At 61.6% G+C, this 69,470-nt stretch overlaps 1 protein-coding gene across 2 annotated transcripts; it reads right to left on the bottom strand.

Annotated features, from left to right (window-relative positions):
• Positions 1-24,404: 24,404 nt before the first annotated feature.
• Positions 24,405-69,232, bottom strand: SRC (SRC proto-oncogene, non-receptor tyrosine kinase). 2 transcript variants are annotated; one of them, XM_062204178.1, is made up of 14 exons: positions 69,141-69,182; positions 59,425-59,537; positions 41,772-41,867; positions 40,896-41,149; positions 39,230-39,329; positions 33,165-33,263; positions 32,948-33,051; positions 31,423-31,572; positions 30,294-30,449; positions 28,508-28,687; positions 27,603-27,679; positions 26,830-26,983; positions 26,598-26,729; positions 24,405-26,336 (listed from the first exon to the last, which is right to left on the bottom strand). In XM_062204178.1, the coding sequence occupies exons 4-14, from the start codon at positions 41,143-41,145 to the stop codon at positions 26,128-26,130; spliced, it is 1,611 nt and encodes a 536-aa protein (XP_062060162.1). In that variant the 5' UTR covers positions 41,146-41,149; positions 41,772-41,867; positions 59,425-59,537; positions 69,141-69,182; the 3' UTR covers positions 24,405-26,127. The 2 variants fall into 2 exon arrangements, with proteins under 2 accessions (XP_062060162.1, XP_062060163.1); XM_062204179.1 differs by lacking the exon at positions 59,425-59,537 and having other exon boundaries at positions 69,141-69,232.
• Positions 69,233-69,470: the final 238 nt, after the last annotated feature.

The following is a 69,470-nucleotide window of genomic DNA, read 5'->3' as shown; positions in this document are numbered from 1 at the left end:
CCTGCTAGGATGGGAGCCCCAGCGCGAGGACAACAGAGGCTCCTCCGAGGAGCTCACGGGCAGAGCTGCAGAGTGCGTGGAGGGGAGGAGGGGTGCGGGGCTTGGTGGGAGTGAGGAATGAGAACTCCCAGAGAAACAGGTGGCAGGAGGAGAGGGGAGGGAGGCCGGGGCCGCAGCACAGCACAGGGGTGGCTAGAGACAAGGGGGGAACAGGCATCAGAGGACCCGTGTGGAGGGGAAATGGCCGTAGGGTTTGTTGACAGGGGAGACAGAAGGTGGTCTCGGGGCTTCTACAGGGCCCGGGGCTCTGATCATGAACAGAGCTCTCACAGAGGGCCAGGGGATGCTGGGTGGGTGGAAGATGAGGGATGAGGGAGAGATGGAGGGAGGGATCCAGGGACAAGGGATAGCAAGAATAAACCAGGTTAAGGATGCAAACAGACGCCTGCGTGACCCTGTGCTGCTCACCATCGTGTGGCTGAGACTTCCTTTGGGCCACGGCGGGTGGGAGCGTGGATCTGAGGAATCAGAGAACTGCAGGACTTTAGAGCACAACTCCACAAGCCCCCAGAAGACAGGACGCTCTGGGGAGAGGTGGCTGCGCGCCACAGGCACACAGGCACGCACAGCCTCCAGCACAAGTCAATACCTCTCCTGCAGAGAGGCGAGGGAAGGGGCAGCAGCGGGCAGGATGCCGCCAGACGCCGGAGGAGAGAGGGCTGCAACGTCAGCAAGGAATCGGAGAGAAGAGGGCATGGACATGCGCACAGTCAGACAGATGGGGCCAGGCAGCAGCCAGCGAGAGCTCCCACGAGCACCTGGAGCCCAACAGGTGGTCGCCCCGCACAGGGCACTGGGAGATGTTCCATGCCTCGGGCTGGCTGGGTGGGGGAAGTAACCCACACTGGAGACTAAACCTGGGAAAGAGCCCAGAGAAAGTTCTAGATGCCTTCTGCTGGCTGCTGCAGGCCCCTCTCCACCCTTCTCTGTTCCAGGAGGCTGCCCATGCCGACTCTCCTCAGTGGGCTCCCCTGGCCTCTGGCTCCTGCCTGGGCTTGGCCAACAGGCTGCCCTGACAGGAGGCAGGTGGGGAGGAGACTGGGAGGAAGGTGTTTGTCCCCCTGGGTCCCAGAAGGCTGTGTGGTCACAGCAGATATGTCCGCCTCTGGGCTGAGTATCTCAGGTCATGGCTGGGGTTTTGGGCTCTTTGCCCCCAGCAGAGCACATAGTAGGTGTTCAACATGTGCTTGCTGAATGCCTCCTGGATGGATGGGGGGGCAGATGGAGAAGGTCAGGATGTATGGGTGCCAACCTTGACCGTGAGCACACACAGGCATGGTGAGGCACAGAGCCTCAGATGGGAGAAAGAGAAAGCTGACTTGGCGGGGGGCAGCTACACATACAGTGTGGGCGATACGCAAACACAGTGAGGCTCATGGGGGGCCCCGCGGGGAAATGAAGGCAGAGGCGGCAAGGGGGTGAGTGTGAAGGCAATGCGGATGTCCAGAGCGGGGTGCAGAGCCACGGGCGCAGGCTGGGATGGCCCAGCTCCGAGCAGACACACACGGGTGCTACACACACAGGCATGCGCTGTATAAGCACACACACTGTGATGTGCACAGTGACAGAGAATCTTGGGAAGCCCCTGTCACCCGTCTGGCTGTGCAGTGAGAACAGGGCTATCTTTCCCCAGACCTTGAGCTCTTAGGCCTTGGCTTCCAGGTCCTCAGCAGTGCTCCAGTAGGGGTTCCCTGAAAATTTGTGAATGGAGATTCGGTGGATAGACAAATGGATGGGGGGGGTGGATGGCTGACAGGTGGATGCAGGAAGGGAGAAAGGAGGAGTGGATAACGATGGATGGAGGAAGGAGGGGTGGATAACGATGGATGGAGGAAGGAAGGAGGGGTGGATAACGATGGATGGAGGAAGGAGGGGTGGATAACGATGGATGGAGGAAGGAGGGGTGGATAACGATGGATGGAGGAAGGAGGGGTGGATAACGGATGGATGGAGGAAGGAGGGGTGGATAACGGATGGTTGGAGGAAGGAAGGAGGGGTGGATAATGATGGATGGAGGAAGGAGGGGTGGATAACGGATGGATGGAGGAAGGAGGGGTGGATAACGGATGGATGGAGGAAGGAGGGGTGGATAACGATGGATGGAGGAAGGAGGGGTGGATAACGATGGATGGAGGAAGGAGGGGTGGATAACGATGGATGGAGGAAGGAGGGGTGGATAACGATGGATGGAGGAAGGAAGGAGGGGTGGATAACGATGGATGGAGGAAGGAGGGGTGGATAACGGATGGATGGAGGAAGGAGGGGTGGATAACGATGGATGGAGGAAGGAGGGGTGGATAACGATGGATGGAGGAAGGAAGGAGGGGTGGATAACGATGGATGGAGGAAGGAAGGAGGGGTGGATAACGATGGATGGAGGAAGGAAGGAGGGGTGGATAACGATGGATGGAGGAAGGAGGGGTGGATAACGGGTGGATGAAGGAAGGAGGGGTGGATAACGATGGATGGAGGAAGGAGGGGTGGATAACGATGGATGGAGGAAGGAAGGAGGGGTGGATAACGATGGATGGAGGAAAGAGGGGTGGATAACGGATGGATGGAGGAAGGAGGGGTGGATAACGATGGATGAAGGAAGGAGGGGTGGATAACGATGGATGGAGGAAGGAAGGAGGGGTGGATAACGGATGGATGGAGGAAGGAGGGGTGGATAACGGGTGGATGAAGGAAGGAGGGGTGGATAACGATGGATGGAGGAAGGAGGGGTGGATAACGATGGATGGAGGAAGGAGGGGTGGATAACGATGGATGGAGGAAGGAGGGGTGGATAACGATGGATGGAGGAAGGAGGGGTGGATAACGATAGATGGAGGAAGGAGGGGTGGATAACGATGGATGGAGGAAGGAGGGGTGGATAACGATGGATGGAGGAAGGAGGGGTGGATAACGGATGGATGGAGGAAGGAGGGGTGGATGGTCCAGGCATCAGAAAGCTGAACACAGAGCGGTGGCAGGGACTGGTTAGTGTGGGGAGGGGGCTGTGAGTAGCTCCTTGGAGGGAGGCTTTTCAGAAAGGGGGACAGATGAGTGGTGGGCGGCAGGAGTGAGGGGAGTGAGCGATGACTCTGGCTCCTGGCTGCGAGGCCCAGGTGGCGGTGACACTCGGCGCTAATGAGAGCGGAGCAGAAATGTGTTCAGGGGCTAGGAGAGGAGGCACCATGTCTGAGTGCTGGAGCCCAGCCCGTGGGAGCCCACAGTCGGGGGCAGGGAGGGGAGGGCACGAGGAGGGTCTGGGATGCGGAGACACTCAGTGTTGGCAGAAAGAAGGGCCCTGGGGGCCAGCGCCACAGCTCACTAGGCTAATCCTCCGCCTACGGCGCCAGCACACCAGGTTTTAGTCCCTGTCGGGGCGCCAGATTCTGTCCCGGTTGCTCCTCTTCCAGTCCAGCTCTCTGCTGTGGCCCGGGAAGGCTGTGGAGGATGGCCCAGGTCCTTGGGCCCTCACCCGCATGGGAGACCAGGAAAAGCACCTGGCTCCTGGCTTCAGATCAGCGCAGTGCGCCGGCCGCAGTAGCCATTGGAGGGTGAACCAACGGCAAAAGGAAGACCTTTCTCTCCATCTCTCTCTCACTGTCTAAATCTGCCTGTCAAAAAAAGAAAAAAAGAAAAAAAGAAGGGCCTGGGAACTCCTGCAGGGAGCTGGTGAACAGCAGGAGGAAAGGACCCAGGGCCCCTGGACACAAGGGGGTGTGGAGCAAGAGGCGTCGGGAGCAGGGAGGCACAGGACAGAGGCACAGAGCCTGCGACCAGCTCGGCCAGGGCAGTGTTCTGGATGCATGGACCAGAGTGGCTGAGGAGTCGCTGAGACCCACAGAGAGGGTGCAGCCCAGCCGCGACCTCCACGTGTGCACCTGCACGTGCACACGCGCGCACACAGTAGGACCCGGGGACAGTGAAACACTTCACGAGCCTGAGAAGAAGAGGGAGCTGAGGGGCGGCTTTGTGTGCGCGTGCACTCACACACTTACAAACGCACACACGTAGAGCGGGGATGACGCAGGGGCTCGGAGCAAAATTAAATAACGCTTCTCCGGAGCGTGGGGAAGCGCACAGCTGGGCGGGAGATCAAGACAGCAGCAAGGGGAGCGAGAGCTCGTAAATTAAAGTTAGAATATAAGACAGGGCCGGCGCCGTGGCTCAACAGGCTAATCCTCCGCCTTGCGGTGCCGGCACACCGGGTTCTAGTCCCGGTTGGGGCGCCGGATTCTATCCAGGTTGCCCCTCTTCCAGGCCAGCTCTCTGCTATGGCCCGGGAAGGCAGTGGAGGATGGCCCAGGTCCTTGGGCCCTGCACCCCATGGGAGACCAGGAGAAGCACCTGGCTCCTGGCTTCGGATCAGCGAGATGCGCCGGCCACAGTGGCCATTGGAGGGTGAACCAACGGCAAAAAGGAAGACCTTTCAATCTGTCTCTCTCACTATCCACTCTGCCTGTCCAAAAAAAAAAAAAAAAAGAATATTAGACAGAAGGGGGAGGCAGGCGGGCGGAGAGCCAGGCACGAGCCTGTACACACGCAATCTGACACACTCACAGCCCTGCAGGATGGGTGGGTGGATGAGAGGATGGGGTAACCCAGAGAAAGGCCACAGCCAGAGGAAGGATCCTGAAATTATCCTGCTCTGGTTGTAGCATCAACACCCAACGGGGCCATGGTTGCTACACACAGAGTGAAGAACAAGCAAGACACAGCCAGCACTAGGGACAAGTCCAGGGAGAAACAGGGAAGACAGGAGAGAGGCGGTGCCCTGGGGGCCCCCGAGGCGGATGCACGCACAGACAAGGTGTGGGTGCGCCGAGACCCTAGGGAAGAGGGAGCCACAGGCAGGGGGCAGGTGTCCACCGCAGAGAGTCTGCCACGGTGACAAAGCAGAAACAGCCACGACGTCCACCAAGGGGAAGGAGCTAAGTCAAGTCCTGGCGTCCCCGCGCCAGCTCCCCAGTAGCAGAGGAAAAGACAGAGAGCGAGTGTTTGCAGCCATGGGGGAGGAGACCCTCTGGGCTCAGGGGGCAGAAGCCCCCTGGAGAACAGCGCACACAGTGCGACAGGAACGCTCTTCCCGTCACGAGATCCCCAAGCCCCGCTCGGCACTTTCTAGAGCATCGTACACACTTCCATTTCCAGGGTCCCAGCACCTTCCGTGCTGACTTCTTATTCTGCAATCTTGCCGAACTCAGTAGTTCCAGGAGGCGTTGTGCAGATTCCTTAGCGGTCTCTACGAAGACAACAATGTCACCTGCGTACTGAGCCAGTTCTGTTTCTTTCTCTCCAGTCTCTATGTCTCCTTCATCCTTTTTCTTGCCTTACTGCACTGGCTCGCACGCCAGCACGATGCTGGATGGTGATGGCGGGTATCCTTGCCTGCTTCCTAGTTTTCTGACAGGCAGAGTGGACAGTGAGAGAGAGAGACAGAGAGAAAGGTCTTCCTTGGCCGTTGGTTCACCCTCCAATGGCCGCTGTGGCTGGCGCGTCGCACTGATCTGAAGCCAGGAGCCAGGTGCTACCCCTGGTCTCCCATGCGGGTGCAGGGCCCAAGCACTTGGGCCATCCTCAGCTGCCTTCCCGGGCCACAGCAGAGAGCTGGACAGGAAGAGGGGCAACTGGGACAGAATCTGGCACCCCAACTGGGACTAGAACCCGGGGTGCCAGCGCCGCAGGTGGAGGATTAGCCTAGTGAGCCACAGCACCGGCCTTAGGTATGGTTTTAACTTTTGTATAGGAGAGAGAGAGAGAGAGAGAGAGAGAGAGAGAGAGAGAATTTTTCCCCACTAATTCACTAACTTCCCCTTGGGAAAGGGAAGATTGAAGACCAGAATGGAAGGAGAGAGTGAGCACTAGGAGAGACTTCTGGCTCACGTGTGATCTTTGAATATTTTAAGATAATGTGTTTGTGTGTCACAGGTGAGATGGAAGTGATTTTTGTAGAAAAAGAGAGACAACAGAAAGGGCTGATAAAGAACCAGAGGAAGAGGAACCGATGGACAGGTGTATCTCACATCTGTCCGTCCATCTCCCCTCCTGCGGACTCCCAGAGGGGACACTGACATCAGGTGTCCATGGCCAATGCAAGGCAGAGTTGGTGGTTCCTGGGGAGAAGCTCCTGGTGGGTGATGGGTCCCTGGGGAGAGACCATCAAGGGCTTCATCAGAGAGGTCAGGTGCCTCTTTCAAGAAATAAGGGCTTAGGAGGGAGTGGGAAAGCAGCCACTGTGTCCCACAGTGAGGGGGAGCTTGTGGGACGTTCCTGACCCTCTGTACGGGGCTGACAAGGTCGATGAGGGGGCCTCTGCCTGGGCACCATGATGGGCACTGAGGGGCGGGGCAGCAGCGCTAAGTCCCTCTTCCATCCCCAGCACTTCTGGGAGTAGAAGGAAAGAAGGAACAAGGGAGGATCGAGCACATTTCCCAGCTGAGAGGAGCCAGGGAGGAGGGCAATTGGCCATGAGCATGGGGAGGATCTGGGGGAAGACCAGAGAGAGATGTCAGAGGAGAATCAGCAAGAAATTGCAGTTAAACTGGAGGTGCAGGGCAGGGCAGGGAAGTTGCTTAGGTTTCTGATCTTAGAGGTGGGGGTAGGAGCAGGGATGCCGGTGGGGGTACTGAGTTGAGCCTGTCTTGGGCAATCTGGGGTGTCATCAGACATCCAGGATGGTGGGAGGGACAGTGGGTACACACAAGGGGTCACCTGCATGGTTGGGGGCTCTGGAAGCCCTAGGTGCAGACAGGGTGGAGCAGGAGAGCTCATGGAAGCAGGGCTAGAGCAGGAGGGTGCACCAATTCTCCAGGGTTGGAAGGAGGAAGAAGGCAGGAGACTGTGGCTCAGGCAAACAGCACAGATGTATCTCCCTCAAACACATACAGCCTGATGGTCAAATGAACGTAAATTCTTGGGAAGCCCCTGTCACCTGTCTTGCAGGGCAGTGGTAACCAGTCTGCCCTCCCCTAGACTCTGAGCAGCTGCAGGATGCAACCTGGCCTTGGGGCCTGTGTCTTCAACAGAGACTCAGTGGTGCTCAGTGTGAGTTTGTAAATGGATGCTTGGCTAGGTGGATGGACGATGAATGGGTGATGGATGGTAGGTGGATGGATAATGGATGGATGGAGGAGGGGTAGATGGATAAATTGATGGATGGATGGATGGATGGGTGATGGGTGGGTAGGTGGATGGATGGATAATGGATGGGTAGATGGATGGATGGATGGATGATACACGGGTAGATGGATGGATGAATGGCTGACAGGTGGATGCAATGGTTCAGGCTTCAGTTCGCTAGGTCTGGACTAGGGAGACCAGGGTGAATAAGACGACGGAAGGAGGGAGAGTGCTGAGCAGCTTTCAAAGGAAGCTTCTGCAGGGAACAGATGGCCTGTAGGCGGCAGGAGAATGAGGACTCAGAGATGACTCGGGGCTCCTGGCTGCAGACCCAAGCAGGCAATGACACCCAGCGCTAATGAGAACAAGGAAAGAAGCACGTTAAGGGTGCGGAAATGATGTGGCGAGTTTGTCATATTCTGGGTTTGCAGTACCAGTGCCTGCTGGGGCTTGGCTTCGAGTTGCCAGCTTGGGAGCTGGCCTGCAGCACTGCCAGCAGCAAGGGTGGGGGAGCAGGTGCAATGAAAGAGAAGTGGGGCCCAGGACGTGCACTGGGGCTCCAAGGTGTGGGGCAAGTGGAGGAAGAGGGAGAGAAGAGACAAAGGCAGGGACAGCAGAGTGCACACATGCACACATGCACACACTGGTCCGGCCAGGGATCTGCCAGGAAGCAGGTGTCTAATCAACCTCTTGTGGATGAATCAACAAAGAGATGGACAAAGTATGAATGACAGTGACCCAGAGACCAGGAACCATCTCAGTACAAGCCCCAGGGGGAAAGATGTGGGAGACTGAGCTGTACACACACACAGACTGCAAGGTTCAAGATGCAGTCAAGACCCCAAAAGGCTCCTCTGTAGACAGAAAGAGATTTGAAATGAAGGCTTGGCATTGCGGCGTAGTGGCTTAAGCTGCCTGTGGTGCTGGCATCCCATGTGGCCACTGGTTCCCATCCCAGCTGCTCCACTTCTGATCCAGCTCTCTGCTAATGCACCTGGGCAAGTGCAGTAGAAGATGGCCCAAGTGCTTGGGCCCCTGCACCCGTGTGGGAGACCTGGAAGAAGCTCCTGGCTCCTGGCTTCAGCCTGGCCCAGCCCCAGCCATTGCAGCCATTTGGGGAGTGAACCAGTAGGTGCAAGATTCTCATTCTCTCTCTCTCTCTCTCTCTCTCTCTCCAATTCTGCCTTTCAATAAATAAAAATTAAATCCTTTAAAAGAAAAGGTTAAGAACCAAGAGACAAGAAGGAAGAAGGCCGGACTGAGAACTGCTGGGATGAGAGTCCCAGTCTGGAACGGCCAGGGCGACAGCCTGCAGACAGGAAGGGGCGTGGCGTGTGGAGGGGACCTTGTACCTCCAGGCAGATGGTCCAGGGCGTGGCTGATCACAGCTCACAGGCTCCGAGTAAAGGTGGCCTGGCAGGTAGAGATTCAAGAGTGAGCACCACTTGTGTGCTTATTGCAACCATGGGTAGAGGAAGAGGTGGAGAGCGAAAGGAGGAAGGCAGAAGGGCCTGGAGTGGAAGGTGTTGAGACCGCCGCTGGGAGTCCAGCGAGAGCGAGACTGACTTTGCAAATGAACATAACGTTTGGCAGCGTGGGGACCGCCCACGGCCTGGGCTGCGGCGGGGGGGGGGGGGGGGGGACGGAGGGGAGGAAGTGGTGGGGGACCTGGGGCTGAGAAAGGAGGCAGGAAGTAGACCTGGGGCTCTGGGAGAGAGGGAGTCCGCGAGGGAGCTTTGGTAGGAGAGGTTTGCACGCTGGCTGCCAGGAGCCAAGACGTGTTCACGAGGGAGGCGTCCTGCAGAAATCCCAGCCTTAGAGACGGAGTGCACTCCCATGGCTCCCTCACTCATGCATTCATTCACTCATTCATTCCTTCAGAAACGCTTTAATAGAAGCCGGGCCCTGCCCTCACAGCTTTCCGACTTGGCTCATCCTCGAGGCACCCAGTGAGGGACACGTTGTCACCAGATTCCTTTACAGACAGGGCACTTGGAAGGTGACAGGTGTTTCTGCAGCAGGTGGGGAGGGGGGCCCAGGAGGGAGCCATGCTGCAGGAGGGGCTGCCGGGGACCCCTGGGGCCGATGCACGGTGGGAGCAGGAGCCGAGAGGAGAGAACTAGCCTGGGCGCCGTGAGACGAGGCAGTGGGTTTCAGGTGTCCCGGGAGGGCTCCTTGTGCACCACCAGGAGAGTCCCAGGGAGCAGCACGGGCGGGAGGGAGGGGGTGTCTGGGAGAAGGTGCAGAATGAGGTGAAAGGGACCCAGGCAGGGCAGGAGATACAGAGAAGCCCCCAGGGCTCCCTGCAGGGACAGAGCAAAGCGCTTAGCACAGGGCGCCTTCTAACCACCACCACTCAAGTCCTCCGTTCCTCTCACTGCTGTGATGTGGCACGAGCTGCCCAACCTGTCCCAGCCTGGACTCCCCCACCCGTACAATAGGGACAATAACAGTCTCTGGGCGTGGGCTTTGGCCTAGCAGTTAAGGCACTGCATCGTGGGCCGGCATTGTGGCACACAATGGGTGAAGCCACCAGCACCGGTATATGCCTGCCAGTCTGAGTCCCGGCTGCTCCACCCCTGAATCAGATCCCTGCGAATGCATCTGGGAAGGCAGCAGAACACAGCGCAAGTGCTTGGGCCCCTGCCACCCACACAGGAGACCCCCAAGAAGCTCCTGGCTCCTGGCCTGGCCATTGCAGCCATCTGGGGAGTGAAGCAGCAGAGAGATTGATCTCTCTCTCTCTTTCTCTCTCTCCCTGCCCCCCATCTCTCCCTCCTCTCTTTCCATCCCCCGGGCCCCACCCTGCCCCATCTCCCTCTTTCTCCTCCTGGAGTCCCACCACCAGCACCTGCTCTGCTCCTCAATGCAGACCTAAGAGCCCCCTATACCCCGACTGGGGCGGGCACCTTGCCAAGCCCCAAAATTTGTTCGGGGCCTGGCTCTGCCCACCGAGGGTCTTTCCCCCATGTCCTGGATCTTTGCTGTCTCTGGAGTTGCATTCCGTTTCCCACCCACCTACAGGTCAGTCCTGCTGTGCACCTGTGCCCACACACCTGCCCACCTGCCACTGCCCTCTACGTCGCTCAGAGCCACCCCCACACATGCCAGCCTGGGAGCACCTGCCACACGCGGGGCCACGTGCTGGGGATGCTGTCTCAGGCCTGGTCTGTGAGAACAGGGTCAGGGACAGCCCCAGGACAAGGGGAGTACACGTCCCTCATCCAGGTCCCCCATGTCCATTCTGTGATCCTCTCCAGAGCCCACAAAAGGAGCATTGTTGTTGGCTCCATTCCAGAGATGAGAAGACTAAGGCTCGAGAGCTGAGGTCCCCGTGGGAGGCAGTGAGGCCGAGGCAGATACACCCCAGCTGTGACTCCACACCCACCCGACGCCCCTCCCTGATGCCCCCTGCCCTGCACAACCACAGCTGGGCCGGGAGCCTCATGAGAGTGCTGGCTTTAGCGTCACCCTCCCCTCTGCTCCCTGTCCCCACCCCAGCCCGTGGGGCCTCTCAGCCTGTCTGAACTGGCTCCCTCTGGTGCTGGGAACCTCCAAGTGGGCCACCAGCTGCTGAGGGCCCCAGCAATGTCCAGGCCAGGACAAGGAGCCCAGGGAGAAGGGGTGACTTTAGGGAGACGCATGCTGCCAGAACTGCCAGGAACAGCGTAGCCCAGACTTGGGCGGCAGGAGCGAGGGGTCAGACAGGGGTCCTGGGGGTGCTGACCATCCAGGGGCAGGGGTCAGTGGGGGCCCAGGGAAACCTCAAATGCCTTTCCAGAAGGGACACACGTCAAGCTTGGGGGTCAGCGGCAAGAGTCCAGCCTGGGCCTCATGGAAACTTGAGTGGCTGCAGCCACCCAGGCAGGTACACCCACACACATGCCCATGCACGCACAACCCAAAGAGCCTGGGGCTGGAAGAAGGCCAGGGGAGAGGCAGCCGGCACCTAAGCGCCCCACGCACAAGCATCACATCCAAGCTCCGTGCTCCTGCAGTGCCATCTTGCAGGCGGGGACTGGGTTGTGACGAGGGTCACTTGTCTGGGGCCCAGAGTGAGTCTGAAGCCAGGTGTTCTGGGCAGCGAGACCCAGCTGTGTTAGGTGCGAGGCAAAGACACAGCAGAGTTGGGGTGACAGCCCCAGAGGGGGACCTGCAGGGAGGTGAGCTGGGCTACTGGAGGGGTGGCGAAGGGGAGAGGCTGCGGGGGGGGGGTGGTCAGGACTGCCAGCGACCTGCAGTCCCTCCCACAGGGTGAGACCTGCCCAGCCCACCTGCTGGTCACCAGCCACACAAGGAAAGTTCCAGGAACATTGCCCTGGTCCTGCTGCTGGCCTGTGCCCAGCACCTGCACTGCTCCCCATGCCCCCCCAAAACCCTTCTGCTTCTTAAGGAATGGAGGACAAAGGGGTGGGGGCACGGGCGGTGCCCAGCTCAGGCCTCCCAGCCCCCCGTGAGTCCTAAAGGCGCAATAGGAGAGGGAAGAGAGTAGGGTCTTTCCCTTTCCCTGCTGGCTCTGTAGAGTTTCTCTCTCTCTCTCTCTCTGTAGAGTTTCTCTCTCTCTCTCTCTCTCTCTCTCTCTCTCTCTCTGTAGAGTTTCTCTCTCTCTCTCTCTCTCTGTAGAGTTTCTCTCTCTCTCTCTCTCTCTCTCTCTCTCTCTGTAGAGTTTCTCTCTCTCTCTCTCTCTCTCTCTCTGTAGAGTTTCTCTCTCTCTCTCTCTGTAGAGTTTCTCTCTCTCTCTCTCTCTCTCTCTCTCTGTAGAGTTTCTCTCTCTCTCTCTGTAGAGTTTCTCTCTCTCTCTCTCTCTCTGTAGAGTTTCTCTCTCTCTCTCTTTCTCTGTAGAGTTTCTCTCTCTCTCTCTCTCTCTCTCACACACACACACACACACACACACACACATGCCAGGCCCATTCTTTAGACTCACAGCGTGAACAGCTGTGAAATTCCAGAAATCTCCAAGGAAGAGAAAGGGGGACGAGGAGAAAGGAGAGGTGCCAGGAAAGCGGGAGACGGACAGACGGACAGACGGATGGGCGAGCGGACAGTGCCCTGAGGGGCGTGGACACTCACAGCATCTTCTCCCGCCCAGGCCTTCCCGGGGCCATGGTGGTTCTTCCTGTTACCAGGGCAAAAAAAGCAGTCTGTGCTCCCGGCAGGCAACATAGAAAAACACGAGGCTCTAGTTTTTGAATGAGCAAAAAACTTATGAATGGGAGTGACCCATGGAGGGGGTGAGGCACTGCAAGAGAGCCACGGAGAGGGAGCCAGGGAGGCAAGGGGCGGGGGGGGGCACGTGTGCACACGCACAGTGAGGTGGAGGTGACGGCTGCAGAGAGAGGGCAGGGGCACAGGCAGGCAGATGGCGCCCGAGGACACACGACCCCTGGCACACACTTCGGAGCTCACGCAGGGCAGGGACCTGAGAGTCAGGCAGAGGCAGCGACTTCAGGATGGGTTTTATGAATGAATGAATGGATGGACGCATGCACAAACGAAATCCCAGACACAGCAGAGCAGAGGCAGAGAGAGACACTCAGAAAGGAGGGGCAGCCCGAGCGGTCCAGCAGGCCGAGATGGAGCAGAGAGAGCCCCAGAGAGCAGGCAGGACGGCCGGGAGGGCTCCGGAGGCACACGCAATGCGCCTGCCTGGAGCTGCCCGGCCTTGCCACCCTCCTCGGGGCGTGCTCTGCGCCAGCTTCCAGGGGCGCCGCCTCCCGGGACATGGGCCCCGGAGCAGGAGGGGGCCTGCTCTTTCCTCTGTGTGGCTCTGTGGTTTCTAAAGTCCGACCGTGAAGATGGGTGCGTTACCTTTAGACTCACAGGAAAACATGGCCTGGAAGAGAACCAGGGCAGAGGAAGAGCGGGGAGAGGAAGCTACAGAGAGCAAGGGGAGGCCCTCAGAGCCATGCACACGGGCGCACACACACAGCACACACGGGTGCACACACACAGCACACACGGCACACACGGCACACACAGCACACACGGCACACACAGCACACACACAGCACGCACAGCACACGGGTGCACACACACAGCACACACGGCACACACACAGCACACACGGGTGCACACACACAGCACACACGGCACACACGGCACACACGGGCGCGCACACACGGGCGCACACACCCAGCACACACACAGGCACACACACAGAGCACACACGGCACACACAGCACACACGGCACACACGGGCACACACACAGCACACACACAGAGCACACACGGCACACACACGGCACACACACAGCACACATGGGTGCACACACACAGCACACATGGCACACACACAGCACACACGGCAACACGGGCGCACACATGGCACACAGCACACACGGCACACACGGGCGCACACGGCACACACACACAGCACACACGCACACAGCACACACGGCACACACACAGCACACATGGGCACACACGGCACACACGGGCACACACACAGAGCACACGGCACACACGACACACACACAGCACACACGGGCACACACACAGAGCACACGGCACACACGGCACACACACAGCACACACGGGCACACACACACGGCACACACGGGCACATACGGGCGCACACACAGAGCACACACGGCACACACAGCACACACGGCACACACGGGCACACACACAGCACACACACGGCACACACGGGCACACACGGCACACACACACGGGCACACACACAGCACACACGGCACACACGGCACACACACACGGCACACACAGCACACGGCACACAGAGGTGCACACACATGGCACACACGGGCGCACACACACAGCACACATGGCACACACGGGCGCACACACAGGGCACTCAGCAGGACGGACTGTAGCAGAGGGGGCTGGAGGTGGGGTGGGGACAACCGGAGCCAAGAGAGGGGAGGCAGGCAAGGGCAGGCCACCAACCAAAGCCCCAGGCCCCCAAACGTCCAGGCTGACAGAGGCTGGGGCAGGGGAGGGGTCTCCTGGAGGAGGGTCCTGGAGCCCAAGGCAGGCCCGAGGAGAGGAGGGGGGTTTGCTGAGCAGAGGGGAAGGGGGCGCGGGGGAAACGTGGAGCCACTCCCAGGTGGCGGGGGCGGAGGGACGGCCCGAGGCAGGGCTGGAAGCTGGCTGAGTCCTTCGCACCCTGGGACACTGAGGCTTCACTGGGCGCTAAAGCAGGAAGGCCACAGAGGCCTCGCACGCAGACCCCCAGCAGGGAGCCCCTCGGGGTCAGCAGGGTCGCCAGGGCAGCTGGGAGTGCCATCTCCAGAGCCTGGGGACCTACCCTCAGGAGGGCAGAGCGGGGTAGCTCTGAGATGTCTGCGGGATGTGGGGAGTGTGAGGGTCCCCCAGTGGGTTGCCCACCCCATGAGGTCCCAGGACAGAGCCCCTGGGAGCCCCAGCAGGTTAGGGAGGAGTGGAAGGAGACACACTCACAGGCACAGGCACACACACACACTCACACTCACAAAGACTGCAGGAAGGCCAGAGGACAGCCTGGAGGAGGGGGCGGGAGGGCAAGTCGGCACATCTGGAAAACCTGAGCAGGGCCAGTGGAAGAGAAACGGGGAGAGACAGGACGGCGGTGTGCAGCGGCAGGCAGCGAGGAGAGGTGGGGGCAAAGGGAGACAGACAGACGGACAACGCTGAGACATGAAGACTCAGAGGCAAAAGCCAAAAGCAGACGGAGGGGAGCAGCAGGTAGGGGCTGCACAGCACCTCTCTCTCTCTCTCTCTCTCTCTCTCTCTCTCTCTCTCTCTCAGCCAGGGCAGATTTTAGCAGCGCCTTAGAGACAGAGAGAGAATGGGCTGGAGGGAGGGGAAGAGGCAGACACACACACACGCACGCACGCACGCAAGCACACACGCACACACGCACACAGGGCAGTGCACCTGCGAGGCTGGCGCAGATTGAATGGAGCAATGAATGCCAGCGACTCACAGAACGAGCACAAAAGCAGGAGCTTTACACACACACGCATACACACACATATCTGGTGTGTAATGCTGCAGGGAGGAGTGTGTGACAATTACACACACACACGCACACATCTGGTGTGTAATGCTGCAGGGAGGAGTGTGTGACAATTACACACACACGCATACACACGCACACATCTGCTGAGTAATGCAGCAGGGAGGAGTGTGTGACAATTACACACACACACACGTGCACACATCTGGTGTGTAATGCTGCAGGGAGGAGTGTGTGACAATTACACACACACACACGTGCACACATCTGGTGTGTAATGCTGCAGGGAGGAGTGTGTGACAATTACACACACACACACGTGCACACATCTGGTGTGTAATGCTGCAGGGAGGAGTGTGTGACAATTACACACACACACGTGCACACATCTGGTGTGTAATGCTGCAGGGAGGAGTGTGTGACAATTACACACACACGCACACACACGCACACATCTGGTGTGTAGTGCTGCAGGGAGGAGTGTGTGACAATTACACACACACGCATACACACGCACACATCTGGTGTGTAGTGCTGCAGGGAGGAGTGTGTGACAATTACACACACACGCACACACATGCACACATCTGGTGTGTAGTGCTGCAGGGAGGAGTGTGTGACAATTACACACACACACACCCGTGCACACATCTGGTGTGTAATGCTGCAGGGAGGAGTGTGTGACAATTACACACACACACACCCGTGCACACATCTGGTGTGTAATGCTGCAGGGAGGAGTGTGTGACAATTACACACACACACATCTGGTGTGTAGTGCTGCAGGGAGGAGTGTGTGACAATTACACACACACGCATACACACGCACACATCTGGTGTGTAATGCGGCAGGGAGGAGTGTGTGACAATTACACACACACATCTGGTGTGTAATGCTGCAGGGAGGAGTGTGTGACAATTACACACACACGTGCACACATCTGGTGTGTAATGCTGCAGGGAGGAGTGTGTGACAATTACACACACGCATACACACACACGCACACATCTGGTGTGTAATGCTGCAGGGAGGAGTGTGTGACAATTACACACACACGCATACACACGCATGCGTGCACACAAGGTAAGAGAAACTGGGGTGCAAGGCACTCTGGGAGGTGACAGAGAGATAGAGGCACCAAGGGGCCAGGACGCACAGCCTCTCCGTCTGTCTGTCCCTCTCCAACCCTGCCTGGACCCAGAGCTGAGCAATCCGTGGCCTGGCTGGACACACAGTGGGGCAGCTGCTGCCCTGGAAGTTCCCTCCCTCGGGAAGCCACCAAGGAGACACTGACCGTGCCTAGAATGAGAGGGGCAGGGACAGCGGACAATTTGCCAACCTGCAGCAACAATGACTTGGAGCCGGACGCCTGGGCACCAGGGCAGGTGAGGAGAGGGCAGCCCGGACAGTGAAATCGGCAGATGCAAAGGCCCAGGGGTGAGGATGCAAAGAGGGGTCTGAGGGTGCTGCTGGGTGCTGTGGGCTGACAGAGAAGGGCGAGGTGTGAAAGGATTTGACAGCGGGGTGAAGGCCGGGACTGCACCCGGGCGCAGGCGGGGCGGGGGTGGGGAAGCAAGCAGGTGGAGAGATGTGGTCAGGTGTGCACGCGAGAGGAGTAGAGTCTGGGGAGACTGGGGGCGAGGGGCAGCCGGAGGGGAGGCTGGGAAGCAGCTGCAGAAGCCTGCAGAGGCAGCCACGGAGGCCCAGCCGAGAGCCAGACCCGGGCGGCCGCGATCTCAGGATCAGGGGCCCTGAGAAGGGACAGCCCCAGGGCAGACTGGAAAGGATGCACCGTGGGGGGGCCACATGGGGGCACCCCACACAACAAGGCGCAGTTCAGCCATGAGGGGGACAGACGGGCCACTGCATGTGGCGGCACAGGTGGGCAGAGGCATGGCGCCTGGGGAGACAAGCCAGGCCCCAAAGGCCACGTGCTGCGTGGTTCCGTGTGCGTGCCACGGCCAGCACAGCGAGATGCCCAGGGGAGGACTGGCGCTCCCGAGAGCAGGGGAGGGAAGGGGACACGGAGGTGGCTGGGGTGCGGCTCGGCACACGGCTTTGGCCTGAACTCCACAGAGGTGGCAGCTGCACGGTGCTGGGGAATACCCCGGAGGCCACTGCCTGTTCACTAAGATTTTTTTTAAAAAGATTTGTTTATTTATTTGAAAGTCAGAGTTACAGAGAGGGAGAGAGAGAGAGAGAGAGAGAGAGAGAGAGAGAGAGAGAGAAGCACAGAAAGAGAGATCTTCCATCTGCTAGTTCGCTCCTCAAATGGCCGAAACAGCCAGGGCTGGGCCAGGCTGAAGCCAGGAGCCAGAAGCTTCACCTGGGTCTCCCACGTGAATGCAGCAGCCCAAGGACTCGGGCCATCTTCCGCTGCTTTCCCAGGCCATTAGCAGGAAGCTGGATAGGAAGTGGAGCAGCCGGGACTCGAACCAGCGCCCGTTGCAGGCTGCGGCTTTACCTGCTGCGCCACCACACAGGACACCTTGTTCACTTTGAAACAGTTAATTTTACACGTTATGAATTTCATCTCAATAAAAAATATGGTTTAGTTAATAAATAAAGGGCGCGTGGAACTCAACAAGACTTCCAGGCACGAACCAGCACTGCAAATGTACGGAAGCCAGAAGGGGTGTGGCCAAGGGTGGGGAGGGTCTTGGAGGCAGGGGGAAGCCACAGGGGAGGGGTGGAAGAGCCGGCTGAGCAGAGAGTCTGGGACCTAGGCCAGCACTCAGAAGCACAACAGGTGTAGAGCCAGGCCAGCAGGCAGGCAGTAGGAAGGAGCAGATGCCCTCCGGGGACAGGGCGGGAAGTGGGGGGCATTGCTCCTGCAGCCTGGCCAGACAGGGTCTACAAACGAGATTTTTCAGGCATCGAACATGCACCAAGCACCTTCCACGTGCTGGGCACCGTTCCAGGAGCTGGAGGCGCGGCCTTGGCTGGGGCAGACCCAGTCCTGCCCTGGACATGTGACAGGCTGAAAGTCAACCTAGCATGAGATGAGGGAAGGGAGTGACGGGGGTACGGAGGCAGGTGTGGGGCGGGGCGAGCCGCAGAGGGCGCTGTGCCGGACAAGGGCTCAGGCACGGCCTCTCCAGGAGGGGCACGGGAGCAGAGCCCTCAGGACCTCTGCAGGCTGGGGGAACGGCATGTGCAAAGGCCCTGAGGGGGGAGCACTCGAGGAAAGGCTGAGCAGGAGGAGGAGAGCTGGAGGCAGCTCCTCGCGGTCTCCGGGAGTGAGTGCTTGGGATGTGGCTCCCCCACGGGACACCAGCGGGGAGGAAGGTAGGGGAGAGAAGGTGGGCCCCGGCCAGCCCTGCCCCCTGAGAGCTCCCCCAACAAAGGCAGCCGAAACAGAAAGGCAAGAGGAGGGGCCGGAGCCGGAGCGGCGCGCACATAGACACAGCCAAAGAAAGCTCCAGAGAGGCTCAGAGGGAGAGAGGAGGGGGCCGAGGAGAGCGGGAGCGGCGAGGCAAGACCCCCGCACTGCCCGGGGGCTCTGGGATGACGCTCGCACCGAGGCCCAAGCACGGACAGCGGGTGTCAGCCAGAGCTGGGCCCGCGGTGTGACGCAGGCTGCCCGCTGGTGACCATCGAGGCGGGCAGGCACAGATCCCCAGGACAGCAGGGGAGGGACTGCAGGAAGCTGATGGTGGCCGGGGGCCTGGGTCGTCCCCAGAGCACTCGCAGAGAGCAGGACAGACACAGTCATCCAGACAGAGCCCCGTGCCCAGGGCAACACCCCCAGGCCAGCCCCTCCAAGATAGACACACATCCCTAGGGATCACAGCATACGGACAGGACCAACAGACAGGCACGCACCAAGGCAGAAGCACAGAGGGTCAGACAGCCAGCTGCTGCACAGCAAGACAGGTGCAGGGAGCAGCGGACCCTGAGCCACACGGGCGCCCGCAGCCAGGCCCCGCGTAGGGCGCCCCACAGACTGCCAGCCACAACCTCAGGGCCTGGGGCCCTGGGTGCTGACCCAGCGCCAGCTGTGGAAGACCAAGTGCAGGGAGGGGTGGTTCTGAGCTGGCAGTGGGGCCCTGAAGCAGCTCACATAGGGTTGGGAGCAGGGGAGAGGCCCGTGGTCAGTGCCTGTGCCCTGTCCCAGAGACAGGCATGCGGGGACACCGGGAACTCAGGACAGGGAAACCACAGGGGGTCCCTCTGAAGGGGGAGGTGCTGAGTGGGGGTGGGAAGGGAGATGAGGATGGGGCAGAAGGTGCCTTGGGGAGCCCAGGGACTGCGCACAGAGGCAGATGCCCCGAGCTGGGGACGTGGGAGCGAGGCCGGTCTGGGGGATGGTGGGTGAGGTCATGGCGACAGACATTCCAGGGCCCAGCAGCTGGACACAGGGTGAGAAGAAGGTGGGGCCGTGAGGACAGCCTGGGACCAGGGAGGCACTGGCGGGAATGGGGAGTCCTTGCTGTGATGGCTTCAGGCCCAGGCCACCTTGCTGGGAGGCAGAGACCCTGCAAAGAGGGTGGGAAGATGGAGGGCAGGAGGAGTGGGCAAGGCCAGAGGGGGTGGCCAGGCCCCGCCCACCTTCACAGATGGGGGGGCTCACCTGCAAACATCCAGAGTCCCCAGGAGTGGGAGAGGGAGGCAGAGGTGGGGGAGCAGGGAGGGAGGGGAGGCAGTGGGTGAGCTGGACACACACACACACACACACTCCTGCAGTGACGCAGGGAATAGAAGCCGAATTCAATAAGGGTTTGGAGAGGGAGCGGGAGAGGGGAGGAGAGGGAGGGGGCGGAGCCAGCTCAGGAGGAATTCATTCATTGTCGATGGAGGGGACAAAGAGCAGGAGCTCACAGAAGACAAGCACAGCTGAGCAGGGTCCAGGACAGACAGACAGACAGACGAGGACCACCCACACCAGCTGGACTTCAAACAATGAGCACACGGCAGTGCTGGGGGCCGGGCAGCCCCTGCTCCGGCTGCGGAGCTGCAGGTGCGGGCACGTGGGGCTCAGGCGGCTTCCTGCTTCAGGCTGTGCAATGCAGATCATACTCCAGTTTTTCAAACTGAAAGAAATGCGTAAAAGAGGGAAAGAAAGACGACGGGGCTCAGGGACAGCTGACCCTGGGGAAGTCCGCGGGAAAGGGACGTCAAAGCGGCCGGGCCAGGAGAGGACAGCTCCTGGGGTCACTCAGGGAGCGCAGGGGATCTGCTGGAGGGGCGACCACCTGGAGATGGAGTCGGAGGCCGGGTGGGCCCAGCGGGAGTCGGGGGCAGTGGGACCCCAGGAAGAGGGCCCAGCGATGACTCTCGGGGCAGATGGATGGGTGGACAGACAGACAGGCTGTGTGCTCACCCTCGGCGTGAGCAGACCCTACAGAGAACCTCAGAGACAGACGTGGGAAGAGACATGGAGAGACTGAGGGAGGCGGGGACAGAGACAGGCAGCGGTGGAAAAGAAGAGATCTCTCTCTCTCTCTCTCTCTCTCTCTCTCTCTCTCACACACACACACACACACACACACACACACACAACCATGTGGTGCACGCACCCTTCTGGGAACTTTCCACAGGTGTTGAACAAAAGAAAATATGAAGGCTATGACCCCAGAGGGAAGCCAAGGCCTGGGAGAAGAGTGGGGGGGCCACCCACAGACAGTGTTCACACTCAGCATTGCACACTCAGCGCCAGGGCAGGCTCAGTAGAGCATAGGGACAGGGCGACACAGGGGCACCCACAGACAGCGTTCACACTCAGCGCCAGGACAGGCTCAGTAGAGCATAGGGACAGGGCGACACAGTGGCACCCACAGTGGTCACACTCAGCGTTGCACACTCAGCGCCAGGGCAGGCTCAGCAGTGCTACGGACAGGAAAGAGGACAGGCACGCACACACATGCACGAACACAGAGCATTGACTGAATGGAAGGACAAATGCAAGGGACTCAGAACGAGCACAAAAGCAGGGGCGCGCAGGGGGCTGCTCTGCCACACCCACGCCGGGCGGGAGCAGGCCTGGCCGGAGCAGCTGCTCCGCGGTGAGTGTTTTAGGACGAGGCGTGGGAGGGAAAGCAAACAGTCCCTGCAGCCGACGGCAATGACCCTGAAAGCTGGAGCCTGAGGCAGGCGCTGCCCACCCCCTGCACTCAGCAAGGCCCTGAGTGGGAGGGCAGGGCCAGCACACGCTCCCCCAGGACCCCACAAGCACGGGGCGGGGTGGGAGTGAGAGGATCAATGGGAGGTGGGGTCTTGGCAAAGCCTGCTGGAAGAGTGAGAGCCACGTGGGATGCGCACACACACACACACACACGCCTGTGCAGCCTAACGGGGAGAACTACTAAACTCCCGGGCAGAGGAAGGCACAGTGAGGCTACAACTGGGAGACACTGATGGAGAGGGAACGAACGAGAGAATGAGAAACACAGATGCAGAAACGGAGACAAAGACACACAGGGAAACAGAGAAGCACAGAGAGCCGCCCGAGCCGGCCTGGGCGGCCGCAACAGAATGATCCACTCAGGTCTTAACGAAAGGACGAGTGAATGAATGAATGGATGGATGGAGATGTCCCGTGGGAGGGACCAGCAGCACAGCCCGCAGCAGGGACCCCAGGCTGCACACACAGCACACAGCACACAGCATCTCCTCACACACACACACATACACACGCACACACGCACACACCCTAGGGCAGAAGAGGAGGAAGGGGCAGCTGTTTGGCACAGAGTTCAAATCCCTGCTTGGGATGCCTACTTCCCACGGTCTGAGTCCCACTTCCCTGCTAACCAGCACTCCGGGAAGCAGCAGGTGACCGCTGAAGCACTTGGGTCCCTGCCCGTCCTGTGCGAGACCCTGATCGAGTTCTGGGCCTCTCGCTTCAGCCTGGCCCAGCCACGGCTCTTGCCAGCGTTTGAAAAGTGAACCAGCAAATGGGGGATCTTTCTCCATCTGTCTGCTTTCTCTGTCACTCTTTCAAATAAAGAAGAGAACTAAAAGATTAAAAAAAAAAAAAAAAAAGAACAGGAGACAGGGAGGGAGAAAGAGAGATCAGGAGGGAGGCAGAGACTCACTCGCCAGTGCAGGAATCCAGCCACGTGTGCACGGGGACACACAGACACACACACTCCACCCTGGGGGTGGGACAACCCGACAAACAGACCACAGCGGAAGAGAGGCACGCGCAGAGGCTGACAGGAAGACAGACAGATGGACACAGCCCCAGGACCCATGAGACACCTTCCAAGGGCTGGCAGCAGGAAGAGCCCCAGAGAGGGGAGAGTGAGAACTGGGATGGACCTGGCCAACAGACGGACAGACAGTCAGAGCTCGGCTCCCTGCCCCTCCCTGCCCTGCCTCCACGTCTGGCCTGTCTCTGACTGTTTCAACTGTGGCCTGCAGCCTCTCCATCTCGTTTCTCTCGGCAAACCACAGCCCTTTGGAGCCTTGGAGAGAAAAATAGGAAAAGACACAGAGATTAGAGAAAATGAGGCAAGGGGGCTGCAGAATGTTATGAGGAAGGGGCAGGAAGAACGGACTTTGAACCGGCCCCTGGGCAGTGAGACAGCCACAGCGTGGGAGGCTCCGGGACGTAGGTGTGGGGCACAGGGCACACACAGCACACACGGGAAGTGCACGGAGGGAGAGGGGGTGAGGGGTCAGTGAGACCGTGGGGAAGGGGAGGCAGGGGAGTGAGGGCTCTCGCCTCAGATGCAGGTGTCAGATGGCACACGCGTGCTGGCCCTGCCAGGGAACCTGTGAAAGAATGCACAGAGGCACGGCGCACGGCGACAGCCAACCAATGAGGTGCAGGGGTGCAGGTGCAGCCAGGCGGGGGCACCTGTTATGGTTCTAGTTTGTTTTCTTATTTGTGTTCTTTACTTGTGCAGAATAAACGGAAAACCAGTGAAACCAGAAAGGGCAGGCTGCAGGTGGGGACCCCAGGCGCTCTGTCCTCTGCCCTCTGTGCCCGTCTTGCGCACATGCAGCCGCTCGCAAGAGCAAAGCGGCCACAGGCCCAGCGTGGGCAAGTGGAAACGGGCCAAGGAGCCAGAGACCCAAGGAGGGGGAAAGGCAGTTGTCCCGCCCAACTTCCCCGGCCAGACAGCACCACGTGGGCGCGGGCGGGCCAGTCCCTGCACCAGGACGGCCAGTGCCGCGCCCCACAACCCCGGGGGTCCGCCAGGCTGCAGGGAGGGGAGGCGAGGCGCGGGCCTGGCGCGGTGGAGAGGGGGCAGGCGCCCAGTGAGACTCGCAGAAGCGGAGACCCACAGGCAGGGCTTAGGGCGGGAGACAGAAATTGTCGGGCACCGACACACGACGGAGAGGACCAAGCGTCAGGTGCGCCACGGCCGGAATGCGGAGCGAAGCCCGCGCCGCGCAGGCGCACTGTTCATGGCTGAGGCGGCCGCGCGGCGGAGCGCTTTGTCCCCTCGGTCGCACTCGCGGGCACGTGGGCTCGCCCCACCCCGGGTGCGCGCCCGAGCTCGCGCAGGCCCGTGCGGGCACACACGCCGCCCCCGTGTGCGGGCAGCACTCACAGCCGCAGCAGAGAGCCCTGTGCCCCGCTGAGACCCAGGTCCGCACGTGCGGGACGCTTGCACGAACCCAGGCACACACACGCAGGCTGCAGTTTTGAGAGCACGCACAAACACGCGCCTGCCGACACTGCTCCTGCGTGTCCACGCTGCTGGGGGCTCAGGGCGTGGCCCTGACTGGACGCCGGGGCACGTGCCCTGCCGCAGTTTTGGAAGCACCTGTTTAACGAAGCTGTGCTCTGGCGACCAGAGCAGGTGCGCAGCGCAGGTGTGCCGCACCGGGAAATGGGTACCTGCGCATGGACGGCTGCAGATCAACAGCCCAGGCTCCGCCTCCTCTGGGGGAGGGGTGGGGAGGGTCTTTGGGTTTTTCTTGAATGCCCTGGCCTGCCCTGGCCTGCTCCTCCACTTCTCACCCTGCCCAGCCTGCCGAGGAGACCCACAAACAGCTCACACACAACCCTACCTTGGGATCTCCGGCTGCCCGCAGCTGACCACAGGGGCCACTACACACGCGCTGGACGGGCTCCAGCCCCACTCGCGTGCAGCCTGTGCCACGTCACCAGCATCCCGCAGGCACCTGAGTCCTGAACTCACACTTTGGGAGTCCTAGGCCCCAGCCGGAGGTGCACGCCGACCACATTCCACGGGGTATCTCCAATCTGCCGGGGTCGTGCCCCGGCCGGAAGCCCAGCTGCTACCAGGGACCCGGGACTGCAGTGTGTCGCCTCCTCCCGCCACAGCAGATGTTCAAGAAATTTTGGGACAAACTCTGAGGTCTGTTTGTGTTTAATCAATCAGACAATATGCAAAGTATTTACAACCAATTCTGGGTTGCCCCCAAGCCTGGGCCGTGGGATGTAGGACCCCCAGGCCCTGCCCAGAGCCACGGGTGGTCCCCCAGGCCCCTGCATAGTCATCTGAAATCTACAAAACACTGGTTTAAAAAACAAAAAAAAAAAGGACAGTATTAGGACACCTTATACACAGGGCCTTGAGTGGGGGGGGGGGGTGAGACCTGGCGGGCGAGCAATCCCAGATCTAACTGGGACGGACGGTAAAAACGAGAGGGAAAATGGAGACTTCGTGGGCAGGCACCGCCGTGGCCTCCTCCTGCGCTGCGGGGCCGTGCTGGCTGGAGGCGACCCGCAGCGGAATGTTATTGCTATAACGGGCCGCAGGTGAGGTGCAGGACGGGTCTGGGGGACGGAGCAGGGGCATTTTTACATGTTAAATACGACACACACGGAGACACACACGCGGGCACATGGCGCACACACACACACACACACAGAGGGGCCCTTGGCAAGATGCCACAAACTGCCTGCCACCTCTTTTACACATGGGCCCTGGGGAAGCCACCATGCACCCTAAGGCCGGACAGCAGTGCCGGGGCCAAAACATGGTCTCCTGCTGTCCCAGGGCTGGGCTCACCGTGGCTGCCCCATCACAGGGCCACGGCAACCTGTGGGGCAGACTGCAGCCCGGAGAGGAAGCAGTCACACAGCCCAGGCAGGAGGCACCCAGGGCCACCCAGCAGGGCGCCAACCTGGGGAAGGGAACAGAGGCCGGACCCTGAAATGCCACAGGACAAATAGGGAAAGAGGGCTGGGAGTCCCTCGAAGCCAGAGGCTGCCGGCCTCTTGACTCTTGTGTTGATTGCCTGCAGAGCCTGGGAGCTCACTCCTGTCCACGGCCGGCAGGCTCCAAAGGTCAAAACCAGCCTCACTCAGACAGAAGCTGCGCTGTTCACATTCCCCCGCCCCAACCCACTCCCATCCCAGCGAGGCTTCGGGCCCACCCTCGGCCCCTGGGCTGCCCTGCTGTGGTCATGATGCCTGTCGGTTCCTGAGGAAGACAGAGGAGCACCGGGCGCCGATCCCACCTCAGCAAACTGCTGTGGCCTCGGGCAAGTCCCAGCCCCGCTGGGGATATGGTTTCCCCGTGGGCAACACGGGGGCAAGGAACTGCTGCTCTCCATGGGTCCCTGGGGTCTCAGAAGGGCAGGTCTCAGAGGGGAGGGCTCGGGCTGCCCAGCCTGGGAGAGCTGGCTGGCGGGCACAGACACAGCAGCCTCCACCCACAGCCGAACCAGAAAAGGATGGCGACAGGCAGGGCGGCAGGCGGGCTCGGCCAGGGCCCTCGCTCCTCTTTGGAAAGGTTCTTTGGCCAGCTCTGGAGACAGACCTGGGGCTGCGTGGGCCGTGGACAAGAAGCCAGACGCAAGGAAGAGGCTGCAGCCGATCGGGGCGCCTTGGGCCCCAGCCCTGCTGCTCGGCTCCTCCCGCAGAGGCTGGAAGAGTCAAGGGGTGAGTGCAGGCGGGAGGCCGGCGGCCTGGGCAGGTGCCAGGCAGCACTGCCCGGCTCCATGGGCTGCCTCAGGCCAGCAAAGAGCGAGCGAGGGGCCTTGTCCCGGGCAAGCCAGCCCCACAGAGAGGCTCAAGGGCAGGCAGGCGCAGCCCAGGAGCCAAGCCGAGCAGCCAGTCCGGTCCTGCCTGCTCCTATAGGTTCTCTCCGGGCTGGTACTGGGGCTCGGTGGACGTGAAGTAGTCCTCCAGGAAGGCCTGCAGGTACTCGAAGGTGGGCCGCTCCTCCGGCTCCTTCCGCCAGCACTGGCACATGAGGTCATGCAGGGACTCGGGGCACTCGGGCGGGCAGGGCATCCGGTAGCCCCGCTCCACCTGGTCCAGCACCTCGCGGTTCACCATCCCTGTGGGCAGGGCGGGCATGAGGGGCCAGGCTCCGGGCAGGGGAGTGGGAAGGGGGGAGGGGCGGAGGTGGGGGCAAGAGGGCTTCCTGCCTGGGACAGGCTGAGCGGGACCGTGGCCGAGTCCTGCCCCAAGGCTGACAGCCCTGACCATGGAGTCTAAGTAGAGACTTAGACTTTGGCCTCCAGGTGGGGAAACTGAAGCCCGGAAGGGGTGTGGCTTGCCCAAGGCCACCAGGGCAGAGGGGTCCAGGGGCTTCTCACCAGGGTAGGGCACCCGTCCCTTTGTGGTGAGCTCCGTCAGCAGGATGCCAAAGGACCACACGTCTGACTTGATGGTGAACCGGCCATAGAGTGCAGCCTCCGGAGCTGTCCACTTGATGGGGAACTTGGCACCTGCAGGGTGGGGAGGAAGCTCAGGGAGGCCCCCTCGGGGTGCCCCAACCGCCCCATGGGGCCCCCAGAGCAGGGAAGGACCCGGCCAGACCCTGCCCACCTTGCCGGGCCGTGTACTCGTTGTCTTCGATGAGCCGGGCCAGCCCGAAGTCAGCCACCTTGCACACCAGGTTCTCCCCCACCAGGATGTTGGCGGCTCGGAGGTCCCGGTGCACGTAGTTCATCCGCTCCACGTACGCCATGCCTGAGGCGATCTGCGGGCAGGCAGGTCACGGGCACGTGTCCAGGGTGGGGGTCACCCCTGGGGGGACAGCCAGCCCTGCTCCCCACCCTGCCTACTGCTTCAGGCAAGCGAAGTCAATCTACAGTAAACACCCTTGGCACAAAAGGCAGGAGCCCCATTCAGCAGCAGGTGCAAGGGCAAAGGGGAGGCGCAAGATAAGACACAGGCCAGGGAGCTGGGGTGACCGGGAAAGAGACCCCCGCTGACCCCGACACAGATGACTGCCAAGTTCTGGTGGCTGAGTGGGTCCCCTCACCAGGGTCCCCCCTGGTGGCTGCCAGATCCCCTCAGCTCAGACTTCTCATCCATTGAATGGGAACAGCCAACATCTTCCTCTCCCGAGTTTTGTAAGGATTATATGAAACAATGGTTGTTGACCGGTGCCTAGCACTAATGTTTGCTGAGTGACTGAATGACCTTAACAGAGAAGAAAACTGGTGCTTCCAAGTAAGGTCTTCCTATGCCAGTGGTATGGCAAGATCACCGAATGTGGGGGCAATTGAGGCGGGCTTCCCAGAGGAGGCACTCAAGAGGCTGGAACCAGCTGGGTGTTCAAGGGCCAAGGGTGTGGGGGCCAGGGGCCGACTCACCTGCGCAGCCATGTCCACCAGCTGCGGCAGCCGGAGGTACTTGCCCGTCTCTCCCTTGAGGAAGTCCAGCAAGCTCCCTGGTGGAGAGAGACCTGCTCCAGCCCCTGCCCTGTGCACCCACAGGCGGCACACAGGGACCCCCAGGCCCCTCGCTGGCACGGCAGGCCCAAAGACGGGCAGCTTGGGAAGCAGCAGCGCATGGCTGTGCAAAGGGAAGCTCCAGGCCAGCCGTGGAAAAGGAAGGAGCGAAGGATCCGCCGACCAGGACGAATCTCGCGTGCAAAGTTGACGCAAACAGAGTCAGTCTCCGTGACAGACAGCAGGTCGGTGGCTGCTGGGTCTGCAGATGGCGGCATACACTGACTGCGGCAGAGGCTACACAGAGGACCCCTTGGTAAAACCCACTGCACTGGGGGCCGGCGCCGTGGCATAGTGGACTAAGCCTCCACCTGTGGCACCGGCATCCCATTTGGGCTCCGGTTCGAATCCCAGCTGCTTCTCTTCCAATCCAGCTCTCTGTTAATGGCCTCGGAGGGCAATGGAAGATGGTCCAAGCGCTTGGGCCCCTGCACCCGCATGGGAGACCCGGAAGAAGCTCCTGGCTCCTGCTTTGGCCTGGCCAGCCCCGGCTGTTGTGGCCATTTCGGGAGTGAATCAGCGGATGGAAGACCTCTCTGTACCTTCCTCTCTCCCCTGCCTCTAACTTCCTTGGGGTGTCTGATCAAACCTCCACCAAAGTGGGAGCTTTGAGAAACAGCTGGTTAACCACAAAGTGGAGCCAGGAGCAAGCCAGGCACGGGGTCCCCACGTGGCTCAGCCTGCAGAGCTGGGGGTGCCTCGGCCCTCTGGAAGCCACGCCCACGGGAAGGCCGCTGGCTCACGCTCCCCTCCGGGGTGGGACGCACCCTTGCTCATGTACTCCGTGACGATGTAAATGGGCTCCTCGGACACCACGGCGTACAGCTGCACCAGCTTCTCGTGCCGCAGCTTCTTCATGACCTGCGCCTCCTGCAGGAAGGCCTCCGGGGACATGGTGCCGGGCTTCAGGGTTTTGATGGCCACCCTGGTGGTGCCGTTCCAGGTCCCTGTGCGGGGAGGGGCACAGGCTGCCTCAGTGGAGGGCCCCCATTCCTACAGCACAGGGACCCTGGCTCTGTCCGCCTGGGTGTCGACGTCAGCTGCGGCCTCCCTAGTTTTGTGACGAGCCCAGCAAAGGCTCGGGCCCAGAACCTCGGCATCCCCATGTGTAAGATGGGTACAATGATAGCACACTCCGGGGATTAAGTGAGTGTCTGCTTACATGTGCGAGAAACACTGGCTGGTATCAGTGCCTTGGTTATTAGGAACATCCCTAAGAGCAGCTCCCTCTCCTGGGTGCCCATGCCTTCTGGGCAGGACATCAACACAGGGGGCGTGTCCTGGTGGAGGCCACTGAGGCCACGTGAGCAAGAGGTCCCCGCCGAGCCTGCCTTCCCGTGAAAGGCATGGAGCCAGCCTGGCTGCAGCCGACTCCCAGCTCTGTCTCCCGCCAGCAGGGAGCCGGGGGGGAGACCTCCGAGGCTCGGTGTCCTCGACTGGGCAACAGGGATCCTAGGGAGCCGCAGGGCCGGTCAAGGTTTAAATGAGATTTTTGGCCACAGGGCCGGGCTCGTGTTATCGCCTTGTGGTTGTTTGAGGTTTTCACTGCGGGGACCCTGGGGGAAGCTGTGGTCTCCAGCACTGTGTCTGATCCGGTTCTTGTCCCGGCAGGGCTGGGCCTCTTCCTCTGCGTCACAGGGCCTCTGGGGCCCTGGGGACACAGGCGTCTGAGGCTCTGTCTAGGGGCCTCATGCACCTACCAGAGCCGGCGGTGGGACACGAGGGCCAGGAACGACACCTACAAGCACCAGAAGGCCTGGTGCTGTGGCCCCCACCTCTGTTTTGGGAGCCCCCCTCCCCCCAGGTCTGTCTCTCTAAGCCCACACCTCTCCTCCCAGACCGGACCAGGCCGAGCACCAGCCTCCAGGCGCTGTCGCTGCGGCGCCTTCCCGGGAGCTCCCCTTGCTGGCCTCGGCCACCCAGGCCATCTGAACAGGGAGCTAACGCTGTGCCCGCTGCCCTGCTGCCTGTCTCACCCAGCGGCCTTGGGGCTCCTGTGCCAGCCGGGGGGGTGGGGGGGCTAGGCTTTGTGGGCTGTGTGGTGCTCACCAGCAGGAATGGCTTTGCCATTGCTCTGGGCTGAACAGCAAATGGCTACCAGGCCAGGCTCCCCAGCACCCCTCGGCGAGTGGGGGCCTCTCTTCCTGTGTCTCAGAGTTCACGCGCCGTGAGGCTGGGCTGGGGTCCTCCCACAGCCCTGCTGGGGTCGCCCAGCTTCTCCAGCCCCATCGACAGTCAGGAAGACTGAGGCTCAGGGTGAGGCCACCCCACCCAGACACATGGCACACCCTGGAGGACCCTGGTGCCCAGCCCTGAGCCTCCCGTGGCAAACGGGTGCCACTTCCATCAGCCGAGGCCACGTGCCCACAAGAGCTCCGAGCATGGCACCTGGGGGCTACCCCACTGCCACGTTTACAGCAGGCCACACAGCTGAGGGAAGGAGGCCCAGGGTGCTGAGCTGCCACGCGGGCCAGAGGTCAGCCTGGCTCTCAGGGGTGTCCCCTAGTGCCCCCGAGGGCCACGGCTCCCCCGCAGGGTGGTGCAGGGCCTTACCCATCCACACCTCGCCGAAGCAGCCCTGGCCCAGCTTGACCTCCAGCCGCAGCGACTCGCGGGGGATCTCCCAGGCGTCCTTGGCCAGGCCCTGAGTCTGCGGCTTGGACGTGGGGCACACGGTGGTGAGGCGGTGGCACAGGCCGTCGGCGTGCTCTGCAGATGGGGAGGGAGGTAGGGCTCAGGCAGGCCCAGGGTGTGTGGCCCTGTGCACTGAGACACAGGACGCCCTCGCGGCCAGGAGTGGACAACTGTGTGTGTTTATCCCCCGACCCTTGCTGGCCCACGACGCCTGTGCACCTGCTCACTGAGTCATTCATTCATTCACTCATTCATTCATGACATTGAAGGGGTGCCGGGATCCAAAGGGAAGAAGTGCAGTGGCCCATGCCCCCCAGGACCACGAGGGTGACAGGGAAAAGCTGTGCATGCATTAGCAGTAGATCTGATGGAGTCCCGGAAGGCTTCCCAGGAGTGGCGGCTGGGCTTGGATCTGCAGGAGGGTGAGGGCTGAACTAGGGAGCAGCACACCAAGCCGAGGGCACAGCCTGTCAAAGGCCCTGGGGGAGAGCAGCTGGGGCTGGGAGAGCTGTAGAAAGGGCAGAGGGGCTGTGGGGAGGGCAGGGCAGGTGGAGGCAGGGAGGCGCCAGGCTCAGCCTGGCTCGGGTGGGGGCCCTGCAGGGCTGGGAGCTATGGGGACAGGGTTCAAATGAGCCCCACCGGGGTGGCCAAGCCCACTGGGCGTCAGGAGGCAGAGGAGGACCACAGCCACATGCAAGCTCCCGATACTGCGGTTCCCCAGGCAGCTTCATCCCCCCCGATGCGGGCCCACACCATGGCATCCCCAGCGGCCCCCACCCCCAACACACACAGGAGCCCCGTGAGCTCTGCTCCCCTGCCCACTTTGCTGGAATCCATCTAGCCCCGCTCCGCCTCTCCCAGTAACCAGTTCAGACCGGTCCTGGGGCTGCAGAGACCCAGCCCCTCCATTCCCTCCCCTCCAGGGCAGCCCCTTCCTCACAGGCAGCTGTAGGAGGAGACAGGGAGGAGGGCAGGGGGGAAAGGGGGAGGAGGGGGGCAGAGGACAGCAGCCCCGGGGGCTGCCCGGAGACGGCAGCCGTGCACTCACTGGAGTAGTAGGCCACGAGCTGCTGCAGGCTGCTGAATTGCGTGCGGGAGGTGATGTAGAAGCCGCCGCTGTCCAGCTTGCGGATCTTGTAGTGCTTCACGTTGAGGCCCTTGGCATTGTCAAAGTCCGACACTGACAGGCAGTAGGCTCCTGCAGGGGGGCGGGCCGAGGGGAGGCGGCACCGTGACCGCCATGCCCGCAGGACCCGCACCCCTCCCGCCCCAGGGCTCCAGCACCAAGCACTGTGCTGGGGCCTGCCTGGCACTGGGCCCGGGGAGGCCAGCCCATGGCCCACTGCTGGGAAGACAGCCAGACCTTGACAAGCTGCTGGGCCTCAGTTTCCCCCTCTACACCATGGGGGCATCCTCAGGGCTGCGGGGAAAAGTCAGGGAGACCACAGAGCAGAGGGCCTGGCACAGCGGGCGCTCCGTGAAGGTTTTCTGGGAGTCTGGGAATGGCCCCCGCAGTTATGCACCCCTGGCTCCCAGATTTGCCCTTGGGGACACAGTCCATGCCTGGCCCCTTCTGCAGACTGGTCAGGTCCAGGCAGGAGACCACATGCTGCGTGTGGCCAGACGGTGGCCCTCCTGGTGCCCAGCCTGGCTGGCAGCCCATGCCACCCTTGCCCAGGAGACACCTGGCCGGTGTCAGGGGCAGCACTGGGCCCTGGGGGCAGGGGCCTTCTCCGGGGCCTGGCAGGCAGTGTCCAGCCACCGAACTCCCAGGGACAGCACTCAGGCTAACTGAGTTACTCAGGTAACGCCCGCGGTGCCGACACAGCACGCAGCTACCCCCAGTCATTTGGCGAGTCAGGACACAGTCGGGCCTTGAACTGCCTCCTGAGTGTCTCGTGACTTTTTGCAGATGGCCCGGGCCAAGGGCAGGCAGGAGCAGAGGCCCGAGGCTGCAGCTGGCAGTGACTGCCACAGGTGCATGCACATGCACGTGCACATACCTGCTGGCACACCCACGCCCAGCAGCCACACACTCCCCAGGCCCCTGAGCATGAGGACAAACCCACAGTCCCACCCCCTACGTGTGCACACACACACACCTGCACACAGGTGCCCACGTGTACAAAGCTGCCTGAGGGCTCAAACGCACATGCCAGGCTTGGATGCTCCGACTCCCTCCTCCCCTCCCGCAGAGGGGCGGGGCCAGGACTGGCTGGGGAAGGCCAAGGCCAGCTCCCAGCACTCACTGCAGCCCCAGAGGCCCCTGGGGAAGGAGAAGAGAGAGCCCCCTGCATCTGCACCCATTCTGGGAACAAACCTGCGCTGTGACACTCGGACCTCACGACAACCTGGGCCCGTCCTCATCTGACGAAGCTGAGGCCACGGAAGTCTCGTCTCTCCTCTTGCTGCAGCCCGGCTCCCACCGCTGACTCAGACACGCGCCTGCCTGACTTTTGTCTTGCTGTTTCATCCTCTTCCTTTTCTACCCCCAAACTCATTCACTCTGCAACACCCAGCCCCAAGAACCCACAAAAGATCCCGCCTCTGCTGGCCAGCAGGAGCATCGCTACCTTTCGTGGTCTCACTCTCGCGCACCAGGAAGGTCCCTCTTGGGTTTTCTGCGTTGAGCAGTAACCGCTCTGACTCCCGCCTGGTAATCTTGCCGAAGTACCACCTGGGGAGGGAGGGACGAGCGGTGAGCAGTCCAGTTTCCGCCAGCCTTGGGCCCCTCAACCTCACCCAGCAGTCCAGGAGCAGTGGTGAGCAGACGCCCAGGAAGATACTCACTCCTCGGCCTGGATGGAGTCGGAGGGTGCCACGTAGTTGCTGGGGATGTAGCCGGTCTGTCCCGTGCTGAGCGAGTGGGCCAGCCACCAGTCTCCCTCCCTGCACAGGGGAGAGCACGGAGCCGAGGGAGCCGTCAGCAGCCAGCCTGGGGCCTCTGGCTTCCTGCAGCGAGTGAGGCTAGGACCAGGGGAGCTCTCGCATTGCCCCATGGAGCTGGCCTGCAGCCCGCCCCCCCCCCCCCAAGGCCAGAAGGCAGCCAGGGTCTCCGTGCACGGGGCGGCGGCCAGGCCTTTCAGGAGGGCGCTCCTGGTCCTCAGGGGCAGGCAACACTGGAACGGGAGAGAAGGCTCCGCCAAGAGGAATGTCAGGTTCCACCCTCCGAGTCTTCCCCAGCCCTGAGGTTCAGAAGCCAGACGCCAGGAGCTGGGGAGACCTGGGTGCAGGCCGGGGGGCGCCCTTAGGGGCAACCTAGGCCCCACCCTGCAGAGCAGAGCGGCGCTTGCCTGTCACAAACCATGGCTCACGCCTACAGGGTCCTTGGCCGCAAACTACAGGTCCCTCCTGCAGCCTACCCATCTGCCACGGGAAACTGAGGCCAGAGGGGGCAGCGACTTGCCCAAAGTCACACAGCGATCTCGTCAGAGGGGTCAAGGTGGTACAGCCCACTGCCCAGGCCCCTTCTGTACTAACTGCCCCAGGAGGAGGAGGAAGAGGAGGAGAGGAGGACGGGGACAGGGGCAGGAGGGGCTCCTGGCGTGGTCGGGTCCCCCGGGGCCTGGGGAGGGGGAGAGAGGCGGAAGTACCTTTGCAGCCATCTGAATGTGAACCAGGTCTGGCTGGAGCGGGGGTCCAGAGACACAGAGGAGGGAGGAGAAAGCGAGAGCCCGACGGGAGAGAAGAGGCAGAGATGGGGGTGGTGAGCGGCAACGAGTGGCAGAGAGAGCGAGGGAGGGGGCAGAAGAGCCAGGCGGGGCTGGGGACAGAGACTGGGACAGCCGCAGAGGCCTCGCATCCAAAGCAACCCACAGGGCAGGGGAGGGGAGGGGAGGTCGATGGGCAGGGCAGCCCGGGGACTAGGGTTCAGCCCCCATCCTATTCCCACTGTACAGATAGGAAGACTGAGGCCAGGGAAGCAAAGCGCTCTGCTCAAGGTCACACAGCCAGGCCCAGCGGAGGAGGATCCCTCCCTACAGGGTGAGGAAGGACCTGACAGTCTGCTGAGCTCTCGTCAGTACAAGGCTGTCGTGGACGTCACCTTGGCCCTGAGCAACACCGGCAGGATGTGCCCACCGCCGCCGCCACACAGAGATACAGAGGCCCCTCGCCTGCAGTCACACGGTCTCCACTCGAACCAGGACCCTAACTCCCGGCTTCTCTGAGCTGCCCCTGGCCATACTCTTCGGCCCATGTTAAAGATGGAGAAGTTGAGGCCAATGCGGTGGGGGAGGGACAGGGCATTTGATGCACTAGTAAAGACACCACTTTGGGACGTCCACATCTTGTATCTAAGTGCCCAGGTTCAAGTCCCAGCTCCACTTCCGAGTCCAGCTTCCTGATAATGCACCATTGTGGGCGGCAGCAGCTGATGGCTCAGGTGACCGGGTCCCTGCTACCCACAGGCAAGACCTGGATGGAGCTCCTGGCCCCTGCTACCCACAGGGGAGACCCGGATGGAGCTCCCGGCCCCTGCTACCCACAGGGGAGACCCGGATGGAGCTCCCAGTCCCTGCTACCCACAGGGGAGACCCGGATGGAGTTCCCGGCCCCTGCTACCCACAGGGGAGACCCGGATGGAGCTCCCGGCCCCTGCTACCCACAGGGGAGACCTGGATGGAGTTCCCAGTCCCTGGCTTCGGCTCAGCCCAGCTCTAGCTGTTGTGGGCATTTGGGGAGTGAACTAGCAAATGGAAGATTTCTATCTCTACCTTTCAAATAAATAAAAATGATAAAATTTTTTAGAAAGACAGTACCAGGCCAGAGGACTCTCTGAGGAGCCATGAAAGGGCAGCGAGCACCCCAGGCCCCGGGAAGCCCCGTGTGTGGAGCAGGGTATAGGGGCTGGCCTGGCTGGGGCTGTGCAGCCTTGCACAGCTGTGTGACAGCTGCTTGCACACTCAGCTGGGTGTGAAGCTCTGGAGAGTCTTGAGGGAGGAGAGGGCCCCAGAGGAAGGGGCAAAGCCCCCTCCAGGGAAGGGACCTTTGGGAGCCAGAAACCACCACCCTCCTCCCTCTGTGCACCTGCGGGGGTGGGGGCTTGTCCATCTGCCCCAACTGCAAGGAAGGCAGGCAAGGCCCCACCCCCAGCTGGGGAAACCAGGCCTGAGAACTCAGAGCAGAGACACAGCACACAGCCAGAGGAGACCAGCACTTTCTTTGTAGAGCTGGGGAAACTGAGGCACGGAGCAGGCAGCGTGACTTGGTGGCAGGGTGGGCGAGGAGCAGGGCCTGAGTGTCTGCAGCCAGACTCGGCTCCCATCCTCCCAGAGGCTGGGGCAGCAGGAGGGCAGCACCAGGACAGGGCCAGGTCCAAGGTCATAGGCTACAAACGAGACCACTCAACAAGGACAGTCTGCAGGCTGGTGGCCTCGGGGTGTTAGGCCGGCAGGGGCCAGGGCCCCGGCAATAGGGCAGGTCAGCAGACACCACCAGGACTCCCCGAGGAGAGTTTGGGGCTGCCCAGTCCAGGGTGGGGTGGACAGCTCAGGGGTGAGGCCTGCCCCCCCCCCGGCCCCCAGCTCTCTAGCTGCCTGAGCCCAAGAGCAGGTGGCCCTGGGTGCCACCCTGGCTCAGGCCTCAGCACCCTCTGCCACACCCCCAAGGTCAGTCAGGCCTCCCGCTGAGGGCACTAGCAGTTCTCAGCCTGCATGAGCTGTCAGTGTCTTGATTTGGCTGAAAAAAATAGCAATACAGAAAAGCACTAAATGTACCTCTAGGGTACCCCTCCCTAGTCTCCAAAATCTCTTTAGAAACCAAAGCAGTGGGGGCCGGCGCTGTGCTGCAGTAGGCTGAGCATCTGCCTACAGTGCCAGCATCTCATATAGGCGCTGGTTTGAGTCCCGGCTGTGCCACTTCCAATCCAGCTCTCTGCAGTAGAAGATGGCCCAAGTCCTTAGGCCCCTGCACCTGCGTGGGAGACCTGGAAGAAGTTCCTGGCTCCTGGTTTCATCTGCAGCCATCTGGGAATTGAACCAGCGGATGCAAGGCCTCTCTCTCTGTCTCTCCCTCTCTGTCTGTAACTCTACTTCTCAAGTAAATAAGTGAGTCTTTAAAAAAAAGAAAGAAAGAAGCCAAAGCGGCGCAGTCGCCACCAAGGATTCGCATGGAACCCTGAGTAAGTGCCCATCAGCCCATCGGTAAGGAGGAAGTCGTGTCACAGCATCTCCCTCACAGGCGAAGTGTGCAGAGACCCAGCCCCATGCAAGCCCACGCTGCGGTCATCCACCGAGCCTCGGCTTGCCTCCCTGTGGCGAGGGCGTGTCAGTCCCCATCTTGCAGTGACAGGGGTCTGGCAGGCTCAAACCCGCCTCTGTGTCTGCCAAGGGCCAGGTGGAGCTGCTCCTGCAGCCCTCACAGGTCCAGTCTGGCCAGGACACCAATCCGAGCCCAGCAGAAGCAACAGCGACACTGACTTATCAGGCTTTGGGTTCTGCACCCAGTGCCTTCTCTGGGGCCTGGGCGGGAGGGGGGACAGAGGAGATGGCCCTGGGTCAGGGGCCCTGAGCCACGATCTTGTCCCCATGGGCCCTCGTTGACCCCAACCTGTGTGGCTAAGCTGGTGTACACCAGTGGCAAAGGGGTGGGAGGGGTGGCTCCAGACTCTAGGATATGATGCCAGAGCGGGTAAGGACAGTCACTCTCGGGGGCTGATGGGACTGGTCAGGGAGGCACCCTGGGGACCACAGCCCTGCTGGGCAGCCAGGAATGGCCCAGCCTGAGCCCCACACCCCATGGCCGAGGCTGGCAGAGCCAGAGCTGGGCAAGGCCAGGCAGACCGGTGCGGCTGCAGGGCCGCAGGTGTTAAGGGCAGGCTGTGGGGGAATATGAAGTGGGGGTCCTGGGGGCTCTGACAGCCTGAGGTGCCCCTGCCCCAGGGACTGTTACCTGCTTCCCAGGGCCTGCTGGGAAGCTCCCCCTAAAACATGCTGGAATTCGGGGGGAGGGACAGCTCAGGGTTGGGGCGGTCAGATTTCAGACCCAGGGGACTCTGTGGGACCCAGGAAGCAAAGATCTCGGGCCAGTGGGCAGCTCATCCTGACAGCAACCCGGACCCCGACATGGCAGCACGGAGCATCCCTCACTCAGACAGCAAGGGTGGGGTGGGGCGGGGCGGGGGAGGGCTACAGCCATGCAGGGAGGTCCCTGGGCCCATACATCCCTTTCTCCTCTCCCTCCAATGCCAGCCCCAACTCTGCCCGCACCTGACCTCTAAGCCCAGGGGCAGCTGCACACTGGGACAGCAGGAAGGCTCCTGACCCGCCCCACCCACCCCAGGGCCTCCCACTGCTCCCTGGGGCTTCCCATGCAGGAGACCCCACCACTTCCACCCTGGGGAGACCCAGGCAGAGAGGCAGAGGCTGGGCCGAGGAGGGAGGGGGGCTGCCGCTGGCGTGGGGGGGCTCCCCAGCCTTGCCGGTCTCCTCCCCTTTGCCCCAGCTGTGACCCGAGCCCCATCCACCCACCCACCAACCATGCATCAAAGCCACAGCCCGGTCTCCCTCCCTGCACCCTCACCAAGGCCTCCCCGGCTCAGGCCCCTCCCAGCCCTGCTTCTGCTCACTGTGTGACCTCGGGCCTCAGTTTGCTCCTCTGTAAAGTGGAAGAAATGAGCGCTCTGTTCTCAGGGCTCTGGAGGACCCAGAGAAAGTCGTGCAGCTTCGAGCACTGCGGGCGGCCCTGCCTCTCGCCCAGAGCACGAGGAAGCGGCCACTTTTGCACGCTGACACCGGCCGGCTGGCCGGCGCCCCACATACCAGGTGGCAGGCGAGGCGGGAGCCCAGAAGGAGGCAGCTGGCAGCAGCCCTGGGGAGCTCCCGATTTGGGGGTGGGGGACATGCAAACAGCTAGTCAGAGTGGAGCCCCCAGACCGAGGGAGGGTAGGAAGCCCCTCCCCCCAGGAGGCAGTGGGTGCCCGATTCCAGTCCTGGCTCTGATGACTGGTAGCTGTGTGACCTTGGACAAGGGTCTTCACCTCTCTGAGCCCCAATGTCCTCGTTCGCAAAACGGAGCTGCCGCCCCCGCCCCCCCACCCCCCGCTGCAGCCCAGCACCTGGCACCACGTTCCCCCCTGCCCCTCTGCACGGGCAGTCCTGCTTGGGACCTCGAGGGGTGGAGAGGAGCTCGGCAGGCAGTGAGGGGATGGCGTGCTACCAGCAGAGGGGTCAGCACGCAGCACGCACAACCCAGCGGGACCCTCTGGGATCAGTGGGCGCCGAGCCTCAGCCAGGCCTCCAGGACGCCGCAGGCTCCGCTTCCCTCTCCCCTCCACAGCCCCGGCCTTCTGCAGCCATGAAGCCCTGTCCGTCCCACCTTGCACCTGCACCTTGCAGCCTGCTTCCATGGCTCAGGGACCTGGCGCCCTGGCTGGGGCTGGCTCGGGGCCACACCCTGGCTCCAGGAGGTGGGGACCAGGCCTCATTGGCCCAGTGCCCTGCATGCCACTGGCATTCAGCGTGGCCTGGGAGCCACGGTGGGGAGGGGAGGGAGCAGGAAGGTGGGCAGGGAGGAGGTGTGTGATGGGCAGGCTAAGGGGAGGAGGGCCCACTGGGACCAACGGGGCGGAGGACAGGCGGGGGAAGCCGAGGTGGACCAGCAGGGAGGGGAGCCTGGGCCCAAGCACATGCAGGCAGCAGCCACGCCCACCCTCTGCCAAGCAAATACACACCTGACATCCACCTTCCTCCTAAGGCCAGCGAGAGAGAAGCAGAGAGAGGGAGAGACTGAGAGTGCGCTGGGGACAGGAGGGCAGCGGGGACACCCAGGCAGCAATGCGGCAGCCCCTGAGGGGGACCCTCCCCAGCCCCACTGGGAGGCGCCCCAGGGTCCTCTGGAGGGGGAGGGGCACCCACGTGTTGTTGACGATCTGCAGCCGCTCCCCCTTCTTGAAGGACAGGTCGGTCTCCGTCCGGGACTCATAGTCGTAGAGGGCCACGAAGGTGGTCACCCCGCCTGCAGAGAGGGCCAGCCCAGGGATGCTGTGTCCTTGCTCAGTGCACCCCCTGGTGGTGCTGGCTCACAGAGCAAGCAGCCCCAAGGACAGGCCCTTGAGCACACAGTAGGTGCTCAAGGAAAAGCTGTGGGCTGCAGGAGCCAGGGTACAAGGGAGCCCACCCTTGGGTCACTCTGTTCCTCCCTGGAGTGACTCAGGGTGCTGCAAGGGGCCTGGGGAGGTCCTGGCTGCAGGATCTGTCCCCTCTGAGAGGCCCCTCGTCCCTCCGTGTCACTAACAACCTCCACCTCTACATCCCCCTGGGGTCTCTCCGACCCCTAGCAGCTCACACACTGCCCAGGGGGTTCTGTCCTCTGCACTGCTTGGACCCTAGTGTCCCAAGAGCCCTTGGCACATCCTAGGGCTCCACCAGTTATTTCTTGCATAGATTGGTGTGTGTCTGTATCAGAGGCTTCAAGCCTGCCCACCGCCCTGGTGCTGATGGGCACTGGGGCCCAAGTCTCCAGCTGGGTGTGTCTGTCCTGGGTGTGCCCTCGGTTGGGCTCCCACCTGCACATGCATCCCAGTGTGCAGCTGCTGTGTCTGCCCTAGCTGGCAACCTCTCCGCTGGGCAGGTGTACAAGTCCCAGCTGAGGATGGGTGTGGCTCCACCTGAATTCGCTGGCTAAGAGTGCACGTGTTTATGTACCTCGTGGGTGCTTCAAAAAGTTCATAGAAAATGAACTAGAAATTAACACTAAGGAGCAGGTGTTTAGACTGGCAGTTAACATGCCGCACTCCGCATCACAGTGCCTGGGTTCAGTTTCTGGCTCTGGCTCCTGAGTCCAAGATCCTGCGAATGTGCACCCTGGGAGGCAGTCGGGATGGTTCAGATAGTCGGGTCCCTGCCACCCACGTGGGAGACCCAGGCTAACTTCCTGATTCTGCCTCTCCCAGCTTCAGTCCAGCTTCGGCCACTGTGGCCATTTGGGGGGGTGAACCAGCAGATGGGACATATCTGTCTCCCTCTGCCTCTCAAGTATACAAATAAAAAAAATTCTTTAACATATTTGTTGCAAAAATGTTTGAAACCTATAAATATAATAGGTCTTTAAAACCTCATGGGAGATGCAAATTATGAAAAAACAACACGCAAATTTCAAAACTCCTGGAATTCTAGTTTTCCATGAACCTTTGAAGCGCTGTCTCCTGCTGAGGCTGCCATACCCGCAAGGCGCCAGCAGAGGGCGCAGGGGCGCATCTGGGAGCTGGGCCTGGCGTCCCGGACCCGCTGCTCCCTTGGAACCCGCCCGCCCACCTGGCCACCACCCCACCCTCCCACCCCCCCGTCTTGCCCAGCTCCTTGTCTCCTGGACCCCTGGGGCTCGGGTCCCTGTGCTGCCCCACACGAGCCTCTCTGCAGGGAATCCAGCCCGGGGCAGTGGAGGGCGAGGAAGCGCCCCCCCACTCCTCCCCCCCCCCCCCCGCAGCCCTGGACAGTAAGGCCAGACCCTCCCCCTTCGGGGAGGGGGCGGGCGCGGCGAGGAGGGACAAGGGCAGCCCGGCCCCTAGCCCTGCGCACTGACCAGCCAGCGGCCCGGCCCTCTGCGGGGAGGTGACGGTGTCCGAAGAGTTGAAGCCCCCGAAGAGTTTGGGCTCGGCGGCGGCAGGGGCGAAGGCTGCGCTGGGGCCGCGGTGGCCGTCGGCGGAGGCCGGCTTGTTGGGGGTCTGCGTGCTGGGAAAGGCGCCGCCGGCCCCTCCGTGGGCGCTCTCGGCCGGCTCCAGGCTGCGGCGCCGCTGGCTCGCGTCCCTGGGCTTGCTCTTGCTGCTGCCCATGGTCCTGGCCAGGATGAGAGGGGGCCCTGGGTGGAGTAGCGAGAGGGACCCCCGCTCGGTCTGCGGGGGGAAACTCAGACCCAGAGAGAAGGACCGGCCTCCGGGGCGCGTGCGCCTCCGCCTCAGGTTCCTCATCTGAGAAGGGCACTAAGGGTGGCTTCCTGGGGACAGGGCCCCGTGCAGCCCTGGCCTGCCCCATCTCCCCCAGCCCTCCTGAGGGCCCGCCCTCCTGAGCAGGCAGCTGGCACGCAGGTTTGCTGAATGAATATTTGACTGACGGAGAGTCTAACCCGAAGAAAGGTGCTAAGAGGTGTGAAGAGGGGCCGGCTGGGAGCCCACTGCAGCCAGGGGCCTTTGCACACGCCTGCGCCGCGCTGACCACTTCACCAGGCTCCTCAGCCCGAAGGTGGCCCCCTGGGAAGCATCTCCCAGCCCCACTCCCTGGGCCCGGCCCCCCGGCTCCTGGGCCTGGGTTCCCATTGAACGGCGCACAGCTGTGCTCAGCGGATGGCTGAATGGCTGCGGGAGCCGTGGGAGAAGAAGCCAAGAACTCAGAAGTCCGGACCGGGAAGGACAGCCCAGACCGAGCTGGAAACCCCTCCCTGCCTCCCGCCTCCCGCCCTCACCTGTCCCAGAGGCTCTGGGGTCTTGGCCTTGGACTGGAGGCCCAGCTCCGCCTCTCCCGCTCTGTGTCTCCAGGCAGGTCACTTCCCCGTTCTCATCTGCAAATCAGAGAGACAGGCTGGGTTAGGGGGGAGATGCTACCGGCTGCCACCCCCGGGGCCACTCCCCATCAGGCCGGAGCCGCCAGGACCAGCGACCTCACCATCACCCTCCGGAAGCATTCGTGGGCGATAGTGAGGCTCTGGGGCCAGGCTATGCCCCGGCCAGCTGTGTGACCCCGGGCACCTGAGCTAGCTTCTCAGCGCCCCGTTTCCTCATCTGTAAATGATGGGGACCGAGGCGCTGTCACAGGCCACCTGTCATGTCAGCGTTACTGACATGGTGATCCCGGACACCCCAGTGAGGGGACGTCCTATTATGCCCCAAGGGCGCCTACAGGCCCGGGATGGGTCGATTGTCCTCCAAGACCCCCTCAATAAGGAAAAGTCCCCCTGACTGGATGGGGCCTCGGGCAAGGCTGTTTGCCCAGGGCACGAAGCCGGGACCTCCCGGCAGCCATCTGTGGGCCACAGGCTGCTGGGCTGCACAATGGGGGTGCAGCCCGCATGCCCCCCGGAGACCACTGGCTCAGAGAACATGGGGCTGAGGAGGCCCTGGCGGACGGCAGACCTGCTCCACAGCCCGAGGGGTCACTGGGCCCCCAGTTTCTACGGCAACCCATTCCACTGAGGCCACAGTACCCATCAGAAGTCTTTGGGGTCCCAAAGGACCTGCTGACCTGGTTATCCACAGCCCCAGACCAGCCCACTGCACCCCTGGGGCAGCACATTCAACCCCTGCTAATCACCACGGGGCACACAGAGATGAACCGGCCAGGACCTCGTTGGACTTTGAGAGGAAATAAAACTTCCAAAAATATCTTTGAAAAAAAAAAAAAGTTGTCAAATATAAGAGGAACTATCCAAGAGCCCAAACTTTCTTTAGAGCAAACCACGGTGGGGGAAGAGTGAGCTCCCCGCCACGGGAGGGAATCAAGGACAGAAGAACGGGGGAGGGAGCCCGGGCAGGGCCGTGAGGGTACTTCAGCACCAAGAGCTCGTGGGTGCCCTCCTGCAGTGGAGGAGACAGAGCCCCCAGCCCCTAAGCTCTTGCACTCACCAAGAACAGAGCTCCCCACTGCCCCCCACCCCACCCCAGGCCTTTAAGACACCGCTGAGTGCAGCCTGCGTTGGCTTAGGGCTGTTGCTGTTTCCTGGCTGACTGACTGCACGGCTGAGGCGCACCTGCGGACGGCTGGGGGCCGTGGCAGACCTCCTGGGTCCAAATCCCTGCCCAGCCAGTCCAGTGATGGGCTCCGAGCCTCAGCTGCCTCCTCTATCATGCCCCCCATCAGGGGTCCTGCTGGGAGTCTGTGAGGGAGGCCCCAGGCCCGCTCCGGGCAGCACGGCACCTGCCAGGCCTCAGGTCTGGGGTGACTTTGCTCACCAGCTACAGCAGATGCCCAGGAAACAAAACGCCCCCTGGTCGCCTCCCCAGGACCACTGCGGGGGCGGGGCTGGCGGTCTGCTCCCAGCCTGCTGCAGACCCTGGAGGCGGGGCCTGGCACCCACCTGAGGCTTTAGGAATACCCACAGGACAGGGCACACCCACGTAAGTCACTCCGTGTCCTGTTCCACGGAGCGGAGACCACACCTGGCTCCTGCCTGCCTCCTGCTCCAGGCCCAGACCTGGCACTGGTGCTCCGAGCTCTCTGCAAACTGCCTGCAGGCTCACCCAGGAGGCAGAGACACTAGCCGTGTCCTTTTTTCCAATTGATGAGTTCCAGAGAGGTAGAGGAACCTGCCTGAAGTCACACAGCTTGGGTGAGAGTGAAACGGAGTGGGGCCAGTGAGAATCGAGGTGTTCCATGAGGTCCAGGGGGAAATGCATGGGCCCACCTCCTGCTCTCAGCCTCTCTCTGCAGAGCAGCCAGTGGCCCCTGGCAGGTGGCCCAGCCCTGCTCCGAGGTGTCAGCAAAGCAGAACATACGAGAGGAAGGGTGGTCCCATTTAGGGTGGGGCCCGGTCTCAGCGGGGCTGCTGGCAGAAAACCTCCCAGTCCAGGCCCGAACGCCGAGTCACCGTGAGTTGCCCATCTGACAAGGGCCAACCCCCGGCATCTCTTCCGCCACTTGCACGCTCCGAGGTAAAGATAGATCCTCGGGGAAGCAGTGGGGCGCTGGCCCGGACACGCCCCTTTCCTCCGGGGAGCCGCTCCTGACCACAGGCTCCACGACCTCTGCCCCGCCAGACACGGTGATGCGCGCCTGGCTCCCTCCGCTGAGTCTCCCCGGCCACTCGCAGCGGCCCCTGCTCGGTCACTCACCAGCGAGCTGAGCGCTGCGCTGGGCCCTGCTCCTTCCGGCCCGAGACAAATGAACCCCAACCTTCACCGGGCTCGTTCTCTGTTCTCTGGGCCTGGACACGGCATCGTGGCCGCTGCGTGTGAACCGCACGGACACCAGGGGCCTCGCCGGTCCATCCGTCTCCAGCAACAAGCTCCATGCTGCCCCATGGGGAGCTGGGGACACGGGCAGGACACTAGCCCTGGCTTCAAGAGGACCACCCTGCCAGGCCCCGCCCCCGCCCCGCCCCCAGGGGACTCAGGGTCCTGTGTCAAGAGCTCCGCCCAGTTCCTTCACCTGGAACAAGGGGACACTCGCGCTCTGACCTCACGAGGCTGCAGGAGCGTTGTGTGGGATAATGCAAGCAAAGGTGTGGGGCGGTGCCTGGCACATGACAAACATGCGCTACTAAGATCTCTACAAAGAAAACTGGTGCTTTTTTACCACTAATTTAGCTGAAAGACAGAGAGACAGAGATATCTTGCACCCACTGGTTCACTTTTCAAATGCCTGCAACAGCCAGGGCCAAGCCAGGAACTCCATCCAGGTCTCCCACGTGGGTGGCAGGGACCCAAGCACTTGGGCCATCCCCAGCTGCCTCCCAGGATGCATCAGCAGAGCCAGACCCGAACCCAGGCACTCAGATATGGGGTGCAGGCATCCCTCGCCACATCCTAGCCACTGCACCAAACGCCCGCCCGAGAAAACCGGTTTGTATGTGAATGTGTACGGGTGCACATGCGTGCTCGGGAGGCTTAGAGAAAGTTCTGGAAGCATTCCCAATTCTCCGTGTCTCATCCAAAAGGCGTGGGACAGAGAAAGGAAGATCCCTTTTTCACTTTCTATTCTGTGTCAACTGACATTTAGAAATTACTTTGTCATGACTTTTTTTTTAATGAGACTTAAAAAATAATTTTTTTTGAGAACTTCCCGTGATCCCCTGTGCCTGAGGCCTAACCCCCTGCTCTGCACGCAGCCGTCCAGCCAGCCTTGGCCTTCACTCGCTCCCCGCCCGAGCAGCACAGCCCTGTCTCCCACCTCCTGCACACAGACGCCCACAGCCCACTGCAGCCCACCGCGCAGCTTCCCGGCTACTCTCCCGGGGGCGGCGGGCGGGACAGGACTTTGGAAGCTGGAAGCAGGGACCCCAGTGCTGACTCCACTGCTCCCAAGCAAAAACCTCCCTGGGTAAGTCACTCCGCCCCTCGCTTTCCCTGTCTTTGAAATGGGAGTACGGGGCGACACCCTCATCCCTTATGGGACTACTGGGCTCCATCCCCGGCTCGGCCTCCTGATCCCGCCTCCTGCTGATTCAGATCCTGGGGGACAGGGAGGAGGACTCAAGTCACTGGGCTCCTGCCACCCCCGTGGGAGACCCGGATTGTGTTCCTGCCCGGCCCAGCCCCGGCTGCTGGAGAGTGAACCAGCGGACAGGAGCCTCTGTCTCTTTGCCTTTCAAACAGACACAGTTAAGATGGGGAAACAAGGAACCTAACGTCTGGGCCTGGAGAGCCCACGCCCGGGAAGCGGGCAGCAGTGGGAGGCAGGGCCCCGGGGGCCACGCCCGGAGCTGGGCACTCCACGCGCGAGCCAGAGGAGCCGGGGAAGCGGCGGGCGGCGCGGCCCCGTGTCCCCCAGCCGTGGGAGCCGGCCACGGGGGGCAGTGCCTGGCCCACAGGGAGCGCCCACCAACACAGGAGCTGGGGTCCTCGCGGGGCGCGGAACCCCGGCCTGTCCAGTCCCAAAGTCTACACTGTCACCAGACCTGCGCCGGGGGCTGGCGTGGTGACGCCTTCAGAGGCCACCCCTCCGGGAGGAAGCCCGCCAAGACCCTGCGCGTGTCCCCCCACGTTCCCGCGATGGCGCCGGAGGCCAGGCCTGGGAGGGCCCAGGTGACAGGGCCAGCGCCCGGCAGGGAGACCGGACACCGGGCGGGGAGCGGGCTCTGTCCCTGAGGGCACGGCCGGGAGGCGGCCACCTGCGGCACCAGGCGCACGCCACGCGCCGCCCGCCACGCGTCATAGGTCACGCGCCACGCGCCACACGCCACGCCACACGTCATAGGTCACGCGCCACGCACCACGTCACACGCCGCACGTCGCCCGCCACACACCACGCGCCACACGTAGCCCGCCACAGGCCACACGTCGCCCGCCACAGGCCGCACGCCACACGCCGCACGCTGAGCCTACCGGTGCCTTGTCAGCCCAGGCCCGGGAATGCGGCCCGTGTCGCCGCCCCGCGCTCAGTGCAGCAGCCCACAGGGACTGCGCATGCGCCCGCCGTCCGCCCGCCCCGGAAGTCACGTGCCCGTGCAAGCCGCCAGGAAACAGAAATGGAGGGAACAGAACGGAGCCTGACACGGGAGTCGGCGTGGATGTGGATGGGGAGAGCCACGCGACGCCACCGGAAAACCACCAAATAGCAGAGGAATAAAGTCCAGAGGCAGGGGATTTTTGAAAATCGACAATGTATCTATTTACCAGTAGCCAGCAGGAAACAACGGGAAAGAAAGCTTAGCATTATAAAATTATCAGCTGGGGCCGGCGCTGTGGCGTAGCAGGGAAAGCCGCCGCCTGCAGTGCCGGCATCCCATTTGGGCGCCGGTTCGAGTCCCGGCTGCTCCACTTTTGATCCAGCTCTCTGCTGTGGCCTGGGAAAGCAGTAGAAGATGGCCCAAGTGCTTGGGGCCCTGCACCCGCGTGGGAGACCTGCCTGGCTCCTGGCCTCTGGCCTCTGGCCGCGGCCTGGCTCAGCCCTGCCGGTTGCAGCTGGGGAGTGAACCAGCGAATGGAAGACATTTCTCTCTCTCCCCCCTTCCCTCCCTCTGTAGCTTTGACTTTTAAATTAATAAGTCTTATAAAAAATAAACAAATACATAAAAACAGCAGTTATTTCTAAATCAATGTAGAAACCCTCGGCAGGTTCCCTTTGCGCCAGGCGAGTTGACGTGTAAACTCAGAAGCAAGGGTGCGTGGGTGAGACTGACCAGCACAATCCCGGAGAGAACAGCACCGAGGAGGAAGCGGGCCAAGCAGACGGCTCAAAGCCACGGCCGCTGAGGCCGCGTGATACCGGCTCGGACACACGGCAACGGAAGGGAAGAGCGGCCAGTGTCCGGCGGTCCGGTGTGTAACGAAGGGGCCATTTCAGACCAGGCAGGAAAAGGTGGAGGCTTTCAAGACGACGCTGATCTGCCCCCGGAGACGCAACGGGCTGAGTGCAGGTCTCGCTCCCTCGGGAACACATCCACACCAGCCAGATAAAACCACAGCGACAGAAACCGTAGCGTCCCAAGAAGGGAAGGAGGCCACGCATTTTTTATTATTATTATTATTATTATTAGATGCTCGAACCATCGCTCTGTCTGCACAGCTCAGTACACGCCGAACCCCAGCTCAGAGCAGACAAGCCATGCGTAACTTCATCCAGACAGGAGCTGGCTTCTCCCTAATAGTGCGCTCCCGCCAAGGAAGCCAAATGCCCCCGGACAGTTCCCCGGGCGGGGTAAACGCAGAGAAAGCTCCGGGCCCCCGCAGACAGGTGCACTCCTCTCCAGTGCGTGTGGACCGCGGGCCACGCGGAGCACGGCTCCGACCGCCACGGCCTGCAGTAAGACGCCGGTGACGGAGAAATCCGCGACCTCCAGTAGGGAAAACTCGGCCGCCCACTCCTCAATAACCGGCGAGTCCAAGACCACCCCACCGACAGGATCAGAGACGCCAGGAGGGCCAGAAACCAAGGCGGACCGCGCAGAAGCCCCCGGGAGCACCCTGTGTCCGCAGTGAGGAAGAGGAAGGGCACAGAGCGTGGTCCCGGGGCCAAGCTGCCGCTTGGGAAGCCCACACCAGAGCCTGCATGACTGCCGCCTCTGCTTCCCGCCCGGCTCCCCGCTCATGTGCCCGGCAAGTCCTGGGGACCCTGCCACCCGTGCAGGAAACCCCGATGGAGCTCCTGGCTCCTGGCTTCAGCCTGGCCCAGCCCCAGCGGTTGCGGGCATTTGGGGGGTGCACCCGCAGATGAAAGGTGTCTGTCCTCCCCTCCCCCTTTCTCTCTGCCACTCTGCCGTCCAATAAGCAAAAATAAATACATAAAGAACTTTTAAAAATTAAGAAGATCAATAACTTAACCTTCCGATTTAATTCACATTAGCAAAATCAGAGCACATCAAACCTAAGGCAGGTGAAAGAAAGGGAGTAACAAAGATTAAAGCAAAAATTATGAACGGGAAAACAGACAATAAAGAAAATCGGCAGAAGCAATAGTTGGTTCTTTGGAAAGAGCAACAAAAAGCAGCAAACCTAACCAGACTAACCACAAAGAGAAAAAAAAGAGGAAGCCTCAGATGGCTAAAACTGGGAATGACAGCAGAGACGTTAAAGAATCCAGGCAATCAGGGGCCGGCACCATGGCTTAGTAGGCTAAGCCTCCGTCTGCAGCACCGGAATCCCGTATGGGCACTGGTTCCAGTCCCGGCTGCTCCACTTCTGATCCAGCTCTCTGCTATGGCCTGGGAAAGCAGTGGAGGATGGCCCAAGTCCTTGGACCCCTGCACCCGCATGGGAGACCTGGAGGAAGCTCCTGGCTCCTGGCTCAGGATCAGCTCAGCTCCGCTGTTGCCGCCATCTGGAGAGTCAACCAGCGGATGGAAGACCTCTCTCTCTCTCTCTCTCTCTCTCTCTCTGCTTCTCCTTCTCTCCTTGAGTGACTTTCAAATAAATAAACAATCTTAAAAAAAAAAAAAAAGAAGAAGAAGAAGAAGATGGTCCAAGTCCCTGGGCTCCTGTACCCAGTGGGAGACCTAGAGGAAGCTCCTGGCTCCTGACTCCTGGCCTCAGATCGGCCCAGCCCCGACCATTATGGCCATTTGGGAAGTGTATCAGCAGATGGAAGATCTTTCTCTCTCTCTCTCTCTCTCAAATAAATAAACCTTAAAAAATAATAAAGGTAATTAAAATGGAATACTACAATAGTGCCGCACCAACAAATCAGATACCACAGAAGAAATGGCTGAATTCCTACACAAACCACCACAACCGAGAGTAGGCTGTGTGGATGAACCTACAAGGAACGAGACCCCATCACCTGCGAGGGCCCCCAAACACCCGGGGGAGAGGGAAGGCCTCTCACCCATTCCACAACGGCCACGTCACCTGACACTGTACAATCAGACCAAGAAATCTACATCAGCAGCCAAAACCCTCTGTGGAAACCGGAACACTGGAGCCAGCGGCATATGCAAAGGACCACGTGGCATCCCCCCCCCCCCATAGCTGCAGAGCTGTGGGTGCAAACACCTGAGGTTCAAAGTCATGGGAAACAAAATGCAGCCCCACCGAACTTCACGGACCTTTTGTCCTCGCCCTTATCCCCTAAACAACCCAGCGTAACGGCTCTGAACGGATCATTTACGTGACCTAGAGACACAGCCTCGAGGTGCGAACACTGCACCGGGCATCCCAGTTGGTTTAACTTCTGAATCAGCCCATGTAACGTCCGTCCCCATCAACAGGCTAAAGACAAAAACCACATCATGGTCTCAATACAGGTGAAAAAGGCATCTGGCCAAACCTAACCCCCTTCCTGATAAAAACTCTCAACAGGTGGGAACCTCCTCAGCCAGGTAAGGGGCGTGGATGAGAAACTCCAGGCTGACGGCACACGCGCCGGGGAAAGGCTGTACCCGGCCCCACTCCCGCAGCTTCCAGTCAGAGCTGTGCTGGAGGCTCTCGCCGGCCCAAGCAGGGAGAAGACGAGACAGAAGCATCCAGACGGGCCAGGAAGAAGGCAAAGCACCTCTGTTTGCAGGGAACATGATTTTGTATGCAGAAAATCCCAAGGATCCCATTGAAACCATCAGAACTAATAAACAAGTTCCACAAGGCTGCAAAGTACAAAATAGACAAACAAAAAAAAGAAACACAAAACCAAAAATTGGGTCGGGGGATCCCGTGGTGCCGTGGGTTAAACCACAGCATGGACCGCTGCATCCCATAATCACAGTGCCTGGGGCGGAGTCCTGGCTGCTCCACTTCCCATCCAGCTTCCTGCCAATGTACCCACATGGGAGACCCAGACTGAGTTCCAGGTTCAGCTGTTGAGGGCATCTGGGGAGTGAACCAGTGGGTGAAAGATCTCTCTCTCTCTTTCTCTCTTTCTCTGTCACTCTGCCTTTCGAATAAAAAAAAAAAAACTTAAAAAAAATATTTCCAGATATAAGCAATGAACAATACAAAAGTAAAGGAAATAATAATTTAGGGGCCAGCATTGTGACATGGTGATCTAAGCTGCTGGCTGCAACACCAGCATCCCAGTTAAAGACCTGGCTGCTCCACTTTCAAACCAGCTCTCTGCTAAGGCACCGGGAAGGCAGTGGAGGATGGCTCCAGTGCCTGGGCCTCTGACATCCATGTGGGAGACCCAGATGTAGCTCCGGGCTCTTGGCTTCAGCCTGGACGGGCCATTGCAGCCATCTGGGGAGTGACCCAGCACAACAGATTTCTCTCTTCCTCTCCCCCTTTCTCTCCCTCTCTCTCCATCCCTCCATCACTCTACTTTTCAAATAAATAAATCTTAAAAAAAAAATTATAACAGAACCAAAAGAAGAGTTAGGAATAAGATTAACAAAAGAAATGTAAACCTCACACTCTCGAAACTAAAAATTGCTGAAAGAAATAAATGGAAAGACTCCCATGTTCACAAATATAAAGACGGCAATGATCCCACACTCCCACAGTGACGTGTACCCTGTGCAGAATCCCTAGCGAAATCCCAGCCAGCTGCTTTACAAAAATCGACAACCAGAACTTAAAGCTCAAACGGTAAGTCAAGGGCTCAGAGCAGTCAAAACAATCTTGACAAAGAAAAAACTTGAGGATTCACACTTCTCAATTCCAAAACTTGCTGCAAAACCACAGTTATCAAGACAGCATGGCACTAGGACGAGGATCAAGTTATAAACCAGTGGAACAGGATTCAGCAGAGCCCAGAGGGACCAGTGTCATGACATAGAGGGTTAGGCCACCACCTGCAGTGCTGGCATCCCATATGGGCACCGGTTTGAGTCCCAGCTGCTCCACTTCCAATCTAGCTCCCTGCTATGGCCTGGGAAAGCAGTAGAAGATGGCCCAAGTGCTTGGGCCCCTGCACCCGTGTGGGAGACCCGGAAGAAGCTCCTGGCTCCTGGCTTAGGATCAAGCCAACTCTGGCTGGTGTGGCCACTTGGAGAGTAATCAGTGGATGGAAGATCACTCTCCCCACCCTCCCCTCTCTCCCCCCGCCTCTATCCCTAACTCTCTCTCGATAACTCTGCCTCTCAAAGTAGATAAATAAATATTAAGAGTCAGAGAGAGAGAGAGTCCAGGAACAAAGCCTCACACAGCAGTGAGCGGCCAACAAGGGTGCCGAGGCAATACAGTGCAGAAGGAAGCACCTCTCCACCCATGCGTGGGAGCCACTGGCTGTCAACCTGCGGCAGAAAGAGGCCAGTCCATGCCCTGTGCAGAGACACCACGCCCCCCACCCCGCCCAGGGAAGCTCATACCCCACAAGGCAAGGCAAGAAAGAAAGAAAAACTCCAAAGAAAATACAGGCGTAAATTTCCTGACCCCAGATCACAATGATTTCTTAGATACGACACCTAGGGCACAAAGGAAGCACACGCGCAGACTGCACTCCACCAGAATGAAGAGCGTTTGTGTTCCAAAAGACGCCATCCACAAAGATGGCGCACTGGCATCCTGGACCAGAGCGCCCCCTAGCTGTGAGGGGCACGCCGTGTGTGTGTGTGTGTGTGTGTGTCTGTGTGTCTGTGTGTGTATCTGTGTCTGTATGTGTGTGTGTGTGTCTGTGTATCTATGTTTGTGTGTGTCTGTATCTGTGTGTGTCTGTGTCTTTGTGTCTGTGTGTATATCTGTGTGTGTCTGCGTGTGTGTATCTGTGTCTGTGTATCTATGTTTGTGTGTGTCTGTGTCTCTGCGTCTGTGTGTATGTATGTGTGTATGTATGTGTGTGTCTGTGTCTGTGTGTGTCTGTGTGTATATCTCTGTGTGTCTGTGTGTGTATCTGTGTGTGTGTCTGTGTCTGTGTGTATGTGTGTGTATCTGTGTGTCTGTGTATGTGTATGTCTGTGTCCGTGTGTGTGTCTCTGTGTGTGTGTGTGTGTGTGTATGCCTTTTTCTCTCCTGCTCAAGAAAAAAAGCGCAGGCTCACCTGGTTTCAAGGCCTGGCTCTACCTCTCATCGCTGGGCGAGTGAGTGCGCCTCTCCGAGCCCTCAGGACCTGCTCTGCACAGAAGAGCCGGTGACAGTCACACCTGCAGCAGTTAGGACACCGCCCAGGACGCCGGCATCCCGGCCACTCCGCTTCCCATCCAGCCCCTACCAATGCACCTGAGAAAGCAGCCGAGGATGGCCCAAGGGCTTGCGCCCCTGCCGCACATTTGGGAGACCCAGGTGGAGCTCCTGGCTTCTGCTTGGCCCAGCCCTGGCCGTGCAGCCATTTGGGGAGTGGACCAGCAGATGAGAGACAGTCCAAGTGCTTGGGCCCCTGCACCCACGTGGGAAACCCAAAAGTAGCTCCTGGCTCCTGGCTTCGGATAGGTCCAGCTCCAGCCGTTGTAGCCATTTGGGGAGTGAACCAATGGATGAAGACCTCTCTCTCTCTTTCTCTCTCTCTCTCCCTCTCTGTATGTATATGTGTGTGTGTGTGTGTGTCCCTGCCTTGTTTTCTCTGTAACTCTGCCTTTCAAATAAATAACCAAATCTTTTTTTTTTTTATTAAACTTTTATTTAATGAATATAAATTTCCAAAGTATAGCTTGTGGGTTACAATGGCTTCCCCCCTAAATAACCAAATCTTTAAAAAAAAAAATTCATTGTCGGCCGGCGCCGTGGCTTAACAGGCTAATCCTCCACCCTGCGGCGCCGGCACACCAGGTTCTAGTCCTGGTTGGGGCACCAGACTCTATCCCAGTTGCCCCTCTTCCAGGCCAGCTCTCTGCTATGGCCCGGGAAGGCAGTGGAGGATGGCCCAAGTCCTTGGGCCCTGCACCCGCAAGGGAGACCAGGAGAAGCACCTGGCTCCTGGCTTCGGATCAGCGAGATGCGCCGGCCGCAGCGGCCATTGGAGGTTGAACCCACGGCAAAAAGGAAGACCTCTCTCTCTCTCTCTCTCTCTCACTATCCACTCTGCCTGCCAAAAAAAAAAAAAAAAAAATTTCATTGTCATCATACGTTGTGTGCACAGCTGTGGGGGAGCGAGTAAGAGAACGGGGGCACAGGGCTCCCCCCTGCACCTGGTTTCTGCTGATGCATTTGTGTGATGGGCGCCAAGGTGGGCTGTGGCAGGGACCACCAGAGAGCATCCAACAAAGTGTGCAGAGGACCAGCAATCTTCTCCAGCTGGGAGAAACCAGGGAAGGCTCCCTGGGAGAGGCAGCCTGTGAGAAGGGTTCCACCAACAAGGATTTCCACAAGCAGGGATGGGTGGGGATGGTGATCCTGTGCCGGGAGCCAGGGAGACAAAGACTTACTTGCCACAAAGCCCTGGGCAGCCACTGGGTCAGTGCAGACTTGCTGGCTTCTTCCACAAAGGTTAGCTGAGCACCTGCTATGCCCCAGGCAGCCAGATGGCTGCACCAGGCAAGGCAGGAATTACACAAAATACAGTGACAGGGACCACCAGCAGCTGGGACACAGCGCCACCCACATCCACATGCTCACAGAGCAGACCAGGAAATGGAGGCCCCCAGAGAGGTAGAGGGGCTTCCCAAGGACACACAACTTCCGAAAACAGCCTCTCTCAGCTCCGCCCTCCTGCCTGCCCCCATCACTAGGGGGACACAGGTGCCGTGCACGCTGGGGGCCCCACAGAGCAAGACTCCTGTGCAGCTGCACATACACGCCTGGGTGACCCCTCCCCGCTACCCCATCCCTGGGTGGTCAGGCGAGGCACAGAGACAGTTAGCTGCTCTCCTAAGGTCACACAGCTCACTAGTAGGCAAACCTAGATGGTCTGGTGGCCTCACAGCCCAGGGCCCAGCCCCAAAGCAGGGGCCCCGCAGCAAGACTCACAGCCCATGCAGCAATGTCTCCTGATAACTGCGGCCCAACCAGGGGCGGAGACAGTGGCCGAGCTGCGTGGACTCTGTCTGGAATGTGGGGAGGGTGGGGCAGGGAGAGGGCAGGGTAGGGCCCCCACCCATGGGCACAGAGCCCCTACCCCCCGCAGGCACCTCCACAGCCAGGAGGGGTGAGGGGTCGCTGCGGCTGCCCACGGGCCAGGCCCCGAAGCTTCCTTCGCTGCTATAGAGATGTCCAGTCTTGCCCAGGTGGCAGCAGAGCCCAGCCCTCGGGCCTCGCCTGCCACGTGGGCTCACCTGCTCTGCGGTTGCTCAGCTTCCCTCCCCGGCCCCCGCCCCGCCAGTGCCAGCAGGACCCTGACATGGGGAGGAAGGCCAGAGAGAGACTCAGAGAAGCCGAGTCAGGAGCCTGGGCCACCGTCCAGGGCGGCAGAGGCCCCGCCGAGGCCCCAGGCCACCGCCAGCCCCCTCCTGTCGTCCCAGCTGCGTTCCCAGGAAGACCTCGCGTGGGAGGCTCAGCAGGGCAGAAAGGCTGGCCCAAGGCCACCCAGGGCCACGGGGACAGGGCACAGCAGACCCAGGCTTCCGGCCCCCAGCCTCTGAGCGGAGGCTGTGGTGCCATCGCCTCCCACGGGGCTGGGTCCCCAGGTGCCATCCTGCGCTCCTCACCACAGCCCTGCTTCTCGGCAGGGCAGGGGTCTGCAGAGTCGCTGCTCAGGGGAGGGCTTCTCCACTCCCTGGTTTGGGAAGGTAGATGGGGAATGAGAAAGATGACGTTGCCATAGCTACTGGGGACTTACCACCTTCTCTGCATCACCCTTATTACTCCATTTTACGGTTGCTGGCTCTCAGCCCCACCCCCACTGAGGCCCTCCCTCCAGGCCACTGCCCCCTGGGCGGTCAGGAAAGGCCCAAGGCCAGCTCAGCCCCCTCCCCAGAACCCAGCCACGGGCTGCTCCAGTGCCCTGGGAATGGAGGGGGCTGTGCCGACCCACACTCCCACTCACCCCCTCCCATCTGCTGCCCACAGTCCTGGAGCCCACTGTGGCACCCCGAGAGCACGGGGGCTGCAGGAGGCTGCCCCAGTGCACAAACGGGCAGCTCGGACACCAACCCAGACCTGGGTGACAGCAAGGCCAGCCCCTCTCCACTGCACCTGGGGGCAGGGAGTGGGGGGTGTGGCTTGTCTAGGCCACTGCTGGCCCCCAGCCCAGACACGCAGAGGCCCAGGGGAGGCCCAAGAGGCATGGACTCATCAGTTCAGGTCTGGGAGGCCAGGAAGAGACATCTAAACTATGGTGGGCTTCCCGGAGGAGGGGACATTGGGCAGTTTGTGGAAAGAAGGTGGGGGCGTGGTCCAGGCCTGCATGCTGGCCGCTTAAAGAAAGGCAAGGAAGCCTCTAGGGGAGCTTGAGTCCTGTGGCCTCAGGGTCATCAGCAGCTAAGCAGGGGAAAGGCAAGCGCAGGGTGTGGGGGCTCCACCTCCCCATACTCCCTCCTCCCAGGCCCTGTCCAGGGCCCAGGTCACTGAGAAGGTGGCTGCTGGGAGCAGCGGGGGCTGGGGAGGCGGCAGCGCTGGGCAGCCTCACTGTCTGCTCTCGCCCGGCCCAGCACACCCAGCCCCGGCCGGGTTCACCGCGCGGCACCCTCTTGCTGGGCTGGGCAGGGCAGCCCACATGGCCAGGAGGCTACAGCTCCAACAGAGGAGAAGCCGCCCCAGGTGGGGGGGCACCCTTGCAGGGGTGTGGGCGGAGTGCCGGGCTGAAGGTAAGGCTCTCCTCTCTGCACCTCGCTCCCTCTCCTCTCACGTCTGTCAAGGCGCAGGCGTCCAGCGTAGTGGTTGGATGCCAGCTAAGATGCCCGCATCACACACTGCTGGGTCTTTGCCTGGCTCCTGCCTCCCGCCCCCCAATCATGCAAACCCTGGCGGGCAGCGGGTGATGACCTGGCACCTGCTCTTACAGGCATTCTGGGAGCGAACCCGTGGAGGAGCCATCTCTCCGTGTCTATCTCTACCTCTTGGCCACTCCAATTTCTAAAAACTTAAAAATTAAGAGAAGATTCTCTGGGGACCAGGACAGACAGCGCTGGGCTGAGGAGTCAGAGGAGGAGATGCTGGCCCTGAGGGACCCACAGCCCCAGGCAGGGCTCAGGGCTCAGGGAGGAGGGGCCCCAGAAAACCTTGGGCAGAATCACCAGCCGTGCCCCGCGTGCTCAGAGGCCCTCGGCAGGCCCAGCCTCGGGTCCGAGACACCAAGCTCTGCTCTCTCCCCGAGCCCCACGGGCTGACGGCTGATGGGCCTGGGGGTGCAGCTGCCAGGCGGCCCCTGCCCACGGCGCCGGCTGTTCCCTGCTGGCAGCTCGGGCTGCTTCCCGGCTCTGGGAACACACAGTGCCCCCTCCTGCCCGCCCACACCCAGGCAGCCTCTCCCTCCGGGGACACTGGTGCGCAGGAGTGCCAAAGGGCCAGACTTAAAGCCCACCTTGCCCCCAGCCAAAGTCCACAGAGGGCCTCCCCCACCGCACTGTGGGATCACCCTTTATCCATAAAACAGGTCTCTCTAGCCGATTCAAGGGACAGTGGCCAGTAAGACAGTCACGACCCTGTCCCCTCCTCCCTGCACCTCCAGGCCTCGGCAATGCCCCCCACGAACCCCAGCACTTCCCTCAGGGCAGACCCTGCCGGGCTCAGAGTGGCACCTGCTGTCCTGGGCTCTGGAGCTCCCACCACCCAGGGACCGAGGGCTGCACAGGTTGTGTTCAAAAGCAGGCTCTGGGGCCGGCGCCGCGGCTCACTAGGCTAATCCTCCGCCTGTGGCGCCGGCACCCCAGATTCTATCCCGGTTGCTCCTCTTCCAGTCCAGCTCTCTGCTGTGGCCCGGGAGTGCAGTGGAGGATGGCCCAGGTCCTTGGGCCCTGCACCCGCATGGAAGACCAGGAGGAAGCACCTGGCTCCTGGCTTCGAATCAGCGCAGCGCCGGCCATAGCAGCCATATGGGGGGTGAACCAACGGAAGGCTTTTCTCTCTGTCTCTCTCTCTCTCACTGTCTAACTCTGCCTGTCTAAATAAATAAATAAATAAAAAGCATGCTCTTGGGACAGGCATCCGGCCTGGCAGTTAAGGTGCCAAGCAGGTTGCCCACAAGCCACATCGAAGTAGCCGGCTCCTGACCCCAGCTTCCGGCTCAGGCACAGCCTGGGAGGCAGACGTGTCAGCCCAGGTGGCTGAGTCTCCACCTCCCTGTGAGACCTGGTTCCTGGCTCCTGGGTTCTGCCCCAGGACCACTACAGGCATTTAGGGAGTGAACCAGTACATGGGAGCTTACTCTCTCTCTCTGCCTCTCAAATTAAAAAAAAAAAAAAAAAAAAAAAAAAAAAAATTTTTTTTAAACTAGCTCCAGCCCTTCCGCCACCTGTCTGTGACACTGACCCCTCCCCCATGAAACAGGATGAACACAAAGAACCCTTCTGAGGATGAAATGGACCCATGCTCATGGGTTCAGAACAGGGCCCAGACCCCAGCAAGGGTGCGCGAAGCGTTTGCTGCCATCAAAGCATCGCAGCAGCCGTTATTTGCTGAAGACCTACTGTGTGCCGGGCCTGCAGCTGGGCAGCTTCCCTGAACCACCTCCCGACAGCCCAGACCCCTCCTGTGGCTCCACCTCACCGCACATTTCATTCCAGAAGGGTCCGGAAGCTCTCCGGTCCAGCCTCTCCCTCTCTGCCCTCCTCTCCCTCTGTTCTCCCCCGCCTCAGAGCCTTTACACAGGCTGTTCCCACCCCAGACGCTCCCCTCCCAGGGAGGACGTGACTCCTGCTTCCCCCTGTCCACGTGGGCTTCTGTGACATGACAGGTCTTCCCCGCCCCCAGTCTAACTCCATGTCATCCCCACGACCCCGCCAGGGGGCTTATCTCCTCCTCACAGGCTTCTCCTTGCTGTCTTGTTCTCGTCTCTCCCAGGAGAACGTGAGCCTGCTGAACGCAGGGATCTGTGTCTGCACGGCTCCTGGCCGTGTGTCCAGCCTTCAGAACACTGCCCGGCACACAGTATAGGGTCAGTAAACGCTGGAAGGATGACGGACAGACAGACCCACAGGAGAGATCGGCTCAGCCCCAGGGCCCCACAAGATGGAGAGGCAGCCAGCACCAGCCCCAGGTCTGCCTAGCCCACAGCCCACGGCCCGCGCCCTGCCCACTGTGCTACCCTGCACTTGCCTCTGACCACTGCTGACTCACACAGGGCAGGGGGCACTCTGAGACCATGCTAAGCCCCAAGCGGTGCCCAGCATGGGCCTGACCCAGACCTCAGGGCCGGGAATCTTGGCTGAGTGGGCTGGGGGGCCGTCCACGGGCCAGGTTGGCCAGGCGTGTCTGGTCCTGCGTTTATGGGGCCGGCAGGCCTGAAACCGGCTCTGCCAGTGCAGCCAGGGTGGGGCGGCGGCAGGCTGGGGCTGGCTCCATCCGGGAGATTGGGGGTGCTCCCAGAAGCAGACCTACAGACCGGGCAGGCAAGTGCCCAGCAAGTGGACGGCGGGGCCCCACCTCCAGCCTGGCTGCTCCAGGGTGGCCTCTGGCCCATACTGCAATGTACAGGACCCCGCCCACCAGGACTGATCCTGAACCTGGACTTCCTAGAGGCAGGGCTGAGGCCAGGGGAGCTGAGCCCCGGGCCGGGACAGAAACACTGACCTGTCTCCAGGTGCTGGGCAGCGCTGTGCGGACCCAGGTGCCCTGCCTGACTCAGTTTCCCCATGCAGAAAGGGACGCTGGTCCTGGATTCTGGGAGCCTCAAACCCGCAGTGCCAGGTTATCTGATAGAGACCACTGGACCACCCCCACTGGTGCACGTGGCCAGAGCCCAGGCTCGCACACACGCCCTGAATTCTGCCAGTACGACGGCACGTGCCAGGCACCGGCGGCCCTTGATGCTCACTATCTCTATCTGGTAAGGACCACCACAGCACCCATTTCATAGCAAGGCAAACTGAGGCCCAAACACATGGCAAGTTGGAGTCCAGGCCCCCTGACCTCACCCCAGGTCACACTGGGCAGCCTCTGTCTCCCTAGGACAACAGAGCCATCTCAGGCACACTTCAGGGCTGTTGACTGGAACTGGGGTGTGGGGGGGGAGTCCATAGGACCCCCTAGGCAGCAGAGGATGATTCAAGTACTTGGGCCCCTGCTACTCACATGGGGGACCTGGGTGGAGTTCCGGGCTCCTGGCTTCAGCCTGGCACTTGGGAAGGGAACCAGTAGATGGAAGATCTCTCTCCAATTCTGCCTTTCCGATGTAAGGCGGGGGACTAAGCAAATAAAAAGGTAACCAGTCAGTGACCAGCTGGGACGCCTGGGGACCCTCAGTCAGAAGGGACAATGTCAAAGGCAGGGGGCCCTTGGGCACTGCCGGAGGAATGAATGAGTGACCACGTGAATGGGCGGGGCACCCACCGTGCCTGGGACTGGCCAGGATGCCGGGCCTCCCACGACCCCCAGCTGAGCCCAGCAGCCAGGGCAGCTGCAACAGGCGCAGCCCCACTTTCGCTCCCCGGGGGAACTGAGAGAAGAGGAGGGGCTGGGTCTGCTCCCCGCTGCCCTAGGGCTCCCAGCTCCTGCTGTCCCACCACAAAGGGGCTTTGTCCTCCAAGCCCGGGCAGCCCGGAAACCACCCCTCTGCAGCCCCCCCAGGCCCCAGCACCCCGGCCAGCTGGGGCCACAGCTCTGGAGGCAGAGCCCAGCCTCCTGGCTCTAGAGGAGGGCTCTAGGGGGACTCCTGGCATTGCACACCAGCAATACAAAGCGGATTCACCCCCAGGCCCCTCCGGCCCCCAAGATGGTGGAACTTTCAACTCCCTGTGCCTGGAGGACAGAGCCCTGATACCAGCAGGGGGGCGGGGTCTCCACAGGGGCTCTGCATCCCAGGAGCAGGCTCACCCAGCAATGGGATGGCGAGGAGGGGGCCTGGAATGCACCCGTCAGGCCGCAACACGCCTCGGCCACTTCCTGCCCGCGCTGTGAGGAAGGCGGGTGCAGGCGGGCGGGCGACAGGCAAAGGCCCCCACCCTTCATGCCGTAGCTGCCCCGTCCACGCCAGGCCTGGCCACTCACCCAGCCAGCAACCCCTTCTCTCCGAGGCCACAGGGCCATCTCACGGGCTATCCCCACTTGGGCCAGGCACTGCCCACGACGCTGGACCCATCAGTCTCTCCCGGGGCCTCCTCACTGCCAAGGGCCCTGGGGACCCTCCCCAATGTCACAGCCAGCCCCCCAGGTCAGACCCCACAGCCCTTGTGAGGCCTCACTCCAGAGACCCCTCCCACCCTCCCAGGTGAGTCACCGATCCTCTGCCTCCAGGAAGGTCTCCCTGACCCACTCCCTCCAAGCCCAGGGTGCTGCCCCTCTCCATACCTCAGCAGGAGGCCACCCTGAAGCTGTCCTGCTCCCATGGGCCTCAGCCCAAAGCTGGGTTCCAGGTGAGGCTGAAGGCACTGCCGGATCACCCGAGCCACTTTCTAACGACATGCGTGACCCCAGGCTCCCAGCAGGTGCACACATGGACACACATGTGCGCTCATACATCTCCAGGCCTTTGCACATGCCTTCCCTCTTCCTGGCATGCCTTCACCCTTCCTTTCTTCTCATGAGCTCCTGCTCAGCCTTTAAGACCCACAGGCCAGTAGCACCTCCAAGAAGCCCTCCTGGCATTGTGCTGGGCTGTCATGGTTTACACAGAACCCAGCCCATGGCAGGGCAATGCCAGGGCTGTGCCTGGCTCCCCCAGAGTATCAGCTGCTCCCAGAATGCACCCCTGGAGTCCCCAGCACCCATCATAAGGCCCAGACATCGAGAATCCAGCTGCCAATTCCCTGCCCAGAGAACCCCAAGGCGGTGCTTGGGAGCAGTTCCCAGTGGCGGCGCCACATCCTGCTTTGCCCACGATGCCCACAGATCGAAGGGAGCGCCGAGCGGGTGGAGGGGGAGCTCTCTGCAAATGGCCAACTGGTAACCAAACCCACATCGTTTCTAAAACTAGGGCACAGGAGAGAAATGGGAACAGCAAAATCGTCCCCAAATAGAATTGTGGCTCATCTGGTTCCGGGGCCTTCGGGAACACCTGGCGGGGCGGGGGTGGGGCGGGCAAGGGGCCAGACCACCACGTTCAGGGATCAGCCCCTGCACCCTCCATCAGGGGTGGTCAAACCCCAGCGGTTACAGAGCGCACCCCCACCTGTTCCCCCTCCAGGTCTCCGTTACAGGGGCCTCTGCCTGCAGGCCACTCTCTTCCCGACCACGGCACCTCCCCTAGGCCTGGCACAGGACCTGGTCAAGTTTCCCCAAAAGAACAGACCAGACCAGGGAACCAGGGCTCCAAAGCCAAAGCCGTGGGCCCAGGGCACACAGCAGAGGCACCGAGTAGCCCAGGTGTGGGTTCAGGGTGCCCAGGAGGCCTGCGGGGCCAGGTCCAGCCTCCCACCCAGGCCAGGCTTAGGGGCCTGCAGAACACAGGACACAGCCCCCACCTGCCCTCGGCAGCCCCCAGCATGGCTGCTGGGCCCTGGGAGCCGCTGTGGGGGATGCAATGAACGCGTCTCCCCCGCAGGATCACAGATCCACGCTGAGATGGACGGACGGTCCTCAAAGGGGACCTCGCTCCTCGCAGCTGGAGGTCGAGCACTGCCTGTGGGCCAGGCCTTGCGCTGAACGTTCTGTGTGGCCTCCGCATGACCCCACCCAGGCGGGCACATCCAGAAGGAAACTGAGGCTCAGCATGGGGAAACCATCTGCCCCAAGACCCGGGCAAGGGAGCGGACGAGGGGGCCTCAACCCAGTCCAAAGCAAGAAAACTGGGACCTCGGATAAGGCCCTTCCTGGGTTCTAAGCCTCAGGGAAGAGGGACAGACAGATCCCCGTGGTGGGCACTATTTCCTGACTCTGAACCTCTGTCTTCTCATCTGGAGAATGGGGTTGTCATCCCCTCCCTCCCCCGGTCAGCAGAAACTATAATAAAATAATAGCTAAGGGGCTGGTGCTGTGGCACAGCGGGCTAATGCCCTGGCCTGAAGCGCCGGCATCCCATAGGGGCACCAGGTTTGAGACCCGGCTGCTCCACGTCAGATCCAGCTCTCTGCTCAAATTCTTGGGCCCTGCACCCACGTGGGAGACCCGGAAGAAGCTCCTGGCTCCTGGCTTTGGATCGGTGCAGCTCTGGCTGTTGCGGCCAACTGGGGAGTGAACCAGTGGATGGAAGATCTCTCTCTCTCTCTCTCTCTCTCTCTGCATCTCCTCCCTCTGTGTAACTCTGACTTTCAAATAAATAAATAAATCTTTACAAAATAAAATAAAATAATAGCTAACACTTATTGAGCACTAACTGTATGCTGGCACTGCTAAGACAATCACACACAATACCGCAGAGCCTCAGAACAAGCCCATGATGGGGCACCACCATCGGGTCCCTTTCTCAGAGGGGGAAACCAAGGCACAGGAGGACTCAGGCTGGAGGAGGCGGGCCAGGCCTGCAGTACCCAGGAAGCCCTGGGTTCAAATCCAGGCACGGGAGGACCTCAGGCCAGCGCCCGTGCTTCTCTGAACTTCCTTGGGTGGAGTGGGCGGGAGCGGCCCAGCACAGGGCTGCTGGGAGCATGAGCCAGCCGCAGGCCTGGCACCCAGCAAGGCCCCGGCCACCTGCTGAAGGCAGCCCAGTGGGGGCCCCCATCTGGCACATGAAGGCTGTCAGGGCAGCCCCGGCTCCTCCAGGTGTACACTGTAAAGTGCCAACCTAGGGAGTGACGACCACCACATGTGCCTTGGCAGCAAAAAGAATTTCAAGACATCCTGTCCAAGGCAGAATGAGTCAAAGCTGGGGGTGGGGCGAGGCGAAGAAGGGGAAAGTGGGGTGCAGAGGAGGAGGGCGGTGTGGGCGCAGGGGGCAGAGGAGGAGGGCGGTGTGGGCGCAGGGGGCAGAGGAGGAGGGCGGTGTGGGCGCAGGGGGCAGAGGAGGAGGGCGGTGTGGGCGCAGGGGGCAGAGGAGGAGGGCGGTGTGGGCGCAGGGGGCAGAGGAGGAGGGCGATGTGGACGCAGGGGGCAGAGGAGGAGGGCGGTGTGGGCGCAGGGGGCAGAGGAGGAGGGCGATGTGGACGCAGGGGGCAGTGTGGGCGCGTGGGAGGGCAGTGAGAGCCAGGATGTCTGAGCCCTGGGAGAGGTTCGAGTAGAGGGCGCGCTAGGCACCAGGACCTGCAACAGCAAAGGCATGGCAGACGCACTACCCAGGGCACGCAGAGAGAGAACCAAGGGTTCACGGACGCAACGGGGTGACCCGAGGGACAGGGCGATGTGAGAGATGATCACGAAGGGGCGGAGGGAGAGGGCGGCCCAGACCGACAGCACCTCCACCTGCTGTGGAGCCTGGGCCCCACCCGCCCGCCTGCCCCCAGACCCAAGGGCAGGAACAGGCCAAGCAGGCAAGGACGCAAAGTGCCCAAGGCTCCAGCGGGCCCGCTCCACTCCCATCCCGGCAAAGCTGGGCCCTTTGGGCGAGGGGCAGTGTCCTCACATGCCACGTTGACACAGGGTTCCAGGAAGCCGGGCTCGGGGACACTGGATGCAGCTGGGGGCTCCCAATGGACCCAGCCACCAAGCTGCTCTGTCCCTGGTTAACCCTCCCTCACTCCTTGCCCCAGAGAACAAGCTGGCCACAGACCAAGGCACCAGCTCTGGCCCTGGGGATTCCCAGATTGATGGGCCCCTAGGCCCAGAATTCCTGTCTCATCAGGGGATTACCTGGCCCACCACAGGCTCTCATAAACACCCAGCACTCCCCAAGCACTGAGCACATCTCTCAAAGCTGGTACTGCCACTGTTGTCCCCATTTCACAGATGGGGAGACTGAGGCTCAGAACAGTGTTTTTCCAGCAGTCAAGAGGCCAGGCAGGATTTGAACCCAGAACCATCAGGTTTCAAAGGTCTTGCTCCTCTCACTCCCCTCTCCTACCCTTCCCAGAACCCCAGCAGTCCAAGTGTCATGGGCTTCCATCGGCCAGAGCTCAAGCCCAGAGCCAGGTCCATGTCCCCAGCCCCGCACTGCCCTCCACCTGGGCACACACCCAGCAGGAGTCACCCGCAAGGCAGAAGTCGGCCTCACATCTCACTCTGCCTTGCTTGGCCTCGCCTTGGCTCCTCTTTTGTGCAGTGGGAGTGAACCTCTGCCCATCGTCGGGGGAGGCTGGGCGACACGACCATGACCCAGCTCGGGAGGACACCGTGTGAGGCTATGACCGTCACACAGGAGCCAAGGCCCCGTACAGGGACACAGCCACGGGAGAAGCCGGCCAGAGGCCCACGGCGCCCAGGCTTCCCGGCGCACCCCGACAGACAGCCCCAGCCCCAGCACCCAGATTCTGCGGGCCCCACAGCCCAGCGGGTCCAAGGGCTCTGGCTCTCAGCAGCTCTACCACCTCCCACCTGCCACCCTGTCCCCGTGGGACCCACAGCTCGGAGACAGCCCAGGAGACTGGGGCAGAGCAGGAGGGGCCAGACAACATAATCCAACTTCTCCCTTCTCGCGCCTCTTTCTTCTGGAGATTCGCAGAGGGCTGGGGGGAGGAAGGAGGAGGGGACCACGGTCAAGAGGCGAGGGGCAGGGAGACAGAGGTCTGGCTGCCCACCCTGGGACCCCGCCCCAAGTCACCCAGCCTGGACTTAGCCCTGAAACGTGCAGGCTGGCCGGGGGTGGGGCACCCAGGGCCAACACACAGAGGTCTGCGCTTCTCTCCCAGCGTCGGTGAGGTACACTGGCCTCTCTGGCCTCATTTCCCCCACCCATGAGAAAAGAAGGTCAGAATGGATGAGGAACGCCAGCTCACGCACACACGCGGCACTTCCTCATGCTCAGTCCGCGGCAGACATTACTAATCTATCCCCGCATCCTGGCCCTGGAGGTCAAGGCTGGGCCTCACAGTGTTTCTCAACACAGGGCCCCGGGCCTGGGGTATTTGAGGCCCAGGCCATCCCCAGCCTGTGCAGGTCTGAGCCCTAGAGAGGGCGGAGAAGGAAGGAGACAGACACCATCTCTCCTGAGTGGCCGGGGGAGTACAGGAGCAGTCTGCGTCCTCACAAGGCGGGGTGCCCGGGGCGACCTGCGGTGGCCACCGCACTGGAGATGGCACCCTGCACGTGGGCCATTTCATCTCTGCTCCATCTCCTTCCCCAGCAACAGCCACACAGAGCCAGCCACCGGGCGACAGCCCGCGCTGCAGCCTCAAGCCACCCTCTCCTCGGCCTGGCCAGGGAGCCACCCGGCCAGTGACAGCTTCAGAGTGTCAGTCCCAGGTCCGGGAGCGGCTGCCCTGCTGAGGTCTCCCCTAGTGACGAAGCACCTGACAGGAGCAAAGCGCTTTATTTCTGTCCCCTTGGGCCACCCTGGGAACCATGAGTCACTGTCCCATTTCACAGAGGAGGAAACTAAGGCCTCCAGAGGACGCAACCCGCCCCCGCAGAGCTCGGGGAAGCCAGGGCAGTTTCCCATGGAGACAGGGTCTGGGGCCATGGACAGGAAGCCAAGGTGGCCCGAGGGAGACAGAGGGGCAGGCAGGGGCCACCAAGAGGCAGCAGTGAGGCAGCCATGGGCGACAGCCCTGCAGGGACAGGGGGCGCCGGCAGTGCAAAGGCCCAGCACAGCCACTTGGCAGCTGGGAGAGAGCGGGCCAGTGGCTTCTCCTCTCTGGGTCTTCATATTAACAGCTGGAAAGTGGAACCAACCTCACCTAGAGCAGGCTTTCAAGAAGCAGAGCAGGACGAGAGCCCTGGCTCGCTCCCCACTGCAGCCTGCTGGTACCCAGAGATGGCACAGAGAGGGCGGAGCAGGGCTCAGGGCCACCCAGCACACCGGTGCCCTTCGCTGCCAACATCCACTCCGGGGTCAACCCTGCCCAGATCAGCACCTTCAGACTCGTGGGCTCATCCGCTCAAGACCCGGACGACAGCGAGGCGGGCCCCACAGACACCTGCCAGCCTTCCCGAGGCATCACGGGGCAAGGCAGGCCCCACTGAGAACCCCCAGGTGCCAGGCACTGGGCACACAGCCCTCCTCTACCCCTAACCCGGGAGATATTCATTGTTTGATTTTTCAACGAAACTAGCTCTCAGAAAGTTGCAACCAGTAAGACACACAGAGAGCACGGACAGTCGGAAGCCGAGCCAGGCCTGTGGGACCCACAAGCCTCTGCAGTACCTTTGGCCTCCACCGCTGGCCGACCCCTCGCTGCTCCCCGCCTGGCTCCCAGCCACCCTCATCACCAGTCCCCGAAGCCGTGGCCCTCACGACGGCAGCCTTCCTGCTGGCGAACTCCGATGCTGCCGTCGAAAGCCCAGCCGCACCTGCCTCTTCCTCGCGAGACCAGAGTCGGTGCTGTAGGAGACCTACTTCCGTCAGGTGCCCCGGTCAGTTCTGTGCCGTCTGGCGTGGGATGGCCAACCTCCACCTGAAGGCTCAGACCCGCACGCCAGTCCTACAGGCCACACCTCCTGGACTCACCTCTTACCTGCTCACCTCCTCTCTGTGCCCACAACAGCACACCCTCCCCCACCCCAGGGCCTTCGCACATGCACATGGCAAGCCCTTACCCTAGCTTCACGCCTGGCCAACTCCTACATGCTTTTCTCAAGACTCCTTTGTACGCCAGGCCTCTCTCTCCAGGCCTTATCACATCCCCGATTATATATTAATTTATCTGGCAACTTGTTTGCAACTTGGTCCACCTTCCAGATTCAAGTTTCTGGAAGGCCAAGGACCTGGTCATAACTCCCCCACCAGGCTGGCCACGCCCACGGCCCCAAGGTCCCTGAGAAGTATGTGAGCAGGAGGCGGGGGCGCCCTCTCTCTTCTTTGTCGGGGAACCCCTGCTCCCTGCTAAGCTCAGGCACACCACCTCCTGGAAGCCTTCCAGTGCCTCCCACCGCTCCCACTGCCAACCCCAACACAGCCCTGTTCAGCCTGGGTTCAGAGCTCCTAGTACACAGTAGGTGCTCAATATGGGGTGCCAGAGCTTGCACTAGGCAGGCCTGGGGACACACGGTCAGCGAGAACCAGGGAGATGAGTGGGGGAGGGGGTGTCAGCGGTTGGCTGAGCCAGCTCCTCCCTGGTTCCTGGGCCTCAGGGGAGCAGGACAGCTCCCTACCCCCACCCAGGTCACAGGCGGGGAAGGAGCCCAAGCAGGAGCCAGGCTGAGCCCTGGGGAAAACTCGGGCTCCACGCAGGGCAGCGGGACAGGCGAGAGCGGGCTGGGCCCCACTTCCCGGGAGGATGGGCCCAAGCCCAAGAGCAGATAAGCCGCTCAGAGGAGAGGGTGCTCCTGGCAGGGCTGGGGCAGGCAGTCAGCTGAGGGAGGCGACACGCTGTGGAAAGACCACATCACCAGAAGGGCCTCGTGGCTCCCAGCCCTTGGCTCAGCAGCGGCGTCTCCTCTGCCACTGTCGCGTGCCTGGCCCCACACTGGGCAGCGGCTGGAGAGGTTCAAGGGCAGCTGCCAACGATGTGGCCCTGACCAAGTCACGTCCCCCCTCTGAGCCTCAGTTTCCCCGTCGGCACACCGAGGATCAACAAGAGGCGTTCACGCATCGGCCCATTTTCCATTTGATAAGACTGAGGCCAGAGGGAGCCATGGGTTGCTTGGGGTCACGCAGCTGCTGGGTGGCAGGGTGGCACGGGGCTGGTGCTTTCTCTAGGGGTCAGGAGGAGCCTTTCTGGGCCCCGGTCCATGCTCTTCTGAAGCCGGGAGCCCGCTCGGGTCAGCAGCCCACCTCCAACTTCACTGAGCATCTACTGCGCGCCAAACCCTGGGTGCAGAAGCGCGCAGGCTGTCCACCCCAGGACCCCACTGCCCACGCAGGGATCGAGGGTCAGCCCCTTGGCCAGGCTCACCCAGTGAGCAAGGCTAGGTGTCTGGACCCCGGCCTTGGGCAACAGCCCACCCTCCCAGCCTCAGAACCAAGTCCCCTCTCAGCCACAGGCAGGCGGGGCCTGGCCTCAGCCCAGGGGCCCCTGGGGGCCCAGGGCCCACGCTCCCCAAGGTGCAGAACCCAGTGAGGCACCGGAAACCCTGCCCAGGCCACACAGGTGAGCCCCTTCTATTCACCCCAATCTCCCCCCAGGCTGGGCAGCCCCAGCCAGACCCACCTGCCACTGATGAGGGCCCCAGCTCAGAGAGGGCTGGCAGCTGGGAGAGAACACACAGCAGAGCAAACAGTGGCCCCCGTGGGCACTCACACCCACCCCCAGCCCCTGCCCAGGCAGCCCAGTGGAACAGGCCAGGTGGCGAAACCCCAAAACTTTTGTCAACTTCAAAGCCCACGGAGGCTGGGCCTGCTCAGGGGTGAGGCTGGGGGGCACCCAGCGCTGTCTGGCCCAATCCCCTCCAGGCCAGCAGCACCAGGGCCTACCTGAGGCCCCAAGAGGGCAGCGGGGTCCCGGTGGCCCGGACCGCAAGCCCCCGGCTCGCTCTGCCGGCCCCCATCTCCCACCGGGGCGCTGGGAGCCAGGCCCCGGCCAGCGGGGGCCAGAGAGACGCCGACGCGCTGATTTCAGATGTGGCCTAGACCTGGCCCGGGGGCCGGCCCGGCTCGCCCGCGTCTCGGGGATCCACAGGGGGAATGGAGCCCCCCGGGTGCCCGCGCAGACAGGACCCCGGCGCCCCCGCCCGGCCCCCTCCCCGCGCCGCATCGCAACAAAAGGCCGCGCTGGGCACGGCCTCGCGCGTCCGCCCAGCTCTCGGGGGCCGCGGCTCGGCTGGGGGTGCGGACCTGGGGGGAGGCACAGGGGCCCCGGGCGGGAGATCGGACACCGGGGGAGGGGTCTCGAGGGGGCCCCCCCCCACGCCGCCGGACCGGGCCCGCGGAGGGCGGGTGCGCTCACCTGGGCCGCGGGCGGGCGCGCGGGCGCGCGGGCGGACGGACGGACGGACGTGCGAGGGCGGACCGCGGGGCCGGAGCGAGCGGGCGGGCTGACGGCGGCCTGGCCGCGCCGGCTCCCAGGCCGGAATGGAGTCCGGGCCCGGAGCGACCGAGAGAGAAAGGGAGGAGGCGGCGGCGGCCGGGAGGGGAAGGGGAGGGAGGGCGCGCGAGCGGGAGGAGGGGCCGGCGGGAGCCGGCAGGAGGAAGGAGGAAGCTTGCGGGGACGGCTTCCCCGCCGGTGACCCGGGAGGCACCCAGGCGCGGCCTGGCCAGGGTCCGGGCGGGGGCGGGG

The sequence above is a fragment of the Lepus europaeus genome, chromosome 10 (assembly GCF_033115175.1).
Source record: "Lepus europaeus isolate LE1 chromosome 10, mLepTim1.pri, whole genome shotgun sequence".
Lineage (NCBI taxonomy): Eukaryota > Metazoa > Chordata > Mammalia > Lagomorpha > Leporidae > Lepus > Lepus europaeus.
This window is presented reverse-complemented; position numbering and strand designations above follow the sequence as displayed.

Coding starts and splice junctions, on each gene's coding strand:
- SRC (XM_062204179.1), bottom strand. CDS start 41,145: ATGGGCAGCAGCAAGAGCAAGCCCAGGGACGCGAGCCAGCGGCGCCGC. Junction 39,330..40,895: donor GAGGGCCGGGCCGCTGGCTG/GTCAGTGCGCAG, acceptor CCCTCTCTGCAG/GCGGGGTGACCACCTTCGTG. Junction 30,450..31,422: donor GCTCGTGGCCTACTACTCCA/GTGAGTGCACGG, acceptor CCCCATCTGCAG/AGCACGCCGACGGCCTGTGC.